This window comes from Mustela nivalis, assembly GCF_964662115.1.
Source record: "Mustela nivalis genome assembly, contig: HAP1_SCAFFOLD_1523, whole genome shotgun sequence".
Lineage (NCBI taxonomy): Eukaryota > Metazoa > Chordata > Mammalia > Carnivora > Mustelidae > Mustela > Mustela nivalis.
In genome coordinates this window covers 1-65,470 of record NW_028135141.1, presented here as the reverse complement: position 1 = coordinate 65,470, position 65,470 = coordinate 1, and the positions used below count along the sequence as shown (strand labels likewise).

The following is a 65,470-nucleotide window of genomic DNA, read 5'->3' as shown; positions in this document are numbered from 1 at the left end:
GTGACCAGCTTCTCCAGGCTTTCAGCGTACTACACAAAGGTCCCGATTCAGTTTTACCCCACCCAGAGACCAACAAAAGTAAGATATACAGAGCTGACTAGGAACAAGAAGAAACACAGTAGCTACTAATAGCAGCCACATAGCAGGACCCACTGCAGAGAAGCCAGGCAGGTTTAGCCAGTGAAAAAATCAATTGCCAGCTTAGCCTCCATGGAAGTAATGTCTCTTCACATTAATTCTCCTCTTTGGCTGTGAAAAGAGCCTGGAAACTGCACCAGCAGGCAGCCCAGGCCTCTGTTGTTGCACAAGTGTAAGACGCCAGTCTAGACCCCCGACACTGACCCCACCAACATGTGTGCACTTAGGGCCAGCCTATCTAGCTGTGCACTTGCACACTGCAACCCTGACAAGCCTGATAATTGTCACTGGCCTCTGCTGACGTTTTCAGGCCTTGGAGTATGATTGTGGAGGCATAGGGGTGCACACCAAAAGCCAGGGATTCTATAATTGCTTGTGGGCCTGGATTAGGCCCTGTCTTCTGTCACTAGCCCCACCAGCTGTGCACCCACACATCCCAGGTTTGAATCCTGTCAAGAGTCTACATTGCTGTACACCCATGGTAATACCCAACAGCCACAGTAGTGCATGCCAGTGAGCCTGTAGCTGGGCCTGTCCTTTGCTGCCTTCCATGACCTCACCACTGCATGACATGCCCAACTGATACATGACATGACACAGGCACCTGCATCTGGACTCTGCAGCCAAGTATGCCACCACAAGTTCTGGCCACCACCACTACATGCCTGGTCCCTAACCATTGTACCAGGAAGTGTCACTGAGGACCCCAGGTGCCCTTGAAACCACTATGGATCCCTTCAAGGCTTACCAAGGACAACAGTGTTGTCAATGCTGTGGACCCTCGTGGCCTTAGCCAAAGAGAACCATGCCACCCACACCCCAACTTGGTGCCCTGCATCAGCATGCCCCCCTCTGAGGTCAAAGTCCTATATTACCCAAGTCAGGCCATAAAGTTCAGGTGACTACTTCAAAAGGCTATTGAAATCACAAAAAATTAGGAAAACATGACTCCACCAAAGGAATAGAGTAAATGTCCTGTAACCGGTCCCAAAGAAATGGAGATCCAAGAATTGCACAACAAATAATTCAAAACAGTTGTTCTAAAGATGTTCAGGAAACTATTAAAAAAAAAACACATATAAACAACAAAATTGGGAAGACAATACAAGAAAAAAATGGAAAGCTCAGAAACGAGAAAACATTTTTTAAAAACACCAAGGAGAAATTTTGGACCTGAAGAATACAGTAACTGAATAGTTCAATAGAGAGCTACAATATCAGACTTGACAAAGCAGCATAAGGAATCAGTGACATAAAAGAGAGATTAACTGAAATTATCCAAATAGGGGAGCAAAAAGGAAAAGAATGAAAAAGAATAAAGAAAACCTATGAAAATTATGGGGCACCATCAAAACAAAACAAAGCAAAAAACAATGTAAGGATCACTGGAGTCCCAGAAGGAGGAGAGAGAAATGTGGTAAAGAGCTTAGTTAAAGAAATAATGGCTGAGAACTTCCCAAACCTGGGAGGAGAGATTTGGAGATCCAAGTTAATGAAGGTAATAATAAGTCACCACAAAATTTCAACCCAAAATGATCTACAAGATGTGTTATAATGTAACTCACTAAATCAAAGACAAAGAAAGAAATTTCAAAAGCAAGAAGAGGAAAAAACTCTATCATACATGGTAAGCCGCATAAGGCTACAGCAGATTTCTGAGCAGGGACCTTGCAGGCCAGGAGAGAATGGGATGATATATTCAAAATCCTGTGAGAAAGAAACTGCTAACCAATAATACTTAACCTGGCAAAGTTGCCTTCAGAAAGGAAGGCAAAATGAAGACTTAGCCTAAAAAACAAAAGCTGATGGAGCTCACTACCACTAGAACTGCCTTAGAAGAAATGCTGAAAGGAGTACTTGAAACTGAAGTGAATGTATGATCATTAGTAGCATGAAAGCACATAAATACACAACACTGGTATGTTAACCATTTAACTCTAGTTTAACAGTTAAAGGACAAAAGTTTTTAAAAATAACTAGAGCTACGTATTGCCTGGAGCACTGGGTATGGTGCATAAACCATGAATTTTGGGACACTAAAAAAATAAAATGAAATGAAATTAAAAACTACAGCTACAATGATTTATTAATGGATACACAATATAAAAAGAAGTAAACTGTGACCTTAAAAATACAAAAGGGGAGCAAAAGTGTAGAGTTTTCACATGTGATTGAAGTTTAATTGTTATCAGTATGAAATAGACTGCTATACATATAGAAGTTTCTTGTAAGCCCAATGGTAAGCAAAAAGCAGAAACCTATGATAAATTCACAAATGATACGTAAAAGAGAATCAAAGCTTCCACTATTGGGGCGCCTGGGTGGTACAGTGGTTTAAGCCTCTGCCTTCGGCTCAGGTCATGATCTCAGGGTCCTGGGATCAAGCCCCACATCGGACTCTCTGCTCAGCGGGGAGCCTGCTTCCCCCTCTCTCTCTGCCTGCGTCTCTGCCTACTTGTGATCTCTCTCTGTCTATCAAATAAATAAATAAAACTCTTAAAAAAAAAAAGCTTCCACTATAGAAAATTATCAATTCAGAAAGGAAGGAAGTCAAAGACAAAGAAAAGTATAAGGGAACTATAAAACAGCTAGGAAACAATGAGATGGCATAAGTAAGTCTTTACCTATCAATAATTACTGTAAATGAAAATGCACTGAATTCTTCCAGGAACAAAACACAGAGTGGCTGAACAGATAAAATATATAAGAACCACATATATGCTTCCTACAAAAGACTCACCTCAGCTTTAATACACATACGCTAAAAGTGAATGGATGGAAAAAGATATTCCATGCAAGTGGAAACCAAAAGAGAGCAGGAGTAGCTTTACTTACATTAGTCAAAAGAGACTTTAAGCCAAAAATAGTAACAAAAGACAAAGAAGGCCATCATAGAATGATGCAAGAATCTACTGATCAAGAAGATACAACAATCATAAATACATATATGCATCCAACATGAGAGCACTGAAATATATTAAGCAAATACTACTAGATCTGAAGAGAGGGGCACCTGGCTGGCACAGTTGGTAGAGCATCCAGATTTGGGTTTTGGCATAGGTCATGATCAGGGTCATGAGATGGATCCCCGCATCAGGATCTGTACTCAATGCAGAGCCTGCTTAAGACCCCCGTCCCCTCTGCCTTTGCCCCTACCCCATGCGATCTCTCTAAAATAAATAAATCTTGGGGCACCTGGGTGACTCAGTGGGTTAAAGCCTCTGCCTTCAGCTCAGGTCATGATCTCAGGTCCTGGGATAGAGCCTCGCATCAGGCTGTCTGCTCAGCAGGGAGCCTGCTTCCTCCTCTCTCTGTCTGCCTCTCTGCCTACTTGTAATCTCTGTCTGTAAAATAAATAAGTAAATAAAATCTTAAAAAAATAAATAAATCTTTTTAAAAAAGTCTGAAGAGAGAAACAGACAATACCATAAGAGTGGAAGACTTTAATACCCTATTTTCAATAGTAGATAAACCATCCAGACAGAAAACCAACAAGTGAATAAATGTTGGGGTAAAATGGGCAATAGTAAATACCAGAGCAGAAATAAATAAAATAGAGACAAGAAATATAATAAAGAAGATTAACAAAACTAAAATAGGGGCACCTCGGTGGCTCAGTGGGTTAGACATCTGCCTTCCACTCAGATCATGATCCTAAGGTCCTGGGATCAAGCCTTGCATCCAGCCCTCTGCTCAGCAGGGAGTCTGCTCCTGTCCCCCCTGCCCCCACCCCTGCTCTCTGACTGCCTCTCTGCCTGCTTGTCATCTTTCTCTGTAAAAAAAAAAAAAAAAAAAAAACTGGGTTCCTGGGTGGCTCAGTGGGTTGGGCCACTGCCTTCAGCTCAGGTCATGATCTCAGGGTCCTGGGATCGAGTCCAGCATCAGGCTCTCTGCTTGGCATGGAGCCTGCTTCCCTCTCTCTCTCTCTGCCTGCATCTCTGTATACTTCTGATCTCTCTCTGTAAAATAAGTTAAATCTTTCAAAAAAAAAAAACCAAGAATAAAAAATCTAAACAAAACTTCAGCTACATTAGAAGAAAAGAGAAGAAGACTCAAATAAATAAAATCAGAAATGATCTTCTATTCCTTCCTGATCCAGTTTTGGAAGATTATATGTTACTAGGATTTTATCCATTTCCAAATTGTTGGCATATTATTTTTCACAGTATTCTCTTATAATACTTTGTATTTATGTGGTATCAGTTGTTACTTTTCCTCATCCATTTCTGTTTTTGTTTATTTGGGTCCTTTCTCTTTTTTTTCTTGGTCACAAAATATCTCAAATAGACATAGCAATATTGAGAAAGAAAAACAAAGCTGGAGATATCACCATACCAGATTTCCATAATCAAAACATTATGGTACTGTCACAAAAACATCAGTGGAACAGAAGAGAGCTAAGAAATAGGCCTATACTCATTAGCTCAATTAAAGGAGGCAAGACTACAAAATGGGGAAAAGACAGTCTCTTAAATAAATGGTATAGGAAAACAGGACAGCCATATAAGAGAATAAAAATGGACCACCTTCCAAAACCATACACAAAAATAAACTCAGAATGGCTTAAAGACCTAGATATGAAACCTGAAACCATAAAAATCCTAGAAAAAACACAGGCAGTTACTTCTCTGATATCAGTCATATCAACATTTTTTTAGATATGTTTTAGATATGTTCCCTAGGGCAAGGGAAACAAAAGCAAAAATAAACTCATGGGACTACATCAAAATAAAGAGCTTTTGTACAGCAAAGTAAACCATAAACAAAGCAAAAAGACAACCTACAGAATAAGAGAAGATATTTCCAAGAGACATATCCAATAAACGGTTAATATCTAAAATACATATTGAACTTCTATAACTCAACACTTAAAAAAAATCCAGTTTCAAAATGGGCAAAAGACTTGAAAAGCAGTTTTTCAAAGAAGACATACAGATGACCAAAGATCATGAAAAGATGCTCAACATCACTCATCATCAGGGAAATGCAAATCAAAATAACAATGACATATCATCTTATACTTGTCAGAATTGCTATAATCAAAACCACAAGCAATACCAAGTGTTGGCAAGGATGTGAAAAAAAAAAAAAAGGAATTCTTGTGCAGTGTTGGTGAGAGTGCACGCTGCTACAGACACTGTGGAAAACAATATGGAGGTTCCACAAAAAATTATAAATAGAAATACCATATGACCCAGTAATTACACGACTATTTACCCAAGAAAATGAAAATGCTAATTTTGAACATATACATCCCTATATTTATTACAGCACTATTGACAATAGGCAAGATATGAAAGCATCCTACATTTCTATCAGTAGACAAATGGATAGGGAAGAAATAGAAAATGGAACAAACTGAGGGTTTTAGAGGAGAGGAGGGTGAGGGGACGGTGATGGGTATTAAGGAGGACAATGGGTGTTATACACAAACAGGGCATCATGGAACACCAAATCGAAACTAATGATGGACTGCATGGTGACTAACAAAACATAAAAGAAAGGAAGGGAGAAAGGAGGGAAGGAAGAAAGAAAGAGAGGGAGGGAGGGAGGGAGGAAAGAAGAGAAGAAGGAAGGAAGGGAGGGAGGAAGAAAGAAAGGGAGGGAGGAAGAAAGAAAGAAAATGGAATTTTATGCAGCCTTAAAAAGGATGAGATCCTGCCATATACAACAAAATGGATGGACCTGGATGGTAATATGCCCAGTGAATTAAGTCATACTGAGAAAGACATATATGGGATCTAAAAATCTCAAATGAATAAACAGAAAAAAATGCAGAATTAGACCTATAAATACAGAGAATAACCTGATGGCTGCCAGGGCAGTAGGAGTGAAGGGATGGGCAAAAACGTATGAAGGGGAGTGGAAGATATAAACTTCTAGCTATGGAACAAATAAGTCATGGAAATAAAAGCCACAGCATAGGGAAAATAGAATTTTATGCATTGTATAGTTAAACATGAAAACTACAGGAGCACCAAAGTGACTTGATCAGTTAAGCCTCTGTCTTCACCTCAGATCATGATCTCAGGGTCCTGGGACTGAGACCTGCATTGGGTCCCTTCTCAGCAGGGAATCTCCCTCCCTCTCTCCCTCTGCCCCTTTCTCTTGGCTTGGGTTCTCTCTCTCTCTCTCTCTCTCTCAAATAAATAAATAATCTTTTCTTTTTTGAGTGGTTTAAAAAAAACATGGTAGCGACATTTGTGGTGAGCATAGCATAACGTATAGAGAAATTGAATGACATTGTACACCTGAAACTAATGGAACATTGTGGTAACTCTACTCAAACAGAAAAAAACAATTAAATAAAATCAGAATGAAAAAGGAGACATAACTGACACCACAACTATACAAATATCGTAACAGATTACTATGAACCATTATATGGCAATAATTGGAAACCAAAAAGAAATATATAAATTCATAGAAACATATAACCTATAAAGACTGAATCATGAAGAAATAGAAAATATGAACACACCAAGAATGAATAAAGACACTGAATCATTAATCAAAAACCTCTCAATGACAAGAAGACCAGCACCAGATAATTATATTGGTTGAATTCTACCAAACATTAAAGAAGCATTGGGAACATCTCCTTTCAGCGTTGTCATGTTTCTCCAGTAGTACCTCAATGAGCAGGGAGACCAAGTCTATACTCTGAAGAAGCTTGACCCTGTGAGACAACAGACCTGCTCGGCGCATCCTGCTCTGTTCTCCCCAGATGACAAATATTCTCGACACCGAATCACCATCAAGAAATGCTTCAAGGTGCTCATGACCCAGCAACAGCGCCCTGTCCTCTGAGGGTCTCTTAAGCTTCACGTTTCTTCTGCTACCCCTCAGAGACTTTCCCAAACCAAGCTCTTCAAACTGTGAGCCTTGAAGCCTTCTTACCACCCTTGCTGTTTGGAATCCGGTTTCATCGTTTCCCTTGATCGTGCTTGTGCAGAGCAGTTATGGTAGCCTCCCTCTTAAGGAAACAAGTTTGAATTTTCTTTCCCTAATTTGAATCACTGCTAGGTTATTAAAATGATTTGAAAAAGCTAAAAAAAATTAAAGAAGCATTAACATCAATCCTTATCAAACTCTTCCAAAAAACTGAAGAGGAAAGAACACTCCCAAATTCATTTTCCATGGCCAGCATTGTCCTGATACCAAAGCCAGATAAAGACACTACAAGGTGGGTGCCTGGGTGGCTCAGTGGGTTAAAGCCTCTGTCTTCGGCTCAGGTCATGGTCCGGGGGTTCTGGGATCGAGCCCCGCATTGGGCGCTCTGCTCAGCGGGGAACCTGCTTCCCCTCCTCTCTCTCTGCCTTCCTCTCTGCCTACTTGTGATCTCTCTCTGTCAAATAAATAAATAAAATCTTTTTAAAAAAGAGACACTACAAGGGAAAACAAAACAAAACAAAACAAAAAACCACAGACCAATATCTTCTCTGAACATAGATGAAAAATTCACAATAAATATTAGCAAACAAAATTCAAATCACAATAAAAGTACCATACACTATGATCAGGCAGGATACATCCTTGTGATACAGGGTTGGTTCAATATATACAAATCAATAAAAAACATAATAATAAGAACAATCATAAGAAGAAGGACATAATAATAATAATATATAACATCTATAATAGAATAAAAGATAAAAATCATATGATAATCTCAGTAGATTCATAAAAAGCAATTGACAGAATTCAACATCCATTCACGATAAACGCCCTCAACAAACTAGATAAAGAAACATACCACAACATAATAATAAAAGCCATACTGGATAAGCACCCATATTTCATACTGAATGACAAAAGCTTAACAGCTTTTCCTCTAATATCAGGAACAAGACAAGGATGCCCACTCTTACCACACCAACTCAGTGCAATCTGGCAAGAAAAAAAAAACTAAAAGTTTTCTAAATCAGAAGGAAAAAGTAAGTTCTGTCTATTTGCAGATGACATGATTTTATATATGGAAAATCCTAAACATTCCACCAAAAAACTGTTAGATGTAATTAACAAATTCAGGAAAGTTGCAGGATACAATATCAACATACTGATATCAGTAGTGTTTCTATACAATAACAACAAATTACCTGAAAAAGAAATTAAAAATCCATTAACAATAACATCAAACACAATAAAATTCTTAAAAATATATTTAACTAAGGAGGTGAAAAGATTGTGAATAGCCAAAGCAATCAAGAGAAAGAACAAAGCTGGAGACATCATACTTTCTGATTTTAAACTATATGTAGTAATAAAGCTATAGTAATCACACAGTGTAGTATTGTTCATAAAAGCAGGCATTTAAGTAAACAGAAAAGAGATCCTAGAAATAAGCCCATACAGTTAAAGTCAACTAACTTTTGACAAAACATCAAGAATATAAAATAGGGAAAAATGGTCTCTTCAAAAAATGATACTTGGGAAACTATATATCCACATGCAAAAGAATGAAACTAGACTCCTTTCATAGTACACAAAAATCAATTCAAAATATATTGAGGACTTGAAGGTAAGACCTTAAACAACAAAATTCATGGAAGAAAATATAAGAAGTATATTTTATATACTCTTTAATGTCTTGGCAATGACTTTTTTTTTTTAATACCAAAAACAAAGGCAATGAATGAAAAATACATGTATGGGACAGCATCACACTAAAAAACTCTATGCAAGGGTGCTTTGCTGGCTTGGTCAGTAAAGCATGCAACTCTTGATCTTGGGTTTGTAGGTTTGAGCCTCATTTTGGGTATAGAGATTACTTAAAAAAAATCTTTTCTAAAAAATTAAAAAAGAAAAAGCTCTATGCAGCAGAGAAAACCACAACAAAAGCAAAAGGCAAGCTATGAAACAAGACAAGGATGTCCATTCACCACCTTTATTCTTCATCTTACTGGAAGTTCTACCTACAGCAATCAGACAACAAAAACATATAAAAGGTATCCAAACTGGTAAAGGAAAAGTAAAACATTCACTATTTGGAGATGGCATGATACTGTATGTAGAAAAACAAAAAGACCCAGCAATTGCACTATTGGGTATTTAACCTAAAGATACAAAGGTAGTGATCCAAAGGGGCACGTGTACTCGAATGTTTATAGCAGCAATGTCCACAATAGCCAAACTATGGAAAGAACCTAGATGTCCATCAACAGATGAATGGATCAAGAAGATGTGGTATATATACACAATGGAATACTATGCAGCCATCAAAAGAAATGAAATCTTGCCATTTGCGACAACATGGATGGAACTAGAGCGTATCATGCTTAGCGAAATAAGTCAGGCGGAGAAAGACAACTATCATATGATCTCCCTGATATGAGGAAGTGGTGTTGCAACATGGGGGCTTAAGTGGGTAGGAGAAGAATAAATGAAAGAAGATGGGATTGGGAGGGAGACAAACCATAAGTGACTCTTAATCTCACACAACAAACTGAGGGTTGCTGGGGGGAGGGGCTTTGGGAGAAGGGGGTGGGATTATGGACATTGGGGAGGGTATGTGCTTTGGTGAGTGCTGTGAAGTGTGTAAACCTGGTGATTCACAGACCTGTACCCCTGGGGATAAATTATATGCTTATAAAAAATAAAAAATTATATTTAAAAAAATTGAATTTGGGGAAAGTATATGCCACTGTAATATTTAAAAATGTGAGAACTTCCAAATATATATTCCTGAAGTAACAGATCTTGTGGGTCAATATATTTAAAATATATCATTAGGATCATAAGATAACAAATAATCTGGATGGGGAGGAGCGGGCGGCGCGAGGGAGGGGCCTGCGGAGCAGCGGCGGCGGCGGCGGCGGCGGCCCCAGCCCGCGCAGCCCGGCTAGGCCCTGGCTCGGTGGGCGCAGCGCCGCGGGGTACCCTCCCGCCGCCGCGCAGCCAGGCGCCCGGGCACCAGGCCGCCACTGCCCCCGCCGCCGCCGCCGCCGCCGCCACTGCTGCCGGGCGCACGACGCAGCGCGCACAGGCCGGGATGAGCGCCTGGGCCCTGGCCCGCCCCCACCCACGGCCGCCGCCGCCCGCCGCACGCTCGCCTGACCGCGGCGCCCGCCCCGGTCGCCCCGCCCGTCCCAGGCCGCCCCCAGCCGCGATGCCCGGCCCCCGGGGCCCTGGCGGCGGCGCCCCTGCTAGGCTGCAGCGGCATGGCCCGCGCGCCCAGCGCGACCTCTGCGGATTGCATCCGTGTGCAGCGGCGGGGCATGCCCAGGGCACCCGGCACGGCCTTCAATGGGCGAGGACACGGACACGCGGAAAATTAACCACAGCTTCCTGCGGGACCACAGCTATGTGACTGAAGCCGATATCATCTCTACTGTTGAGTTCAACCATACCAGAGAGCTGCTGGCCACAGGCGACAAGGGTGGCCGTGTGGTCATCTTCCAGCGGGAACCGGAGAGTAAAAATGCGCCTCACAGCCAAGGCGAGTATGACGTCTACAGCACCTTCCAGAGCCATGAGCCTGAGTTCGATTATCTCAAGAGTCTGGAGATAGAGGAGAAAATCAACAAGATCAAGTGGCTTCCGCAGCACAATGCCGCCCACTCCCTGCTGTCCACCAACGATAAAACTATCAAACTATGGAAGATCACGGAACGAGATAAAAGGCCTGAGGGATATAACCTGAAAGATGAAGAAGGGAAGCTTAAGGACTTGTCCACGGTGACGTCACTGCAGGTGCCTGTGCTGAAGCCCATGGATCTGATGGTGGAGGTGAGCCCACGGAGGGTCTTCGCCAACGGCCACACCTACCACATCAACTCCATCTCCGTCAACAGCGACTGTGAGACGTACATGTCGGCGGATGACCTGCGCATCAACCTCTGGCACCTGGCTGTCACCGACAGGAGCTTCAGTATCCTTTCCCGCACCATCTCTCAGGGGGCTTCCGGAAGGGGGGTGCTGGCTCAGTTCTGCTTTTACTCAGTTTCTTCAGCAAGTGAGGCACCGATCTGGAATCCTGATGAACTGATTTATGAAAACTCTAAATCCATGGCTGCCGAGGGTTATATTTGACCCCTTGCCTTCTCTGGATGGCTGTTTTCTCTGTCGTTCTGGGACCGCCTCGGAGACCCCAGAGGAGAGAGAATTCTGGTGTCTGTCCTCCCAGAGGAGGGATGGCAAACCCATTGGAGAGTCAGACGGAGGCTGCTCTGGACTCTCCTCCCTGCAGCCCAAGGCAGGGGCCTGAGTGTGTGATGAGCAGCCTTGGGGTCCCGGCTTAGGGGGATAGTCGAGGTGTCAGGAGCCCAGCTGGAGGGGGGCCTGCCTGGAGATGCCCTATATCTAGGCAAGCTAAGGGCAGTAGGATGGACTCTAGACCCTGCTGGCTGGTGAAGAATGAACTTGGTATACAAGCACAAGCCTGGGAGGAGCCCCCATGGACAAAGCAGGCAGGTTGCTACCGTGTCACTGTTTGCAGGCCAGTTATAATAATCCTACACAGTGGGGCTCTGCGCCTGAAAACAAACAAACAAACAAACAAACAAAAAAAACAAAAAAAAAAAACAACAAAAAAACAAAAACAAATAATCTGTATGTATTTTATATGTTATTTATTTAAACAATGTCATATACTGTATTTCCCTGTTTCATTAAATCTTCTACAAGCTTATTGTAACAACAATAACAAAAAAAAAAAAGAAAAAGAAAAAAGAAAAACAAAAAGACTCCCCACAAAGCTGCTAGCACTGATAAACAAATTCAGTAAAGTTGCAGGATACAAAATTAATGCAAAATAATCTGTTCTATCTCTATATACCAAAAAAGAAGCAACAGAAAGAGAATTTTTTTAAAAAACATTCCATTCATGAATGCAATGAAAATAATAAGATACCTAGAAATAAACCAACGAGATGAAAAGCTTGTACTCTGAAAACTATAAAAAAAACTGATGAAAGAAATTGAGGATGACACAAAGAAATGGAAAGACAGTCCATGCTCATGGATTGGAAAAAGAAATATTGTTAAAATTCCTTTGATACCCAAAACAATCTACACATTTAATACAATCCTATCAAAAAAACCCACAATATGATTTTTCACAGAACCAGAACAAACAGGTTTACAATTTGTATGGGATCACAAAAGACCTCAAATAGCTAAAGCAATCTTGAAAAAGGAAAGCCAATCTGGAGGCATCACAATTCTGAAATGCAAGTTATATTACAAAGCTGTAGTAATCCAAACAGTATGGTATTGGCACAAAAATAGACACAGAGATCAACTGAACAGAGTAGAATACACAGAAATAAACCCACAATTATATGGCCAATTAAATTATCTCTGACAAGTCAGGAAAGAATACCCATGGGTAAAAGTCCTTTCAACAAATGGTGTCCAAAACTGGACAGCAACATGCAAAAGAATGAAATTAGACTACTTTCTTTCAACATACACAAAATAAATTCAAATTCAAAATGGATTAAAGACCTAAATGTGAGACCCGAAACCACAAACATCATAGAAAAGAACAAAGACAATAATTCCTCTGGCATTGGCTATAGCAACGTTTTTTCTAGATAGGTCCCTGAAACAAAGGAAACAAAAGCAAAAATAAACTATGGGAACTACATCAAAAGAAAAAGCATTTGTGCAGTGACAGAAACAATCAACAAAACTAAATGGCAAACTATGGAATAGGAGAAATTTACAAATAACACACCTGATAAAGGGTTGACATATGTAATAAAGAGTTAGAATCCAAAATCTATAAAGAAATTACAAAGCTGAACACACACAAAATGAATAATCCAATTTTAAAATGTGCGGAAGACACAGACATTTGTCCAAAGAAGACTTACAGATGATCAACACACACATTTGAAAAGATGCTCATTATCATATATCATCAGGGAAATGTGAATCAAAACCTCAATGAATATCACCTCATACCTGTCAGAATGGCTAAAATAAAAAACACCAGATATCAGGAGTGGTGAGGATGTGGAAAAAAAGGAAGTCTTGCAATGTGGGTGGTAGGAATTCAAACTGGTACAGCCACTGTGGAAAACACTATGGAGGTTCCTCAAAAAGTGAAAAATAGAAATACCCCACAATCTAGTAATTGCGCTACTGGGTTTTTTTTTTGGGGGGGTGGGGGTGGGGGTGGGGGTTGTTCTTGTTTTTGTTTTTGCACTACTGAGTTTTTAACCAAAGATTACAAAAACACTAATTCAAAGGGACCATGCACCCTTATATTTACTGCAGAATTACTTAACAATTGCCAAGATATGGAAGCAACCCAAGTGACCATTGATAGAAGAATGGATAAAGAAGATGTGGTATATATAAAATGGAATATTTTTCAGCCATTAAAAAAAAGAACAAACGTGGTTAAAACTAGAGAGTATAAGGGTGTATAGAGGGAGAAGAAACAAGATGACAGAGGAGGAGGAGACCTAAAATCATCAGGTCCCAGGAGTTCAGTTAGATAATTATCAAACCATTCTGAACACCTACAAACTCAACAGGAGATCGAAGAGAAGAAGAGCAACAATTCTAGGAACAGAAGAGCAACCACTTTCTGCAAGTTAGGATGTATGGAGAAGTGAATCTGAGGCAATATACAGGAAGGTAGACTGTGGGGGGAGGGGCTGGCTCCCAACAAACGGTGGAGCAACAGAGCACAAAATCAGAACTTTTAGAAGTTGGCTCCACTGAGGGACCTCACTCCAGAGGTTAAGCAGGAGTTAGAGCCCTCGCAGGAACAGTGTGGTCACAGAAAGAACAGGGGTGTCTGAGTGTGGCAGAGCTCCAAGGTATCAGAGCAGGGAAGCTGGCAGCAGAGATGAAGCCAAGGAGGGGGCTCTCAGCTTGGGGTTACCTTAAACTGTGATCTCAAAGAGCATGGACCCCACAAGTCGCTGACCCAGAGAGACTCACCTTCCTCTTCTGGGAGGAACAGGATGGCAGGAATCTGCTGGGTTTGGAGACTCCAAACAAAGCCCTGCGCCAGAGATAGAAATGCTTGGACACAGGTTGGAGACCAGAGAGATATGAGAGATTGACTGCTTTTCTCGCAGGGCGCACTGAGGAGTGGGACCCTGAGCTCTTGGTTCCTCCAGCCAGAGATTGGGAGACTGGTATCATTATTCCTGTCCTCCAGAGCTCTACAGAAAGCATTCGGGGAACAAAATCTCCCGAGACCAAAATTGTGCAGATTAGTTAGCCTGGCCCCTGGCAAAGGCAGTGCAATTCCGGCTTGGGCAAAGATATTTGAGAATCCTGGCTACAGGCCCCTCCCCCAGAAGATCAGCAAGAAAATCCAGCCAAGACCATGTTAACAGATCACTGAGAACTGCAGAACTCTGGAATGCAACACATAGAATTCATGGATTTTCCTCCATGATTCTTTAATCTTTCAAAGTTAAATATTTTTCATTTTATTTTCTTCTTATTCAGGTTGTAAAATTGTTCCTCTTTCCTATTTTAAACTTTTTAACTATTCTATCTTATCTATACCTTTTTTAAAAATCTTTTAAAATTTTCATTGTTATATTCTATCCCTTCGTTGTATTTAACCTTACTTTTTGTATACATATAGGCTTTTCTTTCTTCAGGGATACAGTTTCTTCTAATAGATCAAAATATACCTTAAATCTATTGCACGGCTTTTTTTTAGTCTCCAGCCTGCTCACATTCTTTCCTATTTTTTTTTTAACCAACTTGTCTTATCAATTATCTTTTTTTTTTTAGTTGCTCAGCATCAGGGAAATACATATCAAAACCACAATGAGGTACCACCTCATTTAGTCAGAATGGCTAAAATTAACAAGTCAAGAAATGACAGACGTTGGGAGGATGTGGAGAAAGGGGAACCCTCCTACACTATTGGTGGGAATGCAAGCTGGTGCAACCACTCTGGAAAACAGCATGGAGATTCCTCAAAAAGTTGAAAATAGAGCTATACTATGACCCAGCAATTGCACTACTGGGTATTTACCCTAAAGGTACAAGTGTAGTGATCTGAAGAGGCACACGCACCCAAATATTTATAGCAGCAATGTCCAAAATAGCCAAACTACGGGAAGAGACTAGATGTCCATCAACAGACGAATGGATAAAGAAGATGAGGTATATACAATGGAATACAATGCAACCATCAAAAGCCCCAAATCCTGCCATTTACAATGTTGTGGATGGAACTAGAGAGTTGAGGTTAAGCAAAATTAGCCCATCAGAGAAAGAATTATTATATGATCTATCTGATATGAGAAATTTGAGAGGCAGGGCAGGGGTTTATGGGGGGTAGGAAGGGAAAAAAAGGAAACAAGATGGGACTCGGAGGAAGACAAAACATAAGAGACTATTAATCTCAGGAAACAAATTGAGGTTCGCTGGGGGGTGGAGGGGAGAGATAGAGTAGCTTAGTTATGGACATGGGTGAGGGTATGTCCTATGGTGAGTGCTGTGAATTACATAAGACTGATGATTCACAGACATGTACCCCTAAAGCAAATACTATATTATATGTAAAAAAGAAAAACACAAACAAAAACAAACAGAAAAAAAAAAAACCTAGAGAGTATAAGGCTAAGTGAATTAAGTCAGTCAAAGAAAGACAAATACCATATGATTTTTGGAACTTAAGAAACAAAACAAATGAACAAAGAGGGAAAAAAAGAGAGACAGACAAACCAAGAAACAGACTCCTAATTATAGAAAAGAATCTGATCATTACCAGAGGGGAGGTAGGTGGGGAAGTGGGAGAAATAGGTGATGGGAATTAAAGAGGGCCCTTGTTCATCATCACTAGCCATCAGGGAGATTCAAATTAAAACCACATTAAGATATCACCTTTCACCAGTTAGAATGGCCAAAATTAGTAAGACAGGAAACAACATGTGTTGGAAAGGATGTGGAGAAAGGGGAATCCTCTTCCACTGTTGGTGGGAATGCAAGTGGGTGCAGCCACTTTGGAAAACAGTGTGGAAATTCCTCAAGAAATTAAAAATGGAGCTTCCCTATGACCCTGCAATTGCACTACTGGGTATTTACCCCAAAGATACAGATGTCGTGAAAAGAAGGGCCATCTGTATCCCAATGTGTATAGCAGCAATGGCCACGGTCGCCAAACTGTGGAAAGAACCAAGATGCCCTTCAACGGACGAATGGATAAGGAAGATGTGGTCCATATACACTATGGAGTATTATGCCTCCATCAGAAAGGATGAATACCCAACTTTTGTAGCAACATGGATGGGACTGGAAGAGATGATGCTGAGTGAAATAAGTCAAGCCGAGAGAGTCAATTATCATATGGTTTCACTTATTTGTGGAGCATAACAAATATCATGGAGGACAAGGGGTGTTAGAGAGGAGAAGGGAGTTGGGGTAAATCGGAAGGGGAGGTGAATCATGAGAGACTATGGACTCTGAAAAACAATCTGAGGGGTTTGAAGTGGCGGGGGGATGGAAAGTTGGGGTACCAGGTGGTGGATATTATAGAGGGCATGGATTGCATGGAGCACTGGGTGTGGTGAAAAAATAATGAATACTGTTATGCTGAAAATAAATAAACTTAATTTAAAAAAGGCAACCTATGAAATGGGGAGACAATATTTCCAAACCATAATCAGTAAGTTGTTAATATCTAAAAAATACAAGGAACTCATACAATTCAATAGATAGCTAGATAACCTCATTGAAATCTGGTCAAAAGACCTGAACATTTTTCCAAGATAAAAACACATACATGAAAACATGTTCAACATCACTAATCACCAGGGCAATGAAATCAAAACTATAGTGAGAAATAACTTTATACTTGCTAGAATGTCTAGTACCAAAACAAAAACAAAAAACAAAACCAAAAAACAAAAAAACCCCAAGAGGTACCAAATGCTGCTGAGAATGTGGCGGAAAGGAACCCTAAATTATTGTTGGTGGGAATGTAAACTGTTACAGTTACCACTGGAAACCATACGGAGGTTCCTCAAGAAATTAAAAACAGAACTACCATAGGATCCATGAGTCCCACTTCTGGTATATGTACCCAAAGAAAATTCAATTATCTCAAAAAGATATCTATTCTCCTATGTTCACAGCAGTATTCACAACAGCAGTATTCACAACAGCCAAGGTACAGGAAAAAGCCTGTTTTCATTAATGGATGAATGGATATTATATATATATATATATATATATATATATATATATATATATATATATGGAATATTGGCCTTTGGAGAAAGGAAATCCTACCATTTGCAAGAACATGAATAGATTCGAAGGCATTATGCTAAATAAAGCAAGTGAGAGAAAGACAAATACTGCATGATACCATGTATATGTGGAACCTACAAAAGTTTTTTTTTTTTTAAGTTGAACTCATATAAAAAGAGCAGAATGGTGGTTGAAGGGGCTGGAGAGTGGGGAAAATGTGTAGAGGTTTGAGAGAAGGACATAAGCTTTTAGTTGTAACATGAATGCGGTTTGAAGATCTAATGTGTAACATGGTGGCTATAGTTGATAATTCTGTGTTGTTTAATTGAAATTTGCTAAGAAACTAAAACAACTGTTCTCACTAAATAAATAAATAAATAAATAAGTAAATATGTGGGGGGGCAGAATGTATTAATTAGATTGTGAGAATCCTTTCAATAGTATACATATATCAATCTGCCACACTGCTCATTTTATTTTTTGTTTTTTAGAGTTTTTGTTTAAATTCTAGTCAGTTAACATGCAGTGCAATATTGATTTCAGGAGTAGAATTCAGTGATTTATCACTTACATAAAACACCCAGCGCTCATCACAACAAGTGCTCTCTTTAATACCCACCATCCATCTAGCTCATCCTCTATGCACCTTCCTCCATCACCACTGTGATGGAATATTACTCAGCCATCAAATAGAATAAAATCTTACCATTTGCACAGATGCGGTTGGAACTACAGTGTATTATGCTAATCATAATACACTATAGTTGAGTCTCTATAGTTAAGAGTCTCTTATTGTTTGAGGCACACCTGGGTGGCTCAGTTGGTTAAGCACCTGCCTTTAGCTCCAGTCATGATCTCAGGGTCCTGGGATGGAGCCCCACATAGGGCTCCCTGCCCAGCTGGGAGCCTGCTTCTCCTTGTCCCCTTGCCTCCTCCCCCCTGCTCATGCTCTGTCTCTCTCTCTCAAAGAAAAAAATAAAATCTTTTAAAAAAAATAGAGTCTCTTATGGTTTGGTTCCCTCTCTTCTTTCCCCTCCAATATGTTCATCTGTTTTGTTTCCTAAATTCCACATATGAGTTAAATCATATGGTATGTCTTTTTCTGACTGATGTATTTTGATTAGCATAATACACCAACACTTGTTTCCTATCTTGTTAATTCTGGCCATTCTAACCGGTGTAAGGTGGCATCTCATTGTGTTTTTTTTTTTTTTTTTTTTTTTTTTTTTTTTTTTTTTTTTTTAACTTTTTATTTTTTATAAACATATATTTTTATCCCCAGGGGTACAGGTCTGTGAATCACCAGGTTTACACACTTCACAGCACTCACCAAAGCACATACCCTCCCCAATGTCCATAATCCCACCCCCTTCTCCCAAACCCCCTCCCCCCAGCAACCCTCAGTTTGTTTTGTGAGATTAAGAGTCACTTATGGTTTGTCTCCCTCCCAATCCCATCTTGTTTCATTTATTCTTCTCCTACCCACTTAAGCCTCCATGTTGCATCACCACTTCCTCATATCAGGGAGATCATATGATAGTTGTCTTTCTCTGCTTGACTTATTTCGCTAAGCATGATACGCTCTAGTTCCATCCATGTTGTCGCAAATGGCAAGATTTCATTTCTTTTGATGGCTGCATAGTATTCCATTGTGTATATATACCACATCTTCTTGATCCATTCATCTGTTGATGGACATCTAGGTTCTTTCCATAGTTTGGCTATTGTGGACATTGCTGCTATAAACATTCGGGTGCATGTGCCCCTTTGGATCACTACATTTGTATCTTTAGGGTAAATACCCAATAGTGCAATTGCTGGGTCATAGGGCAGTTCTATTTTCAACATTCTGAGGAACCTCCATGCTGTTTTCCAGAGTGGCTGCACCAGCTTGCATTCCCACCAACAGTGTAGAAGGGTTCCCCTTTCTCCACATCCTCGCCAGCATCTGTCATTTCCTGACTTGTTGATTTTAGCCATTCTGACTGGTGTGAGGTGATATCTCATTGTGGTTTTGATTTGTATTTCTCTGATGCCGAGTGATATGGAGCACTTTTTCATGTGTCTGTTGGCCATCTGGATGTCTTCTTTGCAGAAATGTCTGTTCATGTCCTCTGCCCATTTCTTGATTGGATTATTTGTTCTTTGGGTGTTGAGTTTGCTAAGTTCTTTATAGATTCTGGACACTAGTCCTTTATCTGATATGTCGTTTGCAAATATCTTCTCCCATTCTGTCAGTTGTCTTTTGATTTTGTTAACTGTTTCCTTTGCTGTGCAAAAGCTTTTGATCTTGATGAAATCCCAATAGTTCATTTTTTCCCTTGCTTCCCTTGCCTTTGGCGTTGTTCCTAGGAAGATGTTGCTGCGGCAGAGGTCGAAGAGGTTGCTGCCTGTGTTCTCCTCAAGGATTTTGATGGATTCCTTTCGCACATTGAGGTCCTTCATCCATTTTGAGTCTATTTTTGTGTGTGGTGCAAGGAAATGGTCCAATTTCATTTTTCTACATGTGGCTGTCCAATTTTCCCAGCACCATTTATTGAAGAGGCTGTCTTTTTTCCATTGGACATTCTTTCCTGCTTTGTCGAAGATGAGTTGACCATAGATTTGAGGGTCTATTTCTGGGCTCTCTATTCTGTTCCATTGATCTATGTGTCTGTTTTTGTGCCAGTACCATGCTGTCTTGATGATGACAGCTTTGTAATAGAGCTTGAAGTCCGGAATTGTGATGCCACCAACGTTGGCTTTCTTTTTCAATATCCCTTTGGCTATTCGAGGTCTTTTCTGGTTCCATATAAATTTTAGCATTATTTGTTCCATTTCTTTGAAAAAGATGGATGGTACTTTGATAGGAATTGCATTAAATGTGTAGATTGCTTTAGGTAGAATAGACATTTTCACAATATTTATTCTTCCAATCCAGGAGCATGGAACATTTTTCCATTTCTTTGTGTCTTCCTCAATTTCTTTCATGAGTACTTTATAGTTTTCTGAGTATAGATTCTGTGTCTCTTTGGTTAGGTTTATTCCTAGGTATCTTATGGTTTTGGATGCAATTGTAAATGGGATTGACTCCTTAATATCTCTTTCTTCTGTCTTGCTGTTGGTGTAGAGAAATGCAACTGATTTCTGTGCATTGATTTTATATCCTGACACTTTACTAAATTTCTGTATAAGTTCTAGCAGTTTTGGAGTGGAGTCTTTTGGGTTTTCCACATATAGTATCATATCATCTGCGAAGAGTGATAATTTGACTTCTTCTTTGCCGATTTGGATGCCTTTAATTTCCTTTTGTTGTCTGATTGCTGAGGCTAGGACCTCTAGTACTATGTTGAATAGCAGTGGTGATAATGGACATCCCTGCCGTGTTCCTGACCTTAGTGGAAAAGCTTTCAGTTTTTCTCCATTGAGAATGATATTTGCGGTGGGTTTTTCATAGATGGCTTTGATGATATTGAGGTATGTGCCCTCTATCCCTACACTTTGAAGAGTTTTGATCAGGAAGGGATGCTGTACTTTGTCAAATGCTTTTTCAGCATCTATTGAAAGTATCATATGGTTCTTGTTCTTTCTTTTATTGATGTGTTGTATCACATTGACTGATTTGCGGATGTTGAACCAACCTTGCAGCCCTGGAATAAATCCCACTTGGTCGTGGTGAATAATCTTTTTAATGTACTGTTGAATCCTATTGGCTAGTATTTTGTTGAGTATTTTCGCATCTGTGTTCATCAAGGATATTGGTCTATAGCTCTCTTTTTTGGTGGGATCCTTGTCTGGTTTTGGGATCAAGGTGATGCTGGCCTCATAAAATGAGTTTGGAAGTTTTCCTTCCATTTCTATTTTTTGGAACAGTTTCAGGAGAATAGGAATTAGTTCTTCTTTAAATGTTTGGTAGAATTCCCCCGGGAAGCCATCTGGCCCTGGGCTTTTGTTTGTTTGGAGATTTTTAATGACTGTTTCAATCTCCTTACTGGTTATGGGTCTGTTCAGGCTTTCTATTTCTTCCTGGTTCAGTTGTGGTAGTTTATATGTTTCTAGGAATGCATCCATTTCTTCCAGATTGTCAAATTTATTGCCGTAGAGTTGCTCATAGTATGTTCTTATAATAGTTTGTATTTCTTTGGTGTTAGTTGTGATCTCTCCTCTTTCATTCATGATTTTATTTATTTGGGTCCTTTCTCTTTTCTTTTTGATAAGTCGGGCCAGGGGTTTATCAATTTTATTAATTCTTTCAAAGAACCAGCTCCTACTTTCGTTGATTTTTTCTATTGTTTTTTTGGTTTCTATTTCATTGATTTCTGCTCTGATCTTTATGATTTCTCTTCTCCTGCTGGGCTCATTGTGGTTTTTGATATGAATTTCCCTGATGGCTAGTGAAGTTGAATATTTTTTCCATGTGTCTGTTAGCCATTTGGATGTCTTCTTTGCAGAAGTGTCTGTTTATGTCTTCTGCTCATTTCTTGACTGGATTGTTTGGTTTTGGGTGTTGAATTTGAGAAGTTCTTTATAGATCTAGGATATCAGCCCTTAATCTAAAATGCCATTTGCAAAGATCTTCTCCCATTCTGTGGATTGTCTCTTAGTCTTGTTGACTGTTTCCTTTGCTGTGCAAAAACTCATCTTGGTGCAAGTTCCAAAAGTGCATTTTGCTTCTGTTTCCCCTACCTTTAGAGAGGCATCTTGAAAGAAGTTGTGGCCAGTGTCAAAGAGGTTACTGCCTATGTTCTCCTCTAGGATTTTGGTGGATTCCTGTCTCATGTTGAGGTCTTTCATCCATTTTATCCTTGTGTACGCTGTAAGAGAATGGTCTAATTTCATTCTTCTGCATGTGGTTGTAGAGTTTTCCCAGCACCATTTATTGAAGAAAATATCTTTTTTCCATTGGATGTTCTTTCTTGCTTTGTCGAAGATTAGTTGATCATAAAGTCCATTTCTTGGCTCTCTATTCTGCTCTTTTGAGCTGTGTGTCTGCTTTTGTGCCAATACCATACTGTCTTGATGACAATGGCTTTGTAATATAGCTTGAAGTCAGGCATTGTGATGCCTCAGTTTTGGTTTTCTTTTTCAACATTCCTTTGACTATTTGGGTTTTTTTCTGGTTCCACACAGATTTTAGAATTATTTGTTTTAGCTCTGTGAAAAATGTGTATGATATTTTGATAGGGATTGTATTGAAAGTGTAAATTGTGCTCTGGGCAGCACAAACATTTTAAAGATGTTTGTTCTTCCAATCCATGAGTATAGGATGTGATTTCATCTCCTCAATTTCCTTCAAAAATGTTCTGTAGTTTCTAGAGTATAGATCCTTTGCCTCTTTGGTTAGGCTTATTCCTAGTTATATCATGGTTTTTGGAGCTGTTTTAAATGAAATTCTAATTATGGATCATTATTAATATAAATAATAAGACACCCAAATCTAGACACATAAGAGCATACCTGCAGTAAACAAAAAAAAAAAAAAATTTCCCCATAAGTAAAATCTTTAAAGTAACCAAAAATTGTGGGAAAAAGGAGCAGAATGGGGAATAGATTATGTTCAAAGGAGAAGCAGGTAGACACCTGATTTCTAAAGAGCAATTATGAAAGACAAAGGGCAGTGTAATGATATTTTCTGTATGATTAAAGAAAATAACTATTCACCTAGGACTTTCTATGCAGTGAAAATGTATATCGAAAGTAAGAGGAAATAAAGACATATACTTATTTTTAAAAATATTTTATTCATTTGTAAGAGAATGAGAGAAGAAAAGAGAAAGAGGGAGCACAAGTGGTGGGGAGGGGTAGTCAGAGAGGAAGAAGACTCCAGGCTGAGCAGTGAGCCTGAAGTGGGGCTCAATCCCAGGACACTGGGATCATGACTTGAGCCAAAGCCAGACATTTAATCAACTGAGCCATCCAGATGCCCAATAAAGACATTTTTAAGCAGAGGTTCATTACCTGGCAGTTCTCATTATGAAAATTTTAAAGTATGTATATGATGTATGTACCTAACGTATGTACATAAAGTATGTATATAATCCCAAATAGAAATTCTGAGATGTAAGAAAGAAGAAAAAAACTAAATACATAGTTCAACTTAAATGAACATTGAGAGTATCATATAAAAGTTATAAAAATGGTCAATTATTTTTTAAAGATACAAGACAGAAAACACAAAGCAACAATACACATAAGTTTGAAGCCAAGTAAATTGAGTTAAATGTATTCAAAATTCCTTGTATTAACATTATCCATGGACAGGAGAAATTCCTCACTAGGATATTAGCATATCAATAGTAGCAATATATGAAACAAATGAATGAAATCACAAGGAAATGAATGAAATTCAGTTTCCCTGAGAAATGCAAGGTTGGTTTAACATGAGCACATAATGTAATTCAACACATTGACAAATTAAAACAATTATCTCAATATATGCAAAAGAAACATTCATTCAACATTCATCCATTAGAAAAATTAGAAAACTAGTAGTATAAGGGATCTGTTAATATAATTATAAAATAAAGACCCTCGGTGACCCCATAATAAATGCTCTTTGGTGTTCTCACCTTTTATAATCCTTTTCCCTTAAGTGTAGCCAAGATCTGTGACTTGACTCTAGTCATCAGAACATGGCAACAGTAAAGAAATCTTGCAGATATAATTAATTGTTAATTTCGAGTTAATCAAAAAGGGATTATTCTATGTAAGCCTGATTGAAGCAGGTGAAATCCTTAAAAGACCACTGAGCCCTCTCTGCAGGGAAATTCTCATTACTGGCCTCACGAGTTAAAAAGCCATATTGGAGAGGTCTACCTGGCAAAGAACAAGGAACAGCCTTGCTACAGACTGAATATTTCTGTCCCCCCAGCTCCCAAATTAGTGTGTTAAATCTTAGTGTTCAATGTAATTGTATTTAGAGGTGGAGACTTTGGGAAATGATTACTGTGAAGGTGGAACCCTCATGAATGGGATTAGTGTACGCATAAAGGAGTCCTGAGAGAGCTCCCTCGGCCCTGTGCAGTACGAAGAAACAGGAGGAAGGCCACCATCCATGAACCAGGAAACAGGCCCTCACTGGACACTGAATCTGCTACTGCCTTGAATTTGGACTTCCCAGCCTCCAGAACTGTGAGAAACAATGTAATAAGATAGTTTAGCAAGATAGGTGAATCTAAGCTCAATATGCAAAATAATTTTATTTCTATAACCTAGCAACAGGAAATGAAATTGACTTTTTAAAATAATATTTATAATAGGATCAAAAGTATTAAATAACTGGGAATAAATCTAAAAAGTATCTGCAAGATCCTTATAGGAAATATTTTAAACATTGAGAGTTAATCAATTAAAATAGTATTTGGAAAACTCAGTATTATTAGAGAGAAAACACAAGCAGGGGGAGCAGCAGGCAGAGGGAGAAGCAGGCTCCTCAGTGAGCTCAGAGCTCGATGCAAGACTCAATCTCAGAACCCTGGGATCATTATCTGAACCACCCAGGCATCCCTAATCTCAATTTTATCATAAGGAAACATAAGAAAAACCTGCACTGAAAGACATTCTACATTACTGGAATTAACTCTTCAAAAAATTAAATGTCATGAAAATCTGGGAAAGACTGACTAAGGAACTGTTCAAAACTGAAAGAGACTAAGAGACACAACATCGGAATTAAATACATGGCTCTGAACGGGACCTTCCTTGCTGTAAAGGATATTACAGACAAATGACAAAAGTTAAAAGAGCATGAGAATTAAATGATTAAATGATAGAACATATAGAATGCTTAGGTGGCTCAGTCGGTTAAGCAACTTCCTTGGGCTCACGTCATGATCCCAGGGTCCTGGGATGGTGTTCTGTATCAGTCTCTGTTTTCAGCAAGGAGCTCGCTTCTCCATCTCCCTTTGCCTGCCACTCTGCCTACTTGCACTCTGTCTCTCTCTCTGTCAAATAAATAAATAAAATCTTAAAAATTGTATAGTTAACACAGTTTGAATGGGTGGAGCTATATGCAGATTTTTTCAATAAATACATGACAGTACTGTCAGTGTATTTTCTCTTCCTTATGATTTTTTCTTTTTTTATTAAATTATTTATTTTAAGAAAAACAGTATTCATAATTTTTTCACCACACCCAGTGCTCCATGCAATCCGTGTCCTCTATAATACCCACCACCTGGTAACCCAACCTCCCACACCCCCGTCACTTCAAACCCCTCAAATTGTTTTTCAGAGTCCATAGTCTCTCATGATTCACCTCCCCTTCCGATTTACCCCAACTCCCTTCTCCTCTCTAACACCCCTTGTCCTCCATGATATTTGTTATGCTCCACAAATAAGTGAAACCATATGATAATTGACTCTCTCTGCTTGACTTATTTCACTCAGCATCATCTCTTCCAGTCCCGTCCATGTTGCTACAAAAGTTGGGTATTCATCCTTTCTGATGGAAGCATAATACTCCATAGTGTATATGGACCACATCTTCCTTATCCATTCATCCGTTGAAGGGCATCTTGGTTCTTTCCACAGTTTGGCGACCGTGGCCATTGCTGCTATACACATTGGGGTACAGATGGCCCTTCTTTTCACGACATCTGTATCTTTGGGGTAAATACCAAGGAGTGCAATTGCAGGGTCATAGGGAAGTTCTATTTTTAATTTCTTGAGGAATCTCCACACTGTTCTCCAAAGAGGCTGCACCAACTTGCATTCCCACCAACAGTGGAAGAGGGTTTCCCTTTCTCCACATCCTCTCCAACACATGTTATTTCCTGTTTTGTTAATTTTGACCATTCTAACTGGTGTAAGGTGAAATTCCAATGTGGTTTTAATTTGGATCTCCCTGAGGGCTGGTGATGATGAACCCTTTTTCATGTGTCTGATAGCCATTTGTATGTCTTGACTGGAGAAGTGTCTGCTCATATCTTCTGCCCATTTTTTGATATGTTTGCCTGTTTCAGGTGTGTTGAGTTTGAGTAGTTCATTATAGATCCTGGATATCAAACTTTTGTCTGTAATGTCATTTGCAAATATCTTCTCCCATTCCGTGGGTTGCCTCTTTGTTTTGTTGACTGTTTCCTTTGCTGTGCAGAAGCTTTTGATTTTGATGAAGTCCCAAAAGTTTATTTTCGCTTTTGTTTTCTTTGCCTTTGGAGACATATCTTGAAAGAAGTTGCTGTGGCTGAGAAAGAAGAGATTACAGCCTCTATTCTCCTCTAGGATTCTGATGGATTCCTGTCTCACATTGAGGTCTTTTATCCATTTTGAGTTTATCTTTGTGTACGGTGTAAGAGAATGGTCGAGTTTCATTCTTCTACATATAGCTGTCCTGTTTTCCCAGCACCATTTATTGACGATACTGTCTTTTTTCCACTGTATATTTTTTCCTGCTTTGTCGAAGATTAATTGACCATAGAGTTGAGGGTCCATAGCTGGGCTCTCTACTCTGTTCCACTGGTCTGTCTGTCTGTTTTTATGCTAGTACCATGCTGTCTTGGTGATCACAGCTGTGTAGTAAAGCTTGAAATCAGGTAACATGATGCCCTCAGCTTTATTTTTGTTTTTCAACATTTCCTTAGTGATTCGGGGTCTCTTCTGATTCCATACAAATTTTTAGGATTATTTGCTCCAGCTCTTTGAAGAATACGGGTAGAATTTTGATCAGAATGACATTAAAAGTATAGATTGCTCTAGGCAGGATAGACATTTTAACAATGTTTATTCTTCTGATCCAAGAGCATGGAATGGTCTTCCATCTTTTTGTGTCTTCAATTTCTTTCATGAGTGTTCTGTAGTTCCTCAAGTACAGATCCTTTACCTCTTTGGTTAGGTTTATTCCCAGGTATATTATGGTTCTTTGTGCTATAGGAAATGGAATAGATTCTCTAATTTCCCTTTTTATATTTTCATTGTTAGTGTATAAGAAAGCCACTAATTTCTGCACATTGACTTTGTATCCTGCCACGTTGCTGAATTGCTGTATGAGTTCTAGTAGTTTGTGGGTGGAGTCTTTTGGGTTTTCCATATAAAGAATTCTGTCATCTGTGAAGAGAGAGAGTTTGACTTCTTCATTGCCAATTTGGATACCTTTTATTTCTCTTTGTTGTCTGATTGCTTTTGCGAGGACTTCTAATACTATGTTGAACAAGAGTGGTGAAAGTGGGCATCCTTGTCTTGTTCCTGATCTCAACGGGATGGCTGCAAGCTTTTTCCCATTGAGGATGATATTTGCTGTGGGTCTTTCATAGATAGATTTGATGAGGTTCAGGAATGTTCCCTCTATTCCTATGCTTTGAAGCGTTTTAATCAGGAACGGATGCTGGATTTTGTCAAATGCTTTTTTCTGCATCAATTGAGAGGACCATGTGGTTCTTCTCTCTTCTCATATTACTTTGTTCTATCACATGATTGATTTGCGAATGTTGAACCATACTTGTAGCCCAGGGATGAATCCCACCTGGTCATGGTGCATACTCTTTTTAATGTGCTGTTGGATCCTGTTGGCTAGGATCTTGTTGAGAATCTTAGCATCCATATTCATCAGTGATATTGGTCTGAAATTCTCCTTTTTGGTGGGGTCTTTGCCTGGTTTGGGGATCAAGGTAATGGTGTCTTCATAGAAAGAGTCTGGAAGTTTTCCTTCTGCTTCAATTTTTTGAAACAGCTTCAGGAGAATAGGTGTTATTTCTTCTTTGAAAGTTTGGTAGAATTCCCCAGGGAATCTGTCAGGTCCTGGGCTCTTTTTCTTTGGGAGGTTTTTGATCACTGCTTCAATCTCGTTACTAGATATCGGTCTATTCAGGTTGTCGATTTCTTCCTGGTTCAATTTTGGGAGTTTATAGTTTTCCAGGAATGCATCCATTTCATCTAGGTTGCTAAGCTTATTGGCATATAACTGTTGATAATAACTTCTGATGGTTGTTTCTACTTCCTTGATTTTAGTAGTGATCTCTCCCTTTTCATTCATAATTTTATGAATTTGGGCTTTCTCTCTTTTCTTTTGGATTAGTGTGGCCAATGGTTTATCGATCTTATTGATTCTTTCAAAAAACCAGCTTCTAGTTTCATTGATATGTTCTACTGTATCTCTGGTTTCTACCTCATCAAACTCAGCTCTAATCTTGATGATTTCCCCTCTTATGTGTGGAGTTGGTTTGATTTGTTGTTGATTCTTCAATTCTTTAAGGTGTAGAGACAGCTGGTGTATTCTAGATTTTCTATTTTTTTGAGGGAGGCTTGGATGGCTATGTATTTCCACCTTAGGACTGCCTTTGCTGTATCCCATAGGTTTTGGACTAAAGTGTCTTCATTGTCATTGGTTTCCATGAATTGTTTCAGTTCTTCTTTGATCTCCTGGTTGATGCAAGCATTCTTAAGCAAGGTAGCCTTTAGCTTCCAGGTGTTTGAGTTCCTTCTGAACTTTTTCCTTGTGATTGAGCTGCAGTTTCAAAGCATTGTGATCTGAGAATACGCAGGGAATCATCTCAGTCTTTTGGTATCAGTTGAGTCCTGATTTGTGACCCAGTATGTGGTCTATTCTGGAGAAGGTTCCATGTGCACTTGAGAAGAATGAGTATTCTGTTGTTTTAGGGTGGAATGTTCTGCATATATCTGTGAGGTCCATTTGGTCCAATGTGTCATTCAATGCTCTTGTTTCTTTATTGATTTTCTGCTTCGATGATCGGTCTATTTCTGAGAGAGGCATGTTAAGATTTCCTACGATTAGGGCGCCTGGGTGGCTCAGTGGGTTGAGCCGCTGCCTTCGGCTTGGGTCGTGATCTCAGGGTCCTGGGATCGAGTCCCGCGTCGGGCTCTCTGCTCAGCAGGGAGCCTGCTTCCTCCTCTCTCTGCCTGCCTCTCTGCCTACTTGTGATCTCTCTCTGTCAAATAATTAAATAAAATCTTTAAAAAAAAGAAAAAAAGATTTCCTACGATTAGTGTATTCATATCAATATGACTATCTTGATTAACAGTTTTCTTAAGTAATTGGCTGCTCCCATATTGGAAGCATAGATATTTACAATTGTTAGATCATCCTGGTGGATAGTCCCTTTAAAGATTATGTAGTGTACTTCTTTATCTCTGACTACAGTCTTTAGTTTGAAGTCTAATTTCTCTGATATGAGAATCGCTACCCCAGCCTTCTTTTGAGGCCCATTGGCATGAAAAATGCTTCTCCATCCCTTCACTTTCAGTCTGGGTATATCTTTAGGTTCAAAATGGGTCTCTTGTAGAGAACATATAGATGGGTCCTGTCGTTTTATCCAATCTGCAACCCTGTGCCGTTTTAGGGGCACTTTAGGCCATTCACATTGAGAGTGATTATTGATAGATACGTTTTTATTGACATTGTGTTACCTTTGAAGTCTTTCTTTCTGTAGACTGTCTCTATATTTCTGTTCAATGCTATTCTTAGTATTTTTACTCTTTTATTAAACCCCCCTTAATATTTTCTGCAGTGTCGGCTTGGTGGTTGCATAGTCTTTTAAGCATTGCCGGTCTTGGAAACTCTTTATCTTTCCATCTATTTTGAATGTCAGTCTTTCTGGATAAAGTATTCTTGGCTGCATGTTCTTCTCATTTAGTGCCCTGTATATATCTTGCCAGCCTTTTCTGGCTTGCCAGGTCTCGGTGGACAGGTCTGACGTTATTCTGATGGGTTTCCCTCTGTAAGTAAGGAGCCTCTTTGACCTAGCGGCTTTCAAGAGATTATACCTACAATTATAATTACTCAATTTGAGTATCAGGTGTCGTGATTTTTTTGGGAATGTATAATCTTGGGTGGAGACTGTTCAGCATCTAGTACATGAATGCTGGTTCCATTCGCGAAATTGGGAAAATTTTCACGAAGGACTTGTTCCACTATATCTTCTAGATTTCTTTCTTTCTCCTTCCCTTCAGGGATTCCAATAATTCTGACGTTGGAACGCTTCATGGCATCATTTATTTCCCTGATGAAGTTTTCATGGTTTCTAAGCTGTTTGTTCCAGGCTTCCTCCTGATCCTTTCTCTCTGTTTGTACTCCAGATCACTAATTCTATCTTCTGTCTCAGTTACCCTAGCTTTGAGAGAATTTAGATTAGATTGGAACTCATTGAGAGCATTGTGAACCACCTCCCTGGTAGCTTTAAGCTCCACCCTAACATTGTGAACATCATCTCCCATCGCTTTCAGCTTGGCCCTAATCAATTCCGTTTGGTCATCCATGGCTTTCTCCAACCTAGCTATTGCCTGGATAATTGTTAGCCTCAATTCTCTTTCCGACATATTGTCTATGTTGATAGCCGTTGGCTCTGTTGCAGAAGGTCCATCCTCTGTATTTTTCTTCTATTGGGCATTCCTCCTCCTAATCATTTTGGTGGGAGATGACTGAACAGATGTAGCTGGATGTATCGACTGTGGTGCAGTCAAGGTGCACCCTGGAACACTTCTGAGTAATCAAGATTCCCCACCCAAACGAGAGACAAAAGAAAAGAAAAAAAAAAAAAGAAGAAAAGCAAAAAAAGAGAGAGAGAGAGACAGAAAAGAAAGGGAAGATGAATGAGAAGGTTCAGCACAAATGGGCCCCAAGGTAAGAATTATGAAGTAGACAAACAAAAACAGACAAACAAAAAGACTGATACAAGTATATGACAAGAGAAAAAAAATATATATGCAAATAAAGGAAGAACCTCATCAAAAGGAACCCCAAGTGTAAGATTTATATGCTATCAGGACAAACACAAAAACACAGAAACACTGGTGGAAGAAAAAGATGGGAGAGTGGTTATAAATTCTCAGTGTGTGTGAGGAAGTTTGTTTTGATTCTTCCTGGATGTATCCTGATATCTTTGTTAAAGGACTCAACTTTCCTAAGATAAAGGGGAATTAAAAATTGGTTTACCTATAGGGGTAGTATTGATTGGGGAAAGGCAGTATTGATTCAAACTTACTTTGAAGTTTAACTCTGTATGAATATTAGAAGATAAAAGTAAAAAGGAATAAACTAGACTAAGCTAAACTAAAATTAAAAAAAAAGAATTCAAAAAATAGAAATGCAAAAGGAAAACATAGGTGTATGTATCAAAAAGTTCAGGTTAGAAGGTTATTATGAAATTTGATGTACAGCTCGCTGTGATGGTAAATAGGTTTAAAAAAATTACCTATGTATACAAAAATGAACCAGAATAGTGGGAACAAGTGAAAAATAAAAGTTTTCCTATGAGTTAGTGGTTGTTCTCTTGTATTATTTCCCCCCCTCTTTTTTTCTTTCTTGGTTTGTTTTCTGGGGGAAGGGTCTGCCAAGTGGGTTTTCAGTCAATGTTGTTCCTTGTGTTAAGTCCTCCCGTTGCCCTCAAGGGGGTGGGCTCTGAGGAAACTGTTTTTTTTTTTTTTTCAGGCTTTTGTTCTCTGGCGGTTCTTATGTTTGTGCACTTTTTTTTTTTCTCTCACTTTGACTGCTTTTGATGGTTTTTGTAGTTTTACAGGAAAGCAAACCGTACCCTGATCTCCCTCTCAGAGAGAAGCCTCAGTCTGGCTACAGAGCCTAAATACGTTCCCCCTTGGCTGCTGGCAGAGCAGGTTCTAAGTCGCGGTCCCTGGGGATATAAGATCTTTTGCTTGTACCCAAAGCCAAGGCAGTGGCAGCTGTCTGGGCAGCTCCAGACCACCAGAGAGGTTCCAAGCAGCAATAGCACACTGAGATTTTCCCGCTGGCCCAGGCTGGGAGTGCCTGGTCTTTCTGCATCTAAGAGCGCCCGGCTTGCTTGCACACACCAATTTCAGGGGAGACTGTGGGTCGCCCATGGGTCTCAGGCTCTGAGAATGGGGTGCAGGTCCTAAAGCACCAGGCTGGGCCCTCCACAAACCTCTCTGGGGGGAGAGTTTGGTCTGAAACAATGGCGCATATCAAAGAGCACTGGCTGGGCCCTCCCTGAACCTCTCTGGGGGGAGTTTGGTCTGAAACAATGGTGGGTATCAAAGAGCACTGGCTGGGCCTTTGTATCTCTCTCAGGGGAGTATCTCAGACTCTATAGCAGGGTTTCAGCATTCTGCCTCCCAGTGTGGCTCCCATCCCCTCACAGGAAATGGACCCCAGGGTTCTCAGGTGCCCTGGCGTTTTAGGGACCAAGAGCTGGTTTCTCCTCCCCACTCTCTCTGCCTTAGAACCAGTGGAGGCAGTCTTGGGACTGGGGACTTAAGCCCCTGTCCCTAGCAACCCCGATTCCGACAATTTCCCCCCACAATTCTTTGCTCTTTTGGAGTGCTTTCAACCAGTCTCTAAGTTAATGCTGGACCCCAGACGCAGGGCACTCTTGCTTGATTGGGGTATTACTTTCCAACCAGTCGCCTCTGGTGGCTCCCTCCCCCTTTTGTTTATCTTCCCATATCAGTCCAACTTTCCCACTCAGCTTTATCTGCCCACTGGCGTCTTCTGCCCCTGTAGAGATCCAGACGTGTATAATTCTGATCTCAGGCTGATTTCATGGGTGATCAGAGTTCTATGGTAGGTAATCAGCTCACTTTGGGGTACAGGCTGAAAAGACACCTCTTCCTACTTCCCCGCCATTTTGTCCCCCTCTTCCTTGTGATTTTAATAACACTTTCTTTTCTAGCTTATTATAAAAATATAATATGGAATACATATAACAAACAAAACACAGGCTAATTAACTGTTTTTGTAAAAGTTAGTTTTCTCGTCAATAGCAGATTAGTACTCAAGTGCCTGGGGAGTCGAAAGTTATTCACATATTACTGACTGCAAATGGTCAGTGCCCTTAACCCCTGCAATTATTCAAGGGTCAACTGTACGAGAATTGTCTGATTGACAAGGTTGTACAGTAGTTATGTGGAATGTACTGATTTGTAGGATATAAATGCTATGGGAATCAGGCATAATTTAACAATTGTCTTGCAAATGGTTCTGGGGTAAAAGTTATTTTTTTCCTCTAATTTTAAGACTCTCTGTCTTAAAATTAATGTCTGTCTAAATCTCTAGGTTCATATGTAGTAATAAAAATTGGAAAATACCAAAAAGTTATCAATTAACATGACTGAAGTATTCATGAAAACTTGGTTGGTTGGGTGCTGTTTAGAAAGCTGGCATTTGGGCAGCCTGAAGCATGTAAAACCCAATAATGCTGATTTCCATATTAAAAAAAAATGTTTAAAAGTTAATTAGCTACCAAGAAATATAGCTTAAAATATTATATAAACTTTCATTACACACATGATCCAAAAATATTTTCCTTTAAGAAAGATTTGTGCATATCATCCATTTAATAGGAAACTATTAAAATGTTTTATAACCATCCAGAAAATAAATTTCTACTATTTATGTTTCAGATGCTATACTTTTTCTTCAGAAACTCTGAGTACTCTCTGTGTGATTTCAGTACGTCATCACAATTTATATGTCTTTCAAAAGTAGATTCTAAAGAGGTGGCCCCACCAGATGAGCCTGATTCCAATACAGCAAAACCTGAAAAGAAAAAGAATTACAGTCTTTATCTAAAATACTTCATTCTTTACTAAATGTTAGTAAAAAAAAAAAACAAAGTTGAAGTCTTATGAGTGTTATGAAGAATGAAAAACATCTAATACAGCTACAATATAAAATACAAGATTACTTTTAAATATATTTTGCTCACAGTTGCCCACTGAGGTAATTGCTATTGTGGATAAATATCAGAGCTTCTGTTTTTCTCATTACAAGATGATAACAGAGCCCACCCGTGAACAATCATGTACAACAGACTGAAAAATCAAACAGGCAATTTTCAGAGTTGAACAGAAGAACACACAGAAGGAAAATCCTAGTTTTCTATGAATATTGTCTGCTTTTTGGTGGAGGGGATATGTAAGCTGATATCTGAAGGACAGGGAAGAAGCATGCCAGGTGGAAGGAAGACGCATATACAAAGAACATATACAGAGAGTGTGGAAGAACACTTGTGGCATTGCAAGTAGTCAATGCTGAAGAGGTGCAAGAGCAAAGCAGCAGAGTAGGGTAAATGTTAGCGGTAAAGAAGGCAGAAAAAGCTGACAAGAACCAAACTGATTTGGGTGTTTTTATTCCATGTATGGAGCTTGGAATTTTACCCAATGGCAAAAGGTAAATCAATGACAAAATCAACGGCTGGATGTTTAAATGTCACCTGTCAAGTAAAGGTCATTTGAACCATAATTGCTTAACTAAGTATCACCTAAGACAAGACTGCTTTTTTCTTTTTTTCTTTTTTTAATTTTGGTTTTATATCATTAGCAGAAACAAGGATTTAAGAAAGCCCGCATATTCAGGTTGACAGTTCCAGAGGGATGGCAGAAGTGAAGGAAGATTACAGCTTGAAATAACAGATAAATAGACATTTGGAGATTTTTTTTTTAAAGTCTGAAAAACGATGACTAAATGAGGAATAAGTATGTTCCTCATTATGTTTATGTTTTATATTTTTATTAGATATATATTTAAAAAATTAATATAGTACCTATTGTTATCCAAACAATAGAAAACAATGGATTTACCATTCATAGGATATTTCAGAAATCAATGGCCATCTTAATTCGGAAATTTGGCAACATACCTTCTTCTAGTTCTCTAGTTATATTTTTTTCCAACTCCTGCTGCATCTGAAATAAGTCAAATATTTATAATGTTCAAGTTAAACAAGACACATAATTGTAGGAATTATATATAGCTTATGAAATGTGAACTTAAAATAGCACTATTAGAGACTAAAATTAAGTTAGGGATTGCTTAAATAGAAAGATAATCACATAAATAAAATAAATCCCTACTTATTTTAATCTTAGGTAACGGAAGAAAGAGATGTAACACTATTTAGAGAAATCTGATAAAAAGTACAAGTAATATTGGTCTATTAAATATATATAATTTCTGGGAGAAGAGGAATATGGCAGAGGCATAGGGGGCCATAGTTTTGTCCAGTCCCTGGAATTCAGCTAGATAGCTTTCAAATCATTCTGAACACCTGTGAACTCAACCTGAGATCTGAGAAAAGAACTGTTCTAATTCTACAAATAGAAAAGTGACCACATTCTGCAAGGTAGGAGGTGTGGGATGGAGAAATGAATCGAAGGGGATACATGGGAAGATAAACTGTTGGGGGGGATGCATAAACTGCTTATCAGAAAGTGATACAGCAGTGGTGTGAAACAGGAACTTTTATAAGTCTAATCCGGTGAGGGACATCCCTGCTTGAAAAGCACTCAGGTGGAGAAGTGGGGTAGAATCCTAGGTAGAACTGCCTGATCTCAGGATCCCCAGGGTCACACAGAATGGGGTGCCTGAGTATGGGAGAGTTCCCAGGAGTTTCAGCAGGGAAGCCAGCTGCAATCAAAGAGCAGAGGAGGGGGCTTTCAGCTCAGTGTTTCCATTAATCACAAACCCCAGCCCATTGGGTAACCACTCTCAGAACAGGGCCAAACATGCAGAAGAACCAGGGCAAGACCTCCTCCTTCCCCCAGAGGACTGGCATGAATGTAGCCACAGGAGACTGCAAAGTTTAGAAACTCCAAAGGGGGTTGCATGGCTGAGATAAAAATGTTCAAAGCCTGGGTGTACACAGAGTGCATACAGAAACCAGGGAGACGAGAGTGATTGACAGCTCCTCTGTGAGGGCACACTGAAGAGTGGAGGGTGCCTGCTTTCAGCTCTAGGGCTGGACACTGGGAGGCTCACATTTTCATTCTAATCCTCTCAAGCAGTGTGGAAAACCGTCAGGGAACGGAAGCCACAAAGAGGAATCTGGAGGCCCTAAATTAGCCTGGACCCCTGGCAAGGGAGGTGCAATACCATCAGGGCAAGGACCTCTGAGAATTAGCACAACAGGCCCCTCCCCCAGAAAAGCAGCAAGAACTTCCCGCTAAGATCAAGTTTAAGGAATCACAGACAACTGCAAAACTCTAGTGCTGGGGGAAAATACTATATAGAATCCATGGCTCCTTAAACTTTCAAGTTTAATTTTCTTTATCTTTTTTCATTTCAATGAATTTCTCATTTTATCAACTCAGGTTTTTTAAACATTTTTAATTGTAATTTTTATAGTTACATTCTATCCTTTCATAGTGCTTAACTTTATTTTCGCATATATATATATATATATATTTTCTTTCTTTACAATTTTGGGATGTAGTTTCTTCTAAGAAACAGACCAAAATATACCCAAATCTAGTGTATTGCTCTATTCTCATCATCTGATTATATTCTCACTTTTTAAATTTTTATTTATTTTATTTATTTATTTATTTTGGTTTATAGAGATTATAGAGATTTGGTTTATAGAGATTATATTTCTCTGGGGTTGTTGTTGTTATTTTAGTATTTTGTTCTCTTAATTTTCTATTCTTCTCTAGACAGAATGACTAGATGGAAAAACTCACCTGAAATAAGAGAACAGGAGGTACTACTGACTGTCAGTGACCTAATCAGTATGGATATAACTAAGATGGCAGAATTAGAGTTTAGGATAGCAAGTATAAAAATACTCGCTGGGCATGAACAAAGCACAAAGGACACTGGAGAATCTTCTTCTGGAGAAATAAAAGAACAAAAATATTACCAAGTTGAAATCAAAAGGTTATTAAGGGGATGCAATAAAAAAAATGGAAGCTCTACTTTTGGAAACAATATGGAGGTTCTCCAAGAAGTTAAAAATATGACCCAGTAATTGTACTGCAAGGTATTTTCCCCAAAGATGCAAACATACTGATCTGAAGGGGCACCTGGACACCAATGTTTATAGAAGCAATCTCCACAATAGACTAACTGGGGAAACAGCCCAAATGTCCATCAACAGATGAATGGATAAAGAAGATGTGGCTACCAGGCGCCTGGGTGGCTCAGTGGGTTAAGAAGATGTGGGATATTGCAAATGGAATATTACAAAGCCATCAAAAAGGATAAACTCAACAATTTACATTGATGTGGATGGAAACGGAGGGTATTATACTGAGTGAAATAAGTCAATCACAGAACGACAATTATCATATTGTTTCATACATAGGGGGAATATAAGAAAAAGTGCATAGAATCATAGTGGAAGGGTGGGAAAACTAAATGGAAGAAATCAAAGAGGGAGACAAATCATGAGAGACTCTTAACTATTGGAAACAGACGTTTGCTGAAGGGGAGGTGGGATGGGGGTAGGGGTAATTGGGTGATGGGCATGAAGGAGGGCATGTGATGTGTAGAGCACTGGGTATTACATACAACAGATGGTTAACTGAACACTATATCTGAAACATATATCATATATCAGCTAATTGAATAGAAATTCTAAATAATTCATCACGTACATAATGGGTAATGGAGAAATAAAACCCTACTTATCTTTTACAGACTTACTGAGCTATAATTAACTAATAAATATTAGCTATTTCAAATTTTAAAAATTGGAGGCTCTAACTGCTAGGATAAATGACACAGAAAGGAGAAGTAGTGACAAAGAAGACAAAATAATGGAGAATAAAGAAGTTGAGAAAAGAAGAGAGGTAAACAATTACTGGATCAGTAATTCAAGGGGAGGGGAGAATTCAAGAGATAAGTGATACTATAAAGCAAAACAATATTAGAATAACAGGGATCCCAGAAGAGGAGGAAAGTGGGTGTGGAAGAAGGTGTACCTGAGAAATTACAGCAGAGAACCTCCATAATCCGGGGAAGAAAAAAGTCATTCAAATCCAGGAGGCACAGAGAACCCCCTTCAATTTCAATAAGAATAGGCCAACACCTTGATATAGAGTAGTGAAGTTTGCAAATTTCAGAGACAAAGAGAAAATCCAGAAAGCAGCTCAGGACATGCCAGAAAGGACTGGCATGGTATAGTCAGGGTGCTAAACCAGAAGAATATGCAGCCAAGAATATGTTACCAGCAAGGCTGTCATTCAAAGTAGAAGGAGAGATAAAGAGTTCCCAGGACAGACAGAAATTTAAAAATTTGTGACCACCACACCAGCCCTTCAAGAAATACTAAAGGGAATCCTGCAAGCAAAGAGAGAGACCCAAAGTGTCATAGACCAGAAAGGAATAGAGACAAAATACAGAAACAATGACATTACAGGTAATACAATGGCACTCAATTCATATCTTTCAATAGTTAGCCTGAAAGTGAATGGGCCACATTTCCCAATCAAAAGACACAAGGTATCAGATTGGATAAAAAAGCAAAGACCCATCAATATGGTGTCTGCAAGAGACTCATTTTAGACACAATAACACCTCCAGATTGAAAGTGAGGGTGTGGAAAACCATTTACTGTGCTAATGGACATCAAAAGAAAGCTGGGGTGGCAATCCTTTTATCAAATTAGATTTTAAGCCAAAGGCCGTCATAAGAGATGTGGAAGGACGCTATCATAATTAAAGGGTCTCTCCAAAAAGAAGATCTAACAATTGTCAAGATTTATGCACCTAACATGGGAGCAGCCAATTACATAAGCCAACTAATAACAAAATTAAAGAAACACATCGAGCATGATACAATAAATAGTAGGGGACTTTTACACCTCACTCACTGCAATAGACAGGTCATCTAAGCAGATCAACAAGGGCACAAGGGCTTTGAATGACACACTGGACCAGATGGACTTCACAGATATATTCAGAGCATTCCATCTTAAAGCCACAGAATACACATTCTTCTCCAGTGCACATGGAGCTTTCTCCAAAAGAGATCACATACTGGGTCACAAATCAGGTCTCAACCAGTACCAAAAGTCTGTGATCATTCCCTGCATATTTCCAGACCACAGTCCTTGAAACTTGAACTCAATCACAAGAGGAAATTTGGGAAAAATTAAAAAACATGGACGCTAAAGAGCATCCTATTAAAGAATGTTCATGGGTCAACCAGGAAATTAACAAACAAGTAAAAGAATTCATGGAAACAAAGGAAAATGAATACACAACTGCTCAAAATCTTTGGGATGCAGCCAAGGCAGCCCTGAAGAGGGAAGTATAGAGTGATACAAGCCTTTCTCAAGAAACAAGAAAGGTCCTAAATACACAACCTAACCTTCCACCTACAGGAACTGGAGAAACAACAGCAAAGAAAGCCTAAATCTGGCAGGAGAAGAGAATTAATAATGACCAGAGCAGAAAGCAAAGAAATAGAAACCAAAAGTACAGTAGAATATAGCAACAAAATTAGGAGCTGGCTCTTTGAAAGAAGTAATAAGATCGATAAACCCCTGAGAAGACTTGGCAAAAAGAAAAGAGAAAGGACCGAAATTAATAAAATCATGAATGAAAGAAGAGAGATCACAACCAACACCAAGGAAACACAAACAATTTTAAGAATGTATAATAAACAACTATTTGCCAACAAATTAGACAATCTGGAAGAAATGGTAAGAGAAAAACCTGGACAGTTCAACCAAACATTTAAAAAGGAATTAATACCTATTCTTCTGAAGCTGTCTCAAAAAATAAAAACGACAGAAAACTTCCAAACTCTTTCTATGAGGCCAGCATTACCTTGATCCCCAAACCAGACAAAACCCCAACAAAAAGGAGAATTACAGGCCAATATTGCTGATGAACACGGATGCAAAAATTCTCACCAAGATACTAGCCAACAGGATCCAACAGTACATTGAAAGGATTATTCACTGTGACCAAGTAGGATTTATTCCTGGTCTGCAAGGGTGGTTCAACATCTGCAAATCAATCAGTGTGACACAATACATTAATAAAAGAAAGGATAAGAACCATATGATACTCTCAATAGATGCAGAAAAACCACCCGACAAAGTACAACTTCCCTTCTTGATTAAAACTATTCATGGTTCAGGGATAGAGGGAACATACCTCAATATCATAAAAGCCATCTACAAAAAGCCCACAGTGAGTATCATTTTCAATGGGGAAAAACTGAGAGCTTTACCCTTAAGGTCAGGGACACGGCAGGGATGACCACTCTCACCACTGTTGTTCAACTAGTACTGGAAACCCTAGCCTCAGCAATCAGACAACAAAAAGAAATAAAGGCATCTGAATCAGGAAGAAGTCAAACTCTCACTCCTCACAGATTATGTGATACTCTACGTGGAAAACTCAAAAGACTCCATCCAAAAATTGTTAGAAGTTCTACAGGAATTCAGCAAAGTGGCAGGATATAAAATCAATGCACAGAAATCAGTTGCATTTCTATACACCGACAATGAGATAGAAGAAAGAGAAATTAAGGAGTCAAAGCCCCTTACTATTGCACCAAAAACCATTAAGATACCTAGGAATAAACCCAAACAAAGAGGCAAGGGATTGGTACTTTGAAAACTATAGAACACTCATGAGAGAAACTGAGGAAGACCCAAAGAAATAGCAAAAACATTCCATGCTCATAGACTGGAAGAACAAATACTGTGAAAATGTCTATGCTTCCCAGAGCAATTTATACATTCAACACAATCCCTATCAAAATACCATCAACATTTTTTCAGAGCTGGTACAAATATTCCTAAAATTTGTATGGAACCAGAAAAGATCCCAAATGGCCAAAGGAATGTTGAAAAGGTTCACCAAAGCTGGTGGCATCACAATTCCAGACTTCAAGCTCTATGACCAAGCTGTCATCATCAAGACAGTATGGTATTGCCACAAATACACACGCATAGATCAAAGAGCCCAGAAATGGACCCTCAACTCTATGGTCAACTAATCTGTGACAAAGCAGAAAAGAATGTCCAATGGAACAAAAGCCAGTCATTCCAACAAATGGTGTTGGGAAAACTGGACAGCCACAAAGAGGAGAATGAAACTGGACCATCTTGTTACATGGCACATAAAAATAAGATTCAAAATGGATGTAAGACGTAAATGTGAGACAGGAACCCATCAAAATCCTAGAAGAGAACACAGGTTGTATTCTCTCTGGCTTTGGCCAAAGCAACTTCTTGCTAGGCACGTCTCCAAAAGCAAGGGAAACAAAGACTTCATCAAGATAAAAAGGTTTTGCATAGCAAAGGAAACAACTGACAACACTAAAAGATGACCTACAGAATGGAAAATGGTATTTGAAATTGACATATCAGATAAGGGGCGAGTATCCAAAATCTATAAAGACTTATCAAACTCAACACCCAAAGAACAATCCAGTCAAGAAATGGGTAGAAGAAATGAACAGACATTTCTCAAAGAAGACACACAAATGGGCAACAGATATGAAAAAATGCTCAGCATCACTTGGCACCAGGGAAATAAATATAAATCAAAAGCACAATGAGATATCACCTCACACCTGTCAGAATGGCTAAAATGAACAAGTCAGGAAACAACAGATGTTGTCAGGCATGCAGAGAAAGCAGAAGCCTCTTACACTGTTGGTGGGAATGTAAACTTGTGCAGGCACTCTGGAAAACAGTATGGTGGTTCCTCAAAGAGCTGAAAATAGAGCTACCCAATGACCCAGCAATTGCACCACTATGTATTTACCCCAAAGATATAAATATATTGATCCAAAGAGGCATCTGCAGCCCAATGTTTATATCAGCAATTTTATTGATTTATTTATTTGAGACAGAATGAGATATAGAGAGCACAAGTGGGAGAAGAGGCAGAGGAAGAGGAAACAGCAGATTCCCCACTTAGCAGACAACCTGCAATGGGGCTCTATCCCAGGACTGAGGAATCATGAGCTAAGCTGAAGGCAGTCACTTAACCAACTAAGCCACCCAGGCACCCCTCGGTACCCTACATTAGACCCCATTTTGAGCATTCAATGAGAGGGTACCTTTTATAAGAAAGCTCTAAGTAAGAAAATTCTAGATGATAATACTTGTAATATACAGCTGACCCTTGACCAACATGGGTTTGAAGGGTGCAAGTCTACTCTACTTACACATGGACTTTTTTTGATACAGTATTTTAGTGTATTTTCTCAATAACTTTTTTAAATATAGCTTTATTATGAGAACATAGTATATAATACATGTAATGTAAAAAAAAAAACTGTGTTAATGAACTATTTATGTTATCAGTAAGGCTTCCAGTCACTAGTAGGCTACTAGTAGTTTAGTTTTTTAGATACCATGCAGAAGTGAAATCATATGGTATATGCCTTTCTTTGCATTATTTCACTTGGCAAAATACTAGGTCTACCAATGTTGTCACAAATGACAAGATCCCATTCTTTTTTATAGCTGAATAAATATTTCATTGTATATGTATCACACATCTTCTTTATCTGTTCATCTATTGATGGACACTGAGGTTGCTTCCATACTTTGGTTATTGTAAATAATGTAAATAATGTTTCAAAAGACATAGGGGTGCACATAACTTTTCAAATTAGTGTTTTTATTTTCTTTGGATAAATACCCAGTAGTGGAAATGCTGAATGGTACTGCATTTCTATTTTTAATTTTTTGAGGAATCATAACACTTTATGACAATAACATTATATTCAGGCCTTATAAAATTAATAATATGACAACATTACTAGACAGCCTTGTAAAATTAATAAATCAATACCACTTGATGGGAGAAACTTTTATTGAAGCAATTTTATAAAGCATTAATAAATAATAGGTAAAATATAAGACACTTTTTTATATGACATGTCTTAAGGAATTACCAATGTGATGTTATTGTCTTTTCCTAAATATTTACTTCTGTGACCTTTATTTCCAAGTGAGAACTGTGTTTAGAAGGTGGAAATAGCTTCAAGTCCACTAATAAGGAGAACCCATTTGCAATTTTATTTATACTTTTCCATTTATCCAAAAAATAGGAGGATAAAAAAATTATAAACAGAAAAACAACATGCAATGTATCAGCAAATTTTAATTCAAAGAATTATTAACGAAGGATTTTCTCATAAATGTTAGTTTTCAAACTATGGCTCATAGAAATCTAAGGGTCTCCTGGGACACAGCAGGACTGAGGGACAAGGAAGTCTACAGGTGTAGTCTTATCTCGCATTTAGCTAAACAGCTCTACTTGTCTGTGTTTTATATAATACAGTTTAATGCAAAAAAAAAAAAAAAGATAAGTTCTATTCTTTGGAAAAAACAATTTTTCCCCAGAGGTATAAAAGTCACTAACTTAGTCAACATCCCTAATTTCACATAAGAGACAAAAAGGCCTCAGAGAGATTGTAGTTTGCCTGAGGTCAAAAAACCACCTAGTTGCAGGCCAGGAATGTGTTTTAGTTACTTCCTCATATTCAGGAAATACATGCATTTTTAACCAGAAATCAGAGAAAATGAATACATAAAACTTTGTTCTGTGGCTCCATAAAGTTAAGGCATTAGACAGAAAACAGCTTTCTAACTAAACTATAAATTTTTACAGTCATGAACAAAAATAAAGGACGAGTAGTTATCTTAACTCCTATTAGTAACAGTCAATATGCTCAATTTATAAGCAAAATTTTTTTAACTTGAAAGGACAGGGAACTTGAAGGAGAAAATCTTTGGTTGAACCAAAGAACCTGAACCTGAGGAAATTCTTCCTTAAAAGAATTATTCATTTCCTTCAAATAAAACTTGGTTTATCAAAGTCAATCAACAAATGGTTACCTATGTTGTGAGCTATTTATTGCAAAGTCTAAAACACTGAACAGATTTCTCTTTGCCATCTAGCCTTCCCATTAGTTCACATGTACAAAAGACACGATTAACTTTAATTATAAATTAAATCCACTCGGAAATTATAGGTAAACCTTCATTTCCATGTGAGAACATTTCTCTACCTTCTTCATGACAGGAAGAGAGATTCGCCTAATGGGTGAATTTGGGAGAAGGCACTAAGCAGTGCCTACATGCTTCCAGATCTTTTATTTGAAAAGCTATGCCTGCCCTAGTAACATGAATTGAGGTCTGCTTTCATCTTTGTGGGATGGGCATCAAACATCTCTTCCTTCCATTTACAACTGTGTGTGGAAGTGCCTAATTTGGAGTAAAGGAGTAAAGTATTAGGAAGTTGGCAGTGGCTACATACCTAAGCCACATCCTCCAATCTGTTAGTATGTATTACAGTTACTAAGCTTATCTCCATCTGCCTGACTCCTGTGTTCTCAACTCAGAAAAAGAAGAGCAATGTCATCTGCCACCTACTCCACCACAGCTCCAACAAGAAAAATGATCAGACAATACTTAGAAATGGTTTCTTCTTCCTTGACTTTATACCTAACATTCATTGTTCAAAGTGACATACTTTAAAGAGGAAAAACGTTGAATACAATTTCAGAAATAAACACAGAAAGTCAGACAAAATGAGGAGATAGAGGAATATGTTCCAAATGAAAGAACAATACAAAACTTCAGAAAAATAGCTAAATGAAACAGAGATAAGTAATCTACCTGAATAAGAGTTCAAAGTAATGGTCATAAAAATGCTCAGCAAACTTGGGAGAAGAATGGATGGATTCAGTGAGAACTTCAAGAAAGGGAAAATATAAAGAAGAACCAATCAGAGCTGAAAAATAAAACAACTGAAATGAAAAATACTCCAGAGGGATCAGCAGCACATTAAAAGCTGCAGATAAACAGATCAGTGATCTACAAGACAGGGTAGCAGAAATCATCCAAGCCAAAAAACAAAAAGATAAAAGAATTTTTAAAATGAGGACAGGTTAAGAGACCTACTAGGATCGAGCCCCACACCACGCCCTGTGCTCAAGGAGTCTGCTTCTCCCTCTCTCTGTGGCCCTCCCCTCCCATCTGTGTTCTCTCTTGCTTGCTCTCAAAAATAGATTAAAAGAAAGAAAGAAGGAAACAAAGAAAGAAAGACAGACAGACAAGGCCATAACTAGAAATAAGAAAATTATGAAAGAAAGAGTTTTATTGGTAAAAGCAAACATACAATAAAAGTAATAGATCAATCACTTTTATAAAGCCAGTATGAATGTTAAAAGACAAAAGTAGTAACAACAATTGTGTCTACAGTAATTAGTAAAGGGATACACAAAATAAAAAGGTGTAAACTAAGACATCAAATACATAAAACAAGGGGGGGTCGAAAAATGTAGTGTTTTTAAAATGTGTTTGAACTTAAGTAGCCATCAACTTTAAAAAGACTTCTATATATATGGGATGTTATATATGAACTTCACTGTGATCACAAAAATCTATAATATACAAAAAAGAAAAAGAAAAAGAAAGGCAACCAAGCATAACACTAAAGAAAGTCCTCAAATTAGGAGGGAAGAGAGCAAGACAATAAGGAAACCAAATGAAAGAACAAGATTGAGGTTTCATTTACCAGGGGTCTATGCTACTTTTCTCTACATTAGTAAGAACATGAATATACCTTCAAAACCATAAACCTATGTACATTGATTGAAATGGATATTTTAATAACAATGATATACAATGGAAACTAGCTGCTACTTAAAGACTCCCTATTATTCCCATCTTAGTCATCAATCATTAAAGTGATGGCAGGATAGATATATGTGAACTTCATTTAAAAAATTCCAATTGTGGGGCACTTGCACGGCTCAGTCAGTTAAGGATCTGATCTTGACTTTGGTTCAGGTCATGATCTCAGGATCGTTGAGACTGAGCCCTGCATCAGGCTCTGCACTGAGTATGGAGCCTGCTTACCCTCTGTACCTCACCCCCCACCGCCAGCTTGCACACACACTCTCTCTCCCTCTCTCTCTCTTTAAAAAAAAAATGCAGTATTTGCTTGATTTAGCCATTTAGAAAATGTTCTACAGTTGCTCAGCAAGACATTTTGTAAAAATTGAAATAGAAGTGTTATAAGTTTTTAAAAAATGCTCCAAATAAGACAAAAATTAAGGATGTACTCTCAGGTAAGAAAATGACAACAATTACAAACTTAAAAAGAAAAATTAATCTTTTTAGCATTACAAGTTTATTTAATTCATAAAAAGGACTTATCATGGATTCTTGAAATAATAAATATCCATATGTGAGTAAGTGTTTGGATTTTTATTGTTGACTTATACATAGGGGTGGGAAAAATGGGTAACAGCGAACTTTAAAATTGTTATGAACAACTGCCAAACAGGAAATTAGTCAAAGCATCTAAGTATAGATTTCATTCGTGAGCAATAATATTTACTTTCTAAAATCGAATTTAGATGTAGGTTTTCAAGAAATTTAAAATGTGTTCGTTTTGGGGTGCCTGGGTAACTTAGTCAACTGTCTGACTCTTGTTTTTGGCTCAGGTTATGATCTAAGGGTTGTGAGACTGGGCCCCATGTAGGGTTCCACACTCAGCAGGAAGTCTGCTTGAGAATCTCACACTCTCTCCCCCTCTTGTACACTCTCTCTCTAAAATAAATAAAATATTGAAAAATAATAAATGTCAGTTTAGTTATAATTATTGAATAAAGGTAATAATAGGTACCTCTTGAAAATAAGAGCTCCAGGAACAAAGAAAAAAAATCAAAATTTATGTCTCATTTCTTTATCAGCAAAAATAATTATGACTTTTACTTAGTGTGTATTAGTTAGCTAAGCAACTCAGAATCTTACCAAATTAAAAACAAAAATTATCTCAGAAATCTGAAACCCAAGGAAAAAAAGGTAAGATAATATAACCAACCTTGATCAAGAAAGTCTCGAGGTCATTACTTGAACGCCATGAGTTTGAGGTAGGAATCACCACGTTTTCTCTTAGAGCAACGTTTCTATTGAATAGTGAACTATTATTAACATTTCTACCATAAGGCAGATCTAGGGATGGCCTCATATTAATAGTGTCAAGCAAAGTTTGCTTTTGCTGTTTCTCCACCAGAAGTTTGGCACTGGTCTCTGCCAGCCTCTCACTAGTCCTGTTAGGATTACAAAACACAATACTTAGTATTTCGTTTCTCCCCAAATCAGTCCTAAATTACTTGCATTTTTTTAAGTCTCCATAATAGTAAACAAAATGTGCCATTAAATAGTGTTTTAACATGGTAAATGTGACAGAGCAGACCTATTATGTATAATTATAGGTTTAAAACTGTTCTAAAGAAGTCCATATATCTCTAGGGTTCCTAACTAACAAGTAATTCAAATTAAAGAGGGAGAGAAATGGTGATCAGTGATGTCCATGGCCTAACAGGTTATACCTGCTGCCTTCTGGAATGGTTGTACTTAAAAGATTCTTGGGGGCGCCATGATACATACTTATATTTAGTAAACCAGTTTAGAGCTGCAAAAATAAACCAGCCTGGGGTCTGGGTGGCTCAGTCGGTTAACCATCTGCCTTCAGCTCAGGTCAGGACCCCACAGTCCTGGGATTGAGCCCCATTCTGGGCTCCCTGTTTGAGGGAAGCCTGCTTCACCCTCACCCTCAGCCTGCTGCTCCCCTCTGCTTGTGCTCACTTGCTCGCTCTCTCTGTCAAATAAATATGTAAAATCTTTAAAGGAAAATAAAAATTTAAAAAATCCCTCAAAGACATTTTTCAAGCATTGGCTTTCACCACTCTTGTATATTTCGCACATTACCTCAGAGAGATTGAGCATTTGGCACTGAGGAAAAATTTAGACGAACAATTGCTAGAGGACAAGTAGATGGCAGAGTTGTGATCAGATAGAACTGAAACAGCTCCAGAAACAATTAGGTTATAACACAGATACTAGGGTACTGGACGTGGAATCTACCGTTTCCATCTTGACCTTTTGGGTTAAAGATGTACTCTTCCAAAAATAAACTAACATTAATAAATAAATTTTAATAAACTCATTTCTATTTAGGGTAATTTTGACAATTTTATAATAATATGCTGTCTAAATTATAAATCTTCAAACAATTAGTTTAAAGACTAGGAGATCAGATTAACTGAAAGTATTCAAAGGAAAAAATAAAATCATTTAAAACAACAACAAAAAAGAGAAATGCAAACTAACTTAAACTAGCATTTTGACAATAAGTTCATTTACAAACATCATTTTTCAAAATTATATTATCTAGTTGGCTTTCACTTACTACTGATCTCATGAACGTGGCTCCAAAAAATTATGGTTTAGATGCAAATTAATAAGCTAACTCTACTTTCTATGATTGTTTTAACTTGTTCAGTTCATTTGTCAATGACATTCGATGTGTTACTTCTAGGTAGAGGTGCTTGTATCTGTCCAATTCTGCTTTAGTAACGTCTTGAGAATTTTTCATTTTGGATAATTCAAATTCCAGCTCTTTAATTCTGAGTTCCATTTGACTTCTTCCTGAAGCATTATTATTTTCTCTTAACTGTGCTACACTTTCTTGAAATGCTGCTTGCGTCTAAAGCAAATTAAAAGCATAGTTTTAAAATTGTTACAACCTGGGTAATTACAGTATATCTCTTTCTTTTAGTTTTGTGTCAATGATTCAGAGAGAAATTTTTAAAGTGGAAAAAAAAAAAGCTGAAATGTAAAATATTTATCATTAATGTGAAACTGAATTAAATGTGAATAATGTTCATTCTTACATTAGAACGCATGCAATCTGATAATTCAAAGAATAATAATATCATTTAGTTTTTTAAAAAGTGAACAATACAACTTCAGAATAATTGAGGTACCTGGGGTGCCTGGCTGACTCAGTCATCTGAGTGCCTGACTCTTGGTTTCTGCTCAGATAGTGATCTCATGGTTCTGGGAGAAAGCCCTGTGTCCTACTCAGCATGAAGTATGCCTGGAATTTTCTCTCTACCTGTCCATCCCCCACTCGTTCTTTCCAAATAAATAAATAAGATATTAAATATATATAAAAAAGGAATAATCCAAGTATCGTACCATTTCTTTTATGTAGGAATGCCCAGAATGGAGCCCAAACAAGCAACTGACTGAGCCACCCATGGACCCCATGGTCAAAATTTTTAAAGCACAGTTTTTTCTTTTCCTCTCAATAGCCTTGTTTTATACTAACTGGTCTTAAAAAATAAAATGACTTTCTACTGTGAATCATTCTGAAAGATCAATTTAGTGTGAATAATAATGAAAACTGAAATTTTTAAAGGGAAGGAACAAATGCTTTCAGAAATTTACCAAGTTGTTATAAAGGAAGTAGAGGAAAACCCTACACTGCATATAACCAAAATGTAATTTGGAGTAAAATGAATTAAAGCATTTTATAGACAAATAAATTAACCTCTAAAAATAGATCAACTTCTTTTAATTTTTTTTCTACATTCAATCTTGTCCTGTCTTCAAAATCCCATTTATATTGTTCTATTTTACTATATCCTACCGTTGACTTCTACACAACTTCTGAGGTTTACTTTCTGTTGTTCCCCAACTTCTTTTTATTCTTCTCTAGAATTTCACATTTTGTAGGTATTTTTTTCATAGATGATAACTCCTGAATAAGAACCTGGTTTCTTGAAGACATAGTTTCCAGTTTTGCTGTTAGATCATCAACCTGCATGAATAAAATAATATATAGTTGGAAGCAGAGTGAAAAGAGTCCAATGCAAAACTAAGACCCCACATTTTTTTCAAAGATTTTAAATCTCTGCACCAAAGATGGGGCTTGACTCAAACCCCCAAGATCAAGAGTCACATACGTTACTGACTGCTCCCCGGGCAGGTGCTCAGATTTTAAAATAAGTTCATTTTCAATAAAATGTTATCTATATTGTAGTAAAGTCTTGTAATGCAGAACCTCAAATAACTAAGAAATGAAGAACAAAATTCAAACCACTAGGAGTTACTAAAATCGATCTCTGCTGTCATCCTCTTTGCAACACATTTGTATTTAATATTTATACTTTTATTTTTCTGATTGTTTCAGATTTTTCCTCCATAAAATAACTGTAAGTCACATCTTAGTAGAAAGTCTCTTAACCCTTCCCTCGTCTTAACACTCCATAATTTTTTTAAAGATTTTATTTATTTGAGAGGGAGAGAGAGCAAGACAGCAAGAGCACAAGAGCAGGGAGAGGGAGAAGCAGACTCCCCACTGATCAAGAAGCCCAGCATGGGGCTCAATCCCAGCATCCCAGGATTACAACCCAAGCCAAAGGCACTTAACTGAGCCACCCAGGTGCCCATGTACTCCATAATTTTTAAAGACGTTTTAGGAATCCCATATTGACTTATGTAGGTCTGAGCCAATAAATGCTTACCAAAATAAGACATTGAAAATAAGACTCTAATTAATGAATCTATAAATACTGATTCTATTGCCATCAGCCTTTTTCTGAATTACAACTGTTTTATGCTAATTTCAATTGCATTCTGAAGAGAAATGATTCACAAGGTTAAAAAATCACATCTCTCAGTAAAAAAAAAAAATAGTGGGGAAAAATTTAGTGAGATTATCCATATATTTTTGGATAAAAAAAAATTCTTTAACTCGACAGTGTTACAATCCTTTGTTACTTCCCACAAAATAAGAGAATATACTAAGCAATGAAAACAACCAAAAAACTTGCTGGAGCTCAGTGATGCTGAGTTGGGAAGATCTCCTTTCCTTTAGATATGACTGGAAAGACAAGTCGATGTGGTGGTTTTATAAACTGACACTTCTCCCATGACAATCCCTCCACTTCATATGTGTTGGTCTTAGTAACTGGTTCCTAGTGAACAGAATATGGCAGAGCTGCGGTGTGATTTTTAAGGCAAGGTTAGAAAATGTGATATAGCTTCCATATGACTTTCTTCTTCTAGGAAACGTCACCCTTAGAATCCAGCTGTTGTGGGAAAGCCCAGGGTACCTAGTTAAGTCTTCATGCAAATATTCCAGCTGAGACTGCCCTAGCTAACATCCTAGCCAAAAGCCAGCCTCAACAGCAAAACATGTGCATGAACAAGGTTTTAGATGATTCTAGTTCCCAGTTTCCAGTCATCCCAGGTGATGCCAAATGAAGAAGAAATGAGTTGGCCTGACTCAACCTTGTCCGAAGATTTGTGAACAAGATGAATGCTGTTTTGAGCCACTAGGTTTTGAGATTGTTTATTATACAGCAATAAATAACTGGCACAGATACTGATATTAAAATGGGGTGCTGCCATTAAAAAAGAAAACCAAAAAACTGAAACTAAACCTTCTTTGAACCAGGAAGTGGGTGGAACCTGAAAGACGAGTAAGAGTGAGAAGTAGAGAAGAGTAAGAATGAAAACCAAAAGGGCTTCCAAGAGACTGTGAGTGGAAACCTGATGGCCCTTGAGAGGCTTACAGCAAAGGTTTCTAGACAAGTGAAGAAAATGACACTAGACGGAAAAGGAACTCGTGCCACAAACCACATGAAAGTAAATCTGGTAGGAGAGATAAGCTAAAGAAAGACGATTCAATATGAAGGTACCAGGACTTACTGGGTTCACCTATCTGTTCCTCATTTACAGCTTCTCCACATGCTGTATTGTCAAATAATGCTAAAATAAAGAAATGGCTTCTGGGTTAAAAGCAAATCCAGGACAACATGGCCTATGGATGAAGCCAAAACTATAAACCCTTTATAAGTCCTTGAGAAGGACTTAAGGTGTGCCTCAAATTTCTTTAAGGATCTTAAGAGTGTGAGAATTTGAAAGGCATTGTCAAATGAGAGCTGCACAGGAAACCTGAGGTGAAAGCTTATCTCAAAAGACCCGGGAGAATGGATTTTCTAATGGCATGAAATCCAGTCGTATTCACAGAAAATTCTGTTCTGTTTTTTCCCATTTAGGGTGTCATTACCTGTGCATTTTTTATATATGACCTTTATTATGTTGAACTATATTCCTTCTAAACCTACTTTTTGAAGCTTTTTATCATGAATGGATTTTTTACTCTTTTATCATGAATAGATGTTGCACTTTGTCAAATGCTTTTTTTAAAAGATTTTATTTATTTATTTGACAGACAGAGATTACAAGTAGACAGAGAGTCAGGCAGGGAGCTTGATGCGGGGCTAGATCCCAGGATGCCAGAATCATGACCTGAGCCAAAGGCAGAGGATTTAACCCACTGAGCCACCCAGGTGCCCCTCAAATGCTTTAACTATATCTTTTGAAATTATCAGATGATTCTTCTCCTTTTATTAATTTGGTGTATCACAATGATTGATTTGCAGATATTAAAACACCCCCATATCCTAGGAATAAATAACATTTGATCATGGTGATGATTTTTTTAATGTATTGTTGGATTCAGTTTGGAGTATTTTGTTGAGGATTTTTGCAACCATGTTCACCAAAGATACTGGCTTAGAGTTCTTTTTGTGGTGTCTTTGTCTAGTTTTGGTATCAGGGTAATAATGGCCTCATAGAGTGAATTTGGAGTTTTTCCTTCCTTTTCTGATTTTTGGAATAGTTTGAGAATAGGACTAACTCTTCCTTTAAAATGCTCTGTAGAATTTGCCCCTGGTCCTGGACTTGTGTTTGTTCATAGTTTTTGGATTAATGATTCCATTTCTTTGCTGGTTTGCAGTCTCTTCAAATTTTCTATTCTTGTTTCAGTTCTGGTAATTTATATGTTTCTAGGAATTTATCCATTATTCTACATCGTCCAAATTGTTGGCATACAGTCATTCATAATATTCTTTTATAATTGTCTGCATTTCTGTGGTGTTGATTGTTATTTCTACTCTCTCTTCTGTGATTTTATTGGGGTCCTTTTTCTCTTCTTTCTGATAACTCTGGCTAAAGCCTTATTGGTTTTATTAATTTTTTCAAAGAACCAGCTCCTGGTTTCATTGGTCTCTCCTATTTTTGTCTTTTTAAATTTTCTATAGTGTTTACTTCTGCTCTAATTTTTTAAAAAATTTGAGAGAGAGAGAAGGTGGGGAGAGGGTCAAATGGAGAGGGAGTAGAGAATCCTCCAGTTGACTCCCCGCTGAGCAAAGAGACAGAAGCAGGGCTCATTCCCAGGACTCTGAGGTCATGACCTGAGCTGAAATCAAGAGTCTGCTGCTTAACCAACTACTGCTCTAATTTTTATTATCTCCTTCCTTCTGCTGCCTTTAGGCTTCATTTGTTGTTCTTTTTCTATATTCTTTAGGTGATGGTTAGGTTGTTGTAGATTTTTCTTATTTCTTGAGTTAGGCCTGCATTGCTATATACTTCTCTCTTAGAACCATATTTACTGTATCTCAAAAGTTTGGGAAATTGTGTTTTCATTTTCATTTGCTTCCATGTATTTTAAAAAATTTATTCTCTTATTTCCTCATTGGTCCATTCACTGTTTAGTAGAATGTTACTTAACCAACATGTATTTGTGGTCTTTCAGACTGTTTCCTGTGGCTGACTTCTAATTTAATAGTATTGTGATCCTAAAAGGTGCATGGTGTGACTTCAATATTCTTGTATTTATTAAGACCGGTTTTGTGGGTATTATGGAGGGCACATATTGCATGGAGCACTGGGTGTGGTGCATAAACATTGAATTTGGGAACACTGAAAAAAAATTAAATTCAAAAAAAGACTTGTTTTGTTGCCTAATATGTGATCTATTCTACAGAATTTTCCAGAATGTGTATTCTGTTGTTTAAGAATGGAATATTTTGAATATATCTCCTTATTCCATCTAGTCCAGTGCATCATATAAAGCCACTGTTTCTTTGTTGACTTTCTGACCTGTCTTTTGATGTAAGAGGTGAGTTAAAGTACCCAACTATTGATTATTTCTATTCCTTCCTAAAATATCTGAATTGTACATTGACTTCATGGATACTTTTGCAATTGGGAATAAAAGAAATGAATTTCATTTAAAACATATATAATAAAATTAAAGGACCCTAGTATTACTGTATTATTATCAATTATTTCTTTTATGTTAGTCATTAATTGTTTTATATACTTGGGTGATCCCATGTTGGGTGCATAAATTCTTACAATAGTTAGTTCTTCTTCCTGTCAGATTGTCCTCTTCATTATGATATAGTGCTCTTGTCTCTTACTGCAGTCGTTCTTTTAGACTCTGTTTTGTCCAATGTAAGTATTACTATACTGGCTTTCTTTTTATATCCATTTGCAGGATACATGTTTTTTCCATCCCCTGACTTCCAATCTGCAGGTGTCCTTATGACAAAAATAAAACTCTTGCAAGTGGCTAATACATGGGTCTTCTTCTTTTTCTTCTTCTTTCTAATCCACTCTGACATCCTATGTATTTTTATTGGAACACTTACCCCATTTATATCCAAAGTAATTATTGATAGTCATGTATATGTCATTTTACTACTTGCTTTGTGGTTGTTTCTAGAGATTTTCTCTGATCATTTTTTGTGTCTTTGATATTTTACTGGTTTTCTTTAGTGATATATTTCATTTCTTTTTCCTCTTTGAGTGTTTATCGGTGGCTTTGTTTTCTTTTTAGAGAGGGCATGAGTGGAGTGGGGAGAGGGAAAGAGAAGCTTAAGCAGACTCCATGGCCGGAATAAAGTACAGTGCAGGGCTCAATCTCACAACCCTGAGATTATGACCTGAGCTGAAATCAAGTCAGATGTTTAACCAACTAAGCCACACAGGCACCACTATTAGTGGGCTTTGATATATAATTTGTGTATAACCTCTTCTGCATATAGAAGTCTATATTAAGCTGCTGGTCTTTAAGTTTGAGCCCATTCTTTTCTCTTCTCCCCATGCTTTAGGTAAAGTATTATATTTTATATCCTTTTTTCCTGAGTTCCTTAACTTATTTTTTATATAAATTGTTCATTTTTGCTACTTTTGTGTTTCCTGCCTTTATACTGTCACATTTGGTCTCTTCTTTCCACTCAAAGAGTACCCTTTAATATTTCTTATGGTGCTAGTTTAGTAGTCCAAACTCCTTTAGTTTTTATCTGGGAAACTCTATCTCTCCTATTCTGAGTAATAGGCTTGCTGGATAGACTATTCTTGGCTACAGATTTTTCTCATTCATCACGTTGAATAGATAATACCACTCCCTTCTGGCTTGCCAAGTTTCTGCTGAAAAAGTTCCTGCTAGCCTTAAGGGGTTTCCCCTGAAAGTTACTGACTTGCTCTCCTGCTTTTAAGATGTTTCCTTTATCAGTGTATTTTGCAAATTCAATTACAATAGGTCTTGGTGTTAGCCTACTATTGTTGATTTGGATAGTTTTCTGTGTCTCCTGGATCTTGATGTCTGTTGCTTTCCCTAGATTAGGGACATTTTCAGCTATATTTCTAGAAACAAGTTTTCTTACACCTTTTTTCTGTCTTCTTCTACTGGGACTCCTATAACATGAATGTTATTACATTTGATGGAGTCACTGAGTTCCCTAGGTCTGGTCTCATTTTGCATAATTCTTCTTTCTCCCCCTTCTTTGGCTTCATTGCATTCCATTACTTTGACTTCTTAGTTGTTAATTTGTTCCTCTGTCTTTTCCAGCCTACTGTTCATTGCATTAGGTGTGTTTCTTAACTCATTTATTCCACTCTTCAACTCTGATTCTTTTTTAACTCTTTTATCTCTGTTGTAAGGGTCTCACTGATGTTGTCGTTCTTTTCTAAAGTCCAGTGAGTGTCCCTATGGTCACTGCTTAAATCCTCCATCAGCCATGATATTTACATCTGTCTCACTTCAATCTCTGGACCCGTGGCTTTATCCTGTTCTCTCATTTGAGATAAAATCCTCTGTTTTCTCATTTTATCTAAGTCTCTGCCAGCTTCTCTGTGTTAGAAAAGCCAGTTATGTCATCTTCTCCCAAAAGTAATGGACTTATGAGAAAAGACGTGATGTAGCACCCAGGGTCTCGTGCTTAGAGGGGTATGTCTAGTGTGTGCAGCATGCACTCTGCCGTTGAGTTCTGGCTGCTCTATCCTTCAGGCCAGACATCTGCAAAGGCACTCCTTTACTGCTGTGGGCAGTGTTTGGTACCTGGCCTGAATGTAGCAACTTTTAACTAGGTGTGCCCTGGTGTGCTTGTGAAATGAGACCTGTCACCACATCCACTGGAACTCAGGCCTTCCTGAATCTGGTTAGATGAGGTGTGGGCAGGGGCCTGTGCTGATTTTCTGGGGGAAAGGCCTGCTGTGGTGGAACTGAGGCAAGAATGATTGAGCAGGGCAGTTCCACTGGAGTGCGAGGGGATGGTGCTTGGTGTAAGCAGATTAGGCAGCCAGTGTCAGAGATGTACTGCATCCTGCAGATGGCTCTGTGCTTGTGCTGAGGGGCACTGGAGGGAAATGGTACCAGCTGGTTCCTTTGTTCCTAGAGTGTGGTTTCTGTGAAAGTCAATTAAAAAAAAAAAAAGACTAAGAGATGGTGAAATCAACACAATTTACTGAGAGGATAAAATGTGATGCCAGGGAAATAAAAAGATATGTCCAGACAATAACTAATTGAACGTTCACAGCAGCATTATTAATGGCTAAAAAGTGGAAACAACCCAAAGGTGCATCAAATGATAAATGAACAATGGTTTTAGCCCACAATGGAGTACTGTTTGATAATAAGGAATGAAGCACTGATATATGCTATGACACAGATGAACCCCAAAAACATTAAGCGAGGGAAGCTAGTCACAAAGGACCACGCATTGTGTGATTCCCCATATATGAAATATTCAGAATGGGCAACTCTATAGAGGCAGAAAGTAGACTTGTGGTTGCCTGAGCCTGGGGGCAAGGATTAAGAGTTTCTTTTCAGGGTAATTAAAATGTTCTACTCGATGGCAGTAATGGTTGCACAACTCTATCAATATGCCCAAACACTGAACTACAAATATTAAATGGGTGAATTGTATGGAATGTGCATTCCATCTCAATACAGATTTTGCTTTAAAAAAATCCAATGGCAAGGCCTAGATAATTTTCTTAATTCTCTCTTTTGGGTGTATATAGTATACATGAACTAAATACTTCTGTGCATTTATTATATACTGAAGAGGAAAAGAAAATGAAGGAAATGCCAAAGTTCAACTGGTTTGTGAAATCACTTTTCTGTACAAGTTATCCTGAACTCAGTACAGATTCTGTATCCATTCAAAAGAGTGAAGATGAGAAATAAGACAATTTTCTTAAACATTCTATTAAACATTATCTTCTGCTTTTACATGGCTTAGCTCATGATGGTAACAGAGGGATCATTAAAAAACATTATTTAGCACACCTGGGTGGCTCAGCTGGTTAAGCATCCAACTCAGGATTTTAGCTCAGGTCATGATCTTATGGGTCATGGAATCAAGCCAGCATGGGGCTCTCTGCTGGGCAGGGGTCTGCTTGAAATTCTCTCCATCTCCCTCTGCCTCTCCAACCACCCCCACCACAAATAAATAAGTAAGTCTTTTAAAAAAATTATTTAGTAGGAAAAAAGTCCCAATTTCTGTGAAGAATGATGTATAAGTTTCACCTTTCCTAAGGGTAACTACTATAAGAAAAAAATATATAAAACAAATAACAGAATGAAAGTCAAAGTTTAAGAAATAAGTACATTGTGAAGATACTAAAATTATACTAAATTAATTATAATGAAAAAGGGAAGGAAGTGATCCATGGAAATAAGTATCCTAAAACACTTCATATTATTTAACCACCTACAGATTAACTTGACATGTGACATTTCATACATACCTGACTCCTACTCTGAGTCAGTTTTTCCTTTAAGTCTTTTACCTCATCTTCTAAATTCATACGACAACGTGATGTCACCTCCAGTGAAGCCTCTGACATAGATAGTTTCTTTAGGGTATTGGCCAGTTCTTCTTGAAGTTGTCTCACAGCAACCTAATGAGACATTTCTGTTACTGGATTTATAAAATCATCTTACTATTAAATTATGTTAACAATATATAACTTGAACCTATGTACTTGGAAAATTTCACTACAAACATCAATTCATCTCCTTTTCCTAACATGTACACATTATGGCTGTTTAATGAATTTGGCTAAAGACACAAAAAGATGTTCTCTGCCTAGTCAGTATTATGTTACTTAGTTAATTAATTCAGCCCCACTATCCTTTCCTTGTGGGTGAATTTTCCCAAAGCTTCCCAATCGACTGAAGTCTCAAAAAGAAATGGGTATATAGGTGGGACTAACATTGGTAAATTCTACAGTATGAAATGTTTTCCTTCTTTTTTATTAGAGGCTTCAATTAATGTCAGAATTCCCCACATGTTCAATCCTCTGCTCAAATCCTTTTAATAGATAACTAACTCAGAACGTAAGTGAGGTCATTCTAAGGGCCTTCAAGACCCTAGATGACCTGGCTTTCACCTCTCTCCCTGACCTCCATTCCTGCTACACAAGAATCCTGCCACCCCTCATTAATATGAAAATGGAGATCCAATGCCCAATTAATAAATTACAGAGATACAACTCTCTTTGTGTTCGATAAACTTAGGCCCAAATGATAGCAACTGAGATTTAAAATGAGCAAATTATTTGTAAAATTGCTTACAAAATTATAAATAGCAGTGGGAAGATTAAATCAAATATAGTTTTGCTAAAGCTCATCACAATTGGCCCAAATTATGATTTAATGAAAAGGAAGGGCCTGCAAAGGATTAAAAGGTCATAAGGATACATGATTTCAGACTAAAAATTCAAATTTATATAAATAAGAATAAAATTATGCCAACCTAAAATGTATATAAAGCTACTATGTGTAGTTTGCATAAATGTATAAATATATAAAAGTATATATGTATAAACATATATATTTTTACTTATAAATATATACTTATATATATGTATAAAAAGTACTGAGATACTGTACTTTTTATTCAATTCACTTGGGAAATCTGGAGCTAACTGTCAAGTTAATTCACTTAATTGAATCTCAATTTCAAAATATTTATGCTTTAAAAATCCTCTATGCTTGCAGTGTTGGCTTTTAAAATATATATACATATATACATGGAGAAAATATATATATACAAACACACACATATATATATATATACATATATATGTATACATATATATATACACACACATGAAGTATAGATATATATATACACACATACACACAGATATATGTACATACACATAAATAAAACAATAATCTCAGAAAATAAAATATATATGTGTACAAATACATACACAAGTGAACTTCAAAATAACTACAGAAAATATCCCAGAACTCCTTTTGTTACCCACTTCTATCTCCTTTTGTTTGCAAAGGTGATTCTTTAGAATTCCATCTTGCAAATCAATCAATGTGATACAACAAATTAATATGAGAAGAGAGAAGAACCACATGGTCCTCTCAATTGATGCAGAAAAAGCATCTGACAAAATCCAGCATCCGTTCCTGATTAAAATGCTTCAAAGTATAGGGATAGTGGGAACATTCCTGAACTTCATCAAATTTATCTATGAAAGACCCACAGCAAATATCATCCTCAATGGGAAAAAGCTGGCAGCCTTCCCGTTGAGATCAGGAACAAGACAAGGATGTCCACTTTCACCACTCTTGTTCAACATGGTATTAGAAGTCCTAGCAACAGCAATCAGACAACAAAGAGAAATAAAAGGTATCCAAATTGGCAATGAAGAAGTCAAACTCTCTCTTGGCAGATGACATAATTCTTTATATGGAAAACACGAAAGACTCCACCCCAAACTACTAGAATTCATACAGCAATTCAGCAACGTGGCAGGATACAAAGTCAATGTACAGAAATCAGTGGCTTTCTTATACACTAATAATGAAAATAAAGAAAGGGAAATTAGAGAATCGATTCCATTTACTATAGCACCAAGAACCATAAGAAACCTGGGAATAAACCTAACCAAAGAGGTAAAGGATCTGTACTTGAGGAACTACAGAACACTCATGAAAGAAACTGAAGAAGACACAAAAAGATGGAAGACCATTCCATGCTCTTGGATCAGAAGAATAAACATTGTTAAAATGTCTATACTGCCTAGAGCAATCTGTACTTTTAATGTCATTCTGATCAAAATTCTACCAGTATTCTTCAAAGAGCTGGAGCAAATAATCCAAAAATTTGTATGGAATCAGAAAAGATCCTGAATCACTAAGGAAATATAAAACAAAATATAAAAATTAACTATAACAATAAGAAAAATAAAGCTGGGGGCATCACATTACCTGATTTCAAGCTTTATTACAAAGCTGTGATCGCCAAGACAGCATGGTACTGGCATAAAAACAGACACATAGACCAGTGGAAAAGAGTAGAGAGCCCAGATATGGATCCCCAACTCTATGGTCAATTAATCTTCGACAAAACAGGAAAAAAATATCCAGTGGAAAAAAGACAGTCTCTTCAATAAATGGTGCTGGGAAAACTGGACAGCTATAAGTAGAAGAATGAAACTTGACCATTCTCTTACACCGTACACAAAGATAAACTCAAAATGGATAAAAGCCCTAAACGTGAGACAGGAATTCATCAAAATCCTAGAGGAGAACATAGGCAGTAATCTCTTCGATATCGGCCACAGCAACTTCTTTCAAGATATGTCTCCAAAGGCAAAGGAAACAAAAACAAAAATAAACTTTTGGGACTTCATCAAAATCAAAATCTTCTGCACAGCAAAGGAAACAGTCAAAAAAACAAAGCGGCAACCCACGGAATGGGAGAAGATATTTGCAAATGACAATACAGACAAAAGGTTGATATCCAGGGGCGCCTGGGTGGCTCAGTGGGTTAAAGCCTCTGCCTTCGGCTCAAGTCATGATCCCAGGATCCTGGGATGGAGCCCCATGTCGGGCTCTCTGCTCAGTGGGGAGCCTGATTCCCTTCCTCTCTCTCTGCATGCCTCTCTGCCTACTTGTTTCTACTACTACTGTCTGTCCAATGGAAAATAAAATCTTTAAAAAAGAAAAAGAAAAAAAAAAAGGTTGATATCCAGGATATATAAAAAACTCCTGAAACTCAACACACACAAAACAGGCAAACATATCAAAAAATGGGCAGAAGATATGAACAGACACTTCTCCAATGAAGACATACAAATGGCTATCAGACACATGAAAAAATGTTCATCATCATTAGCCCTCAGGGAGATTCAAATTAAAACCACATTGAGATATCACCTTGCACCAGTTAGAATGGCCAAAATTAACAAAACAGGAAACAACATGTGTTGGAGAGGATTGGAGAAAGGGGAACCCTCTTCCACTGTTGGTGGGGGGGAATGCAAGTTGGTACAGCCTCTTTGGAGAACAGTGTGGAGATTCCTCAGGAAATTAAAAATAGAACTTCCCTATGACCCTGCAATTGCACTCCTGGGTATGTAGTGAAAAGAAGGGCCATCTATATCCCAATGTTTATAGCAGCAATGGCCAAGGTCACCAAACTGTGGAAAGAACAAGATGCTCTTCAATGGATGAATGGATAAGGAAGATGTGGTCCATATACACTATGGAGTATTATGCCTCCATCAGAAAGGATGAATACCCAACTTTTGTAGTAACATGGACGAGACTGAGAGAGATTATGCTGAGTGAAAAATGTCAAGCAGAGAGAGTCAACTATCATATGGTTTCACTTATTTGTGGAGCATAACAAATATCATGGAGGACAAGGGGTGTTAGAGAGGAGAAGGGAGTTGGGGTAAATTGGAAGGGGAGGTGAATCATGACAGACTATGGACTCTGAAAAATATTCTGGCATCCTGTTCTCGACAAAGTTGTTTTTCAGTATAATACCGTTCTTCCACAACCAAAAGACATATTTTCATTAGGATTTTGGATGACTCTGTTAAAAAAAAAACGTCAACAGCTTAAGAGAACTTAAAAAAAATGTTCAAAAGAAATGGCCTTTTTAAATACAATGATTTTTTCCTACATGAATAACTCAAATTTTAATTTAAATAACAGTTAAAATTTGTCATAGATATACAGGTAGATATAGTATGTGAAATAAACTTTCTTTACAAATCACTTAACTAATTCCATCATAGTCTCAAGGTGATTTAGCCCTTATTTTAACATAAAAGATCCAAAACTGGGATGCCTGGGTAGCTCAGTTGGTTAAGTGTCCTACTCTTGGTTTCAGGTCGAGTCATGATCTCAAGGTTTTAAGATCCAACCCTGAGTCAGGCTCTGCACTCAGAGTCTGCTCGAGATTCTTATCCTTCCTTTTCCCTCCCCCTCTACACATTCCCCTACTCATGCTCTCTCTCTCTAAAAATAATATTTTTTTAAAAAATAGCCAACATGCATATTTATCTCAATTTACCCTCCATCCCTTCATTCAGAAAATATACATACATAGGGTTTATATGAGAAGCCAAGAATTCCAATAAATTAATGATTTTAGCTATAAATATCATAGTTACTATTAGCATAAAACTAAATTTTTTATATATTTTATACCTAAGTAATATACATTAAATCAAAGTAATATTATAAATAATAGTGATGGAAATATGCATATATACAATGGAATATCCCTCAGCCATCAAAAATGGTGAATACCAACATCTGCATCAACGTAATGGAACTGAAGGAGATTATGCTGAGTGAAATAAGTCAAACAGAGACAATTATGACATGGTTTTACTTATTTGTGGAACAGTGGGAATAGCATGGAGGAATTAGAAGGAAGGGGAAAATGAAGGGGGGGGAAATCAGAGGGGGAGATGAACTATGAGAGACTATGGACTCTGGGAATCAAACTGAGGATTTTAAAGGGGAATGAGGTGGGGGAGTTGAGTGAGCCCAATGATGGGTATTAAGTAGGGCATGTGTTGCATGGAGCCCTGGGTGTTATACACAAACAACAAATCACAGAATACTACATCAAAAACTAATGATGTACTGTATGGTGAGTACCATACGATAATAAAAAAAGAAATCACTGGATTGTAACCAAGAAGCGAAAAATAACTTGCCCTAGCCTGAAACAGAAGAAAAACACAAATCCATAAACTTAACTTTGTCAGTTTTTTAAACTAAACAATTCATTACTTGTTACATCTACCAAAAAATGAATTACATGATTTTCAATGTTACAAACTTAAAAACATTTTATCTTACCATACCTTAAACAGTGAGCCCCAATAATGCCTTTGAGGATGTTTTTTAAAGATTAATAACTCGAGAATAGGCAAACTTATTATTAGGAGCCAAAATCAATAAGCATCAATCAGAAAAGAAAAACAAATTCCTAAATTTTAATTCAAATTATATACTATGATAGTAGTATTATACATCACTATAAATTATCTGCCTGTATCCAGCTATTGTTACGTCCACAGAGAGTAGATAAGAAAAAATGTTAATAATATTTACAGATTCCCTATACTGAAATGAAATAACTGAAAATGTGCCTGTTTATTACCCAACTAGAAACGTCCCATCCTGGAAGGTGTGATTCTACAATGGGCAATTGTGTTGATTTTATGACCCTACTCTCTGAAGTCAACTACACAGAGATCACAAGGCAAAATAAATCTTTAATCTTGGCATTAGTGACCGGCAATACAGAACTGCACATTTTGAACCACTGAGAACTGCACATTAAGAACGACCAAGAACCACTCCTTCTACATGAGTCTAAGTCAGTAGTCATCATTGTTATACTGCTCATAATTTCAACTGCTTAAACATAGGGTTCAGTATTTGATGTTACCTTTTTAGCATGTAAAAACTTACAAAAATGGAAGAAGCAAACAATATTCAGGAATTTTTTTGGTCCAATTCCAAGGATAAAGTTTAACTATAAGCTACGATAAATTCTAACAATATTTTAAAATTTTAACTTATAAAATTTTACAAAAACTAAATATTGGGTTATAATCTATCAACTTCAATACATTCTGTTCAGAAGATCATTTCAATTGAACTATGTTACATTCTTAAAGCAGGGAAAACAATATAAAATTGGAAATTTAAATTTAAATTTGTATATACCTGCAGGTGTTTATTTTCACTTTCATTAAAACATTCTTCCTCTTTTTCTGTTGTCATTTCTAAGTCTAGTTCTGCTGAAAAATCTATATATTTTATTAAAATGGACAAATTAGAATGGTTAGATAAAAACTTTAACTTTCATAAAGATAGAAAACAACATCTTATCAATTAAGAGTTTAAATTAAACTTAATCTTTAGCTGAATATTTAAGAAATACTTTTAATTATCAAAAATTTCAGCAAACCAAACAAACTGAGGGTTGCTGGGGGGAGGGGGTTTGGGAGAAAGGGGTGAGATTATGGACATTGGGGAGGGTATGTGCTTTGGTGAGTGCTGTGAAGTGTATAAACCTGGTGATTCACAGACCTGTACTTCTGGGGATAAAACAATCTGAGGATTTTGAAGGGGTGGGGGGTGGGAGTTTGGGGTACTAGGTGGTGGGTATTATAAAGGGCACGAATTGCATGGAGCACTGGGTGTGGTGAAAAATAATGAATACTGTTATGCTGAAAAAAAAATATATGTTTATAAAAAATAAAAAATTAATTAAAAAAATTTCAGCAAACCATTTGGGAAATACTAAATGTCACTAGGTTAAAGGCATACAAACATCTCAAAGAATCATTCACAAATTCGCCCACGTAATATCAAGAAACAAAACAATCAGAAACAAATTTTTAAAATGCAGCAGAATGAGGGGCACCTGGGTGGCCCAGTGGTTAAGCCTCTGCTTTTGGCTCAGGTCATGATCCCAGGGTTCTGGGATCAAGCCCCGCAACAGGCTCTCTGCTCAGCAGGGAGCCTGCTTCCCTTCCTCTCCCTGCCCTCCTCTCTGTCTACTTGTAATCTCTCTCTCTCTGTCAAACAAGTAAATTTTTAAAAAATGCAGCAGAAAGATATAAAATCACAAAAGACTATTCTTTATCTTGTTGTAGTATCTCTTAAACAACACCCTAAGCTTCAACTACAACATTATTCATGGTTTCCAAAATTACCAGTATTTTTTATGCCTGTATCAGTGTACAACCTTCCTAGGGGTGTATTTCCCTGATGAATGGAAAGATTCCTAAAATGTTTTCCTCTACTACTTGACAAATTTCTTCACATCTTATAGGACACAGACTGCTATGTAAAGTCATCCTTGATTAAGGCTACCCTTCCTTAGATAGATAGATCACTTTCTTTGGGGCTACATTAGTACTATACAGATTTTTCTAGTGCATCTTCACCACATGAACTGTAAGATACTTCTTTATGTATATATATTCCTTTTGTTACTAAACTGTATGAGACAATCTCTCTATTTCTCTTTTTTTAAGGGGGAAGGAGGAGAAGAAGGAGCAAGAATTTTGACCAGGTTCCATGCCCAGCACTGAGCCCCACATGGGGCTTGATCTCACAACTCTGAAATCATGACCTAAGCCAAAATCAAGAGTTGGACACTCAACCGATTGAGCTCCCAGGAGTCCCTGTGTGGGATAATCTCATAAATCATCTCTGTGTAAACACTCTTTATTTTACTCAGTAATTATTT

General features: G+C 37.8%; 2 protein-coding genes and 1 pseudogene across 3 annotated transcripts; 1 reads left to right on the top strand and 2 right to left on the bottom strand.

Moving 5' to 3' along the window:
• Positions 1-6,753: 6,753 nt before the first annotated feature.
• LOC309857899 (H/ACA ribonucleoprotein complex subunit 3 pseudogene) lies at positions 6,754-7,108 on the top strand (annotated as a pseudogene). The gene has a single exon. The product of its transcript is annotated as an H/ACA ribonucleoprotein complex subunit 3 pseudogene (transcript).
• Positions 7,109-33,539: 26,431 nt separating this feature from the next.
• Positions 33,540-48,521, bottom strand: LOC309857903 (ankyrin repeat domain-containing protein 26-like). Its single transcript, XM_082750623.1, has 4 exons — positions 48,272-48,521; positions 46,816-47,044; positions 34,863-34,908; positions 33,540-33,760 (listed from the first exon to the last, which is right to left on the bottom strand). Exons 1-4 carry the CDS (start codon positions 48,412-48,414, stop codon positions 33,621-33,623), a joined length of 558 nt encoding a protein of 185 aa, XP_082606749.1. The 5' UTR covers positions 48,415-48,521; the 3' UTR covers positions 33,540-33,620.
• A 918-nt stretch (positions 48,522-49,439) lies between these two features.
• Positions 49,440-64,205, bottom strand: LOC309857902 (ankyrin repeat domain-containing protein 26-like). Its single transcript, XM_082750622.1, has 3 exons — positions 63,937-64,205; positions 57,675-57,827; positions 49,440-49,602 (listed from the first exon to the last, which is right to left on the bottom strand). The coding sequence occupies exons 1-3, from the start codon at positions 63,991-63,993 to the stop codon at positions 49,459-49,461; spliced, it is 354 nt and encodes a 117-aa protein (XP_082606748.1). The 5' UTR covers positions 63,994-64,205; the 3' UTR covers positions 49,440-49,458.
• Positions 64,206-65,470: the final 1,265 nt, after the last annotated feature.

Bases quoted from the DNA above. Each gene is read 5' to 3' on its own strand.
- LOC309857903 (XM_082750623.1), bottom strand. From the start codon at position 48,414: ATGGAACTCAGAATTAAAGAGCTGGAATTTGAATTATCCAAAATGAAA. The intron at 47,045-48,271 runs GTTAAAACAATC...TAATCCTAACAG, and splicing joins TTGACAAATGAACTGAACAA to GACTAGTGAGAGGCTGGCAG. The intron at 34,909-46,815 runs GTTGGTTATATT...GACTTATTTCAG, and splicing joins TCGAGACTTTCTTGATCAAG to ATGCAGCAGGAGTTGGAAAA.
- LOC309857902 (XM_082750622.1), bottom strand. From the start codon at position 63,993: ATGACAACAGAAAAAGAGGAAGAATGTTTTAATGAAAGTGAAAATAAA. The intron at 57,828-63,936 runs GTATATACAAAT...ATGTCTCATTAG, and splicing joins GTGAAAATAAACACCTGCAG to GTTGCTGTGAGACAACTTCA. The intron at 49,603-57,674 runs GTATGTATGAAA...TTATTCATGCAG, and splicing joins TGACTCAGAGTAGGAGTCAG to GTTGATGATCTAACAGCAAA.